Source organism: Eschscholzia californica, unplaced genomic scaffold, assembly GCF_041429995.1.
Source record: "Eschscholzia californica isolate CP2 unplaced genomic scaffold, dmEscCali1.0.p SCAF_4, whole genome shotgun sequence".
Classification (NCBI taxonomy): Eukaryota; Viridiplantae; Streptophyta; class Magnoliopsida; order Ranunculales; family Papaveraceae; genus Eschscholzia; species Eschscholzia californica.
In genome coordinates, this window is record NW_028238461.1 from 16,678,804 (window position 1) to 16,745,723 (window position 66,920).

The 66,920-nt window shown below is 34.4% G+C and overlaps 2 protein-coding genes and 1 pseudogene across 3 annotated transcripts; all 3 read right to left on the bottom strand.

Annotated features, from left to right (window-relative positions):
• Positions 1-267: 267 nt before the first annotated feature.
• LOC147543249 (AP2/ERF and B3 domain-containing transcription factor RAV1 pseudogene) lies at positions 268-1,849 on the bottom strand (annotated as a pseudogene). The gene has a single exon (XR_015224256.1). The product of XR_015224256.1 is annotated as an AP2/ERF and B3 domain-containing transcription factor RAV1 pseudogene (transcript).
• A 27,791-nt stretch (positions 1,850-29,640) lies between these two features.
• On the bottom strand, positions 29,641-37,925 carry LOC147543250 (Di-glucose binding protein with Leucine-rich repeat domain-containing protein). The gene is made up of 9 exons (XM_086634148.1): positions 37,557-37,925; positions 36,407-37,459; positions 36,173-36,323; positions 35,470-35,541; positions 34,665-34,733; positions 32,757-32,825; positions 31,878-31,955; positions 30,948-31,156; positions 29,641-30,145 (listed from the first exon to the last, which is right to left on the bottom strand). The coding sequence occupies exons 1-9, from the start codon at positions 37,654-37,656 to the stop codon at positions 30,039-30,041; spliced, it is 1,908 nt and encodes a 635-aa protein (XP_086490274.1). The 5' UTR covers positions 37,657-37,925; the 3' UTR covers positions 29,641-30,038.
• A 6,984-nt stretch (positions 37,926-44,909) lies between these two features.
• LOC147543251 (uncharacterized) lies at positions 44,910-52,935 on the bottom strand. The gene is made up of 14 exons (XM_086632797.1): positions 52,412-52,935; positions 50,600-50,690; positions 50,386-50,470; positions 50,089-50,173; positions 48,938-49,007; positions 48,291-48,360; positions 47,197-47,242; positions 46,857-47,103; positions 46,570-46,775; positions 46,364-46,438; positions 45,987-46,056; positions 45,800-45,880; positions 45,540-45,619; positions 44,910-45,295 (listed from the first exon to the last, which is right to left on the bottom strand). Exons 1-14 carry the CDS (start codon positions 52,525-52,527, stop codon positions 45,217-45,219), a joined length of 1,401 nt encoding a protein of 466 aa, XP_086488923.1. The 5' UTR covers positions 52,528-52,935; the 3' UTR covers positions 44,910-45,216.
• Between the last annotated feature and the right edge of the window lie 13,985 nt (positions 52,936-66,920).

A 66,920-nucleotide genomic window follows, 5' to 3' on the forward strand; every position in this document is an offset into this window, starting at 1 on the left:
AAGATGGATTGGTAGTGCCAATAAAAATTTTCTTCTAATTGATTAGGACTGAGTTGATAGTTGGGCCTAGACCAAGATAAGGTTATTAAAATAAGAATTTCGAATGATATAATTCAAAATAAAAATGCATTTAAAACTTGAATTTATGAGAATTTGTCATTTACCTGCATAAAAAATGTATGTCTCGACAAATTTATATAACCCAAGTTGTTCTTGGCTTGGACCGAGTCAAAAGATTATTAAAAGAAAAAAAAACAAGATAAGTCATTTTCATTTAGACTTTTCAGCTTTGTTATTCTACTTTTCTTTTAAATATACAAGTTAATCCAACAAGTTGGCCTACAAAAAAGACATTACATAGACTTTTCTTATTCCCAATTTTCGAAGTCTCCCACAATTTACAACTTAACTATTTAGAGAGACAGAGAAAAGAAAGTCTTTATCGTAAAAAGGAAATACAGAAGTGAAAATAAATCCTAAGATATCTCCACGATCAAGTCATCGACTTATCTACTGTCTGTATGGTTACCGCGACTAAATCAAACTGTTAAAGTCATGATTAAACGGGTCCTATGAAAAAGATAGAGATATTTTTTTACTCCTAAACAAAGAGATGTTATGAGGCTGCTTCTACTATACGTTGTTTCTTACAACAATATTCTACTGCGGATAATGACCCAACTCCATTATCTACCATTCTTTTACTACTGTTGCAACTAATATTACTCTCATCATTAACACTACCACTAGCTTTTAAAATATTTACCCCAAATAACATAACCACATGACCCGTTTGAACCGGGTTAAGGGGTCGTTCTTGATCCACTATCTCTCCTACCGACAACTTCCTTTCCTTCCAATCAATATAGAGTTGTTTATCAGGGCCGGACGATCTCTGAAAATTAACCACATCTCCAGCTTTCAAACTCTTTTCCTTCACAAAACGGCTCCATCCTTTAGTAAGTACATAACTTTGACTACTATTCCAGTACGAATATCTAAATCTCCAAACTTTCCCTTCGTTATCTTCAAAATTCAATAAAACCCCTTTTGAGACCGACCCAATTTGCAACGGAAAATGTCTCTCCGCATGTTGTTTTGGTATAACTAATCGGTTCAACTTACCGACATCACTAGGAGTTACAACCTTTTCAAATAGATAACCACGACTAGCCTTCATTACTAAATTCGGGTCTAAACTGGATCCGAACCCAGATCCACCTAAAATCTTGGACCCACTAGAATTATTGTAATTACGCTTACTATGTTCTAATTCATCATTATACGTATGCTTTCTAAGCATATCAACAATTTCAGACTTAGATCGAGAGTTCAAGAAAGAATTTTCGATATCATTATCTTGAATCTTGAAGTTAGTAACGGCATCACGACCTCGAAATCTTCGGGCGGCGATATCGTAAGATTTAGCAGCTTCATCTTCTTCATTGAAAGTTCCCAACCAAACTCTTTGATGTTTTTCATAAATTTGAGCACCCCATCTACCATTTGGTTGAGGAACTACTCCTTTATAATGAGATGAAGGAAGTTTTCTAGATTCGGCTTCGACTCCGTTTTCGGAATCAATAATAACACTTGTTCCACTACCCATTCTGCTTAGTTTTGAATCAATTGGTATCATTATCATCATTTGTGGTGAAGATGATTTCTTCTCTTGTGTATCTTCATCTATGGAACTAGTATCCATGTTTTGAGTGTGGGTTTGAGAGATGTAGAGGGAGAAAGATAGAGAGAGAGAGAGAGAGAGAGAGAGAGAGAGAGAGAGAGAGAGAGAGAGAGAGAGAGAGAGAGAGAGAGAGAGAGAGAGAGAGAGAGAGGAGAAGGGTATGAATTGGTAAGAGATTGAAGGTTGGGGATAGGTATATATAGGGAGGAAAGCAAATTGAGGAGCAAGTTTGAATTGATATAATATTTTATGGGGTTGTTATTGGTGTGGGTCTCAAGTGGGGTTTATTGTTGGTGTGGGAGTATTGATGTAGGTGTAGGTCAAGAGTATAGGAGAGTAAAATCTAAAGAGAGAGAGAGAGAAAGATAGAATATAATTCTAGAAAGAGAGAGATGATGGTGGGAAGAAGATTCATGGCTAAATGAATGTGGGGTGGTGGGACAGATTAGTAAACTTAGAAAATACTAATAATGTTACAAGTGTGTTAATGGAGTTATTTTAATGTGAGATGGGGCCTACAATAGAAGAGCAAGTTGATGAAGATTCACATGAGTGTGAATGACTTTAATTTTCCTTGTATTATCTTGGGGGGATAATAAGTTCATCCCCCCTGAGCTTTTGATGCTTCCAGCTTATACTCTGACCAACATCAGCATGGTCTCCTATTGCTCATCCCCTTACCTCTCTCTCTCTCTCTTCTTTCTCTCTCTTACAAAAGCTAGACTTTAGAAACAAGCAACAATAATATGTTGTTGGCTACAGTTCAATTAAAAGTGGCAAGTAGAACTTTTTTTACAAATGATGAAAAATTTGCTACTCTTGTTAAGGGAAGGACATGTCACACTTAGACAACAAATCCTAATGCCCAATTAATATAGGATAATACTAATATGGTATATGATATCTCATCGTGTCCTAACCTCCACCGATGTTAAAGTTTCGAACTCCTGACCATCTTTGAAAATACTGTGTTTGATACTTCGACAAAGTTTATTAAAATGTTAATATTTTTTGAAAGAGAGAGAGAGAGACCTTTCCCACTCGAACGTGGGAAACGAAGTAGACCCTCCCGACTCTGCCCCAACTGGTAAACAAATAATCGCGTGAAAGCCCGTCAAGAGGGCCTTCACAACAAATACATATGCATTAAAAAGTGAAATATTATTAAGTGACAAGAGTGATATTACAATACATATGCATTAAAAAGTAAGGTACATCTTTTTCATGGCTGTGGCCTATTCTTCTTGCGAGTCCATTTTGCTAGCTTGTCGGCTTGGATATTGAGAATTCTATTTGTATGATTGAATTTGATGTTGTAAAATTTATTTCCGATTTCTTTGATTTTTCGGATGTGGGTCATCAATTGCCATTGGATCTTGTGTTTCGGGTACTTCAGGTGATGAATAAGGTAGATATTGTCATTTTCTATTATGATTGCCTTGTGATTGTTTTCCTCTGCCCAAGTGAGCTCATGTAGTATAGCAATTGCGTCACTCTCTTCGTTGTTTCGTGCTCGAGTCGTAATTACATTTGCTTCCACAAAAGTTGATTGTGCGTTGTGTACTATTAGACTAGTTCCAATGTTTGTATCAATATTAGTAAAAGATGCATCAACATTAATTTTTAAGTAAGGTAACATAGGGGGTTTCCATTTTTCCAGACATACAGGAACAAGTTTAGTCAGGACTCTGCTGGTTCTAGGGAATGTCATAATCAAATTTATCACCGAACTAGTATTATTAATAGTATGTTGGAAGCAATGATCGCATCTAGTTTTCATATGTGCCATAGAATGGTAACAAAGTGAATGTCGTTCGATGTGTAACTGATTTGATTCTGATCTTGCCAAGAAAAAATCCAATTTGTTAAAGATTCAATATTAGTCGATATGATGTTAAAGTGAAATCAAATATTTGTCACTAAAGGACAGTGTAAAGTGCATGTTCAATGGTTTCTATTTCAGTACAATTAGAGATGTATAAGAGTTTCATATATACTTACCTATACGATCACGGACTGGGAGGGCTTTCGTACAAATTTTCCACTTAAAAAGTTGGATACGAGGAATCGTTGGGATAGAGCAAATAAAGTTCCAGTTGATAGGAGGAGGGGCTTGCGGGTGACTGTTGATGTCGAGATGTGAAACTTTGACTAGGTTAGAGTTGTTGGAGTTTTGAACAGGACTAGATGTTCCTGGAATTCAATTGTCTGTCCAAATGTTTATGTTGTCTCCCGTGTGCACTTTCCAAGTGATAAGGTTCTCGATCTGGTCAAAATGTTTTCTGAGGACTTTTTAGTTCCACGAGTGATGAGATTTAGCTGGCTCCGGAGAATTAGAGTTGGAGAAATATTTGGCTTTTAGGAATTAAACCCGAAGGGCATCGGGATCCGATTTGAGATGTCATGCCAATTTACTGAGAACGGATGTGTTGTCAAGATGGGTATGATGGATGCCCAGCCCTGCTAGCTTCTTTGGAAGACAGATATATGACAATGCTTTGGTGCATATACCTTTAGACTTTCCCCACTAGAAAGACTTTTGTAAAGTCGCTAGGCTTTTGCTTATGCCTTTGAAAATGGCGAAGCCTTGCATCTGATCGGGGAACGACCGAAGAAACAACTAAAGTAATAACTGTACGACCAGCTTGGGAAAGAAAAGAATGGTTCCACTTAGACAGCTTGGACTTAATTTGTTTCAGGATATTGTCGAAAACCTTTATATGACATGATATGCCTGAACCCAAATGATATGACATGATATGATCCATATTTGTCATGGTTTTTTTTTGTTTTATTGGCTATATTCACCCTTCAAACATTATGGAAGAAAGCTTCCCAAAATAGTGGATTTTTAAATCACATATGGTGTGAGGTGGATTTAGATCATATTTATTGTTTCTCTCTACCGACATAACTTAAATTGATCCTGACCGTCTAGGTCCCAATTCCACTCTACACGCCTAAGAGATTTTGGCGGCTGAGATTATATTTTGACGGGAGTAAATTAGGTCCACATTCCCCAGTGTAGGGGTGTACACGAACCGAGCTCTTAACGAGCTGCTCGAGTTCGGCTCAACTATTGCTCGTGCTCGACTCGAATATTAACGAGTCCGAACTTAACACGAGCTCAAAATCAAGCTCGTTTACATAAACGAGCCGAGCTTGAATATTCTTTAGTGTATCACGAGCTACTCGTGAACAGCTCGTTTAACATACTCTTATAATAGTATAGTACATAATTACGTATTAGTATTGAAACTTGTACATGAAATATCAACCATTAAAGAATTATCGGAATATGAATCATTAATCATTATTATTGTATGTGACAAATGATCATTGAAGTATTTTGATGATTTAGAAAGTTTTAATTTGAAGTATTTTGATAAACGAGCTTAAAACAATGCGAGCTCGAGTTCGAGCTCGAGCTCTTTCAAACTTATACGAACCGAGCTTGAACAAGTGGACAATTACTCGAACGAGCTCGAGCTCGACAGTCAAATACACGAACCGAGCTTGAACATCTTACTACTCGGTTCGGCTCGGCTCGACTCGAGTACACCCCTACCCCAGTGGAAATATCTGGATTTTTATAGTGAAGATGTTTGTTACTATCATGGGCACAGTTGTACAGGATCAAGAAGAAGAATAATAATAAAGAATGAAATAGCACGTTTTGTTTTACTAATTAAGTAGTTTTTTGTTGTTGAAAGAACTAATTAAGTAGTTGTCTCCGTACAATATGGCTCCTAACCCTAACTTTTTTTTTTATTTATTTATTTAAAAAGTAAAGTTGGGTAGTAGTACTCTGTTTTAAAATATAAAAGACCCCATCTAACTTTATCTAGCAAAACCAACTTGTTTCAAATAGGTCTTTATGTGTTTGTTAGCTTGGTGGTCCTACACTCAAACACCCACTTGATAATATATATCTACAATTATATACATTAATTAGGTGCATGCTCTTTAAAATGTTATTTGTATAAGCGAAAAACTCGGTATTATATTTTTTACTTGTCAGGAAGTAAATTCCTCAAAAGACGATATGATCTTATTTTCAGTGTGTATTATTTGAATATGATCTTATTTAATATCACACTCAAATTTTCATAGATACATTTTTCAGCCTCTTTCTCACTTTGCCAAACGACTAAAAAATAAAGAGATAATATATACACACACGATATAATCTACTGAGGTTGTAACCAATTCAGTAGAATCTAGGACGAGTTTCAAAGCAAAACAAGTAGCGCCTAGCAGTCTCGACTGGTCGGCCTAAAGATTCCCCCATAGTGGTAGTTTGCTCATATGGAAGGGTAATATAAAAACCTATTTTGCTAGTCTCACCCTCTTTCTACTACACCACTTACAACTACCATTCTAAATCTAATATTTACTTTTTTTTTGTTGACCTAAATCTAATATTTACTTAATCAACAAATTGTGTCTGCTATTAGGTATCTAATTACAACACATTTTATTACTAAACTAATCAAATTAAAACGTTTTTAATATTAACAATTGTAATCAGGTGTTAGGGTTCCACTAGCCAAGGTTTTTCTTTTCTTTCTGCTGGCGTCGGATTACTATGCCATGTCACTTGCACTATATTTTATGACCTTTATAGACCAAATATGATTACAGGTTGATGTTGATATTTGTAGTAATCCTCAAATTAAGATAGATTATAAAATAATCTAATAAAATATTAAGATAAAGATTACGACAATAATCAAGAAGACAACTTTAAGATATGACCACATCTAAAACTATATCTCTATTGTATTAATTTATAATTAAATCTGAAATAGTTAAATAAATATCTTAATACTGATCACTTCAATTATCTTTCACACCATTAAAGTGATAGATAATCCTGTCAATAGATTTTTTTTTTTTTTGAAATTCTTTTAACCGCACAGTCAAGACTCAACAATATATACGATTTCAAAAAGGGAAATGATAAAGTTACAAAAGATTTTGACAAAAAAAGGTACCCAACTGAAGTGGCGGGTGTAGTTTCAAACTTTGACCAAATCTAGGCCATTGAGAGATGAAAATCACAAACGCCACATCAGCTGGGAAGTTTTTTTTGTCGAAATCTTTTGTGATTCTAGCATCTCTCTTTCAAAAAAATGATCAATTTGGCCCAACTATCAACATGCATGTAATTCAGGTTTCATCTACAATCGAGCTCACTAAATACAATTATCCTCATTGATACAGTTATAACTATTGTATCAATGTCATTCAACACAATAATGAAAGATCATATCAGTGTCACATGACATAGAGAAAATAATATTTGATGGGTTTGTGTAATTTTCATTGTATAATGGCTACTTGGCATGCTAAGCTTACAATAAAGTTATAAAACTAATCAACCCTTAATCTACTTTTTTGACAATATCAAGTGGAGAGATAAAAATTTGACAACTTCAACTGCAGTGAGTCTCACAACTAACACTTTTTAATACATGTAAAATACACATCTAAATCAATGATTTCTTTCTTTCTTTTTTTTTTTTTGTTAAGAGGCAATGATTTCTTTCTTGTATGTACAGTGAAGTTTCCCCAATTTATTTCCACTACTCCTCGGTAAAATAAAGTCACTATTCCTTAGCCATGTGAACATTGACATATTGAGAATCTCTGGGCCCAAAAACAGTCTGTTGCAAATCATAATATCGATTTATAAACGTGAAAAATGCATAAAACTATATTATTAAAGTTGGAGAGGATACTTTGAATCAAATTTTGCTTTTAATAATCAATTATAGTTGAGATTTTCCAGTGATATATCACAAGTTTGATTCTCTGATTTAATTTAATTATACTGTTTTATTTGCACTTTTACTCAAAGTGTTTTTGTTCTTTATTATAATACTAGACATAACCCGTGCCTCCGGCACGACTAATTAGATCTTAATACAAAAAATTCTTACAAATAAAAATTTGAATTGATTAGAAAGAGTAGAGGGAAAATCTTACAAATAAAAATTAAAATTGGTTGGAAATAGTCTAGGAAAATTGTACAATGAGATAACTATAAAACTAAAAAGCTTAAAGAAAAATAGAAAATTATAGAGATTTATAAGTCTAAAAAAACCATTCCTTCCATTTATGAAGATAATCAATTGATTGTAGTTGTATTGTAACTTGTGATATGTCTGCAGATTCATATTTCGCTGACAAAGTGAAGGCACACTTATATTATGATAGTGATTTATAAGTAAACCATCAATCACTGTTTGTTTTAGTAGATTATTGTGGAAGGGCTTCGGGAATTATTCTTTAGTAACAAAAATATCACACATGAATAGTGAAGGCACCCTTATATTGGGATAGTGTTGAACCATCAAGTTGCTTCAATCTGACAGAAAAACTTATATGTTAGGTTAGAGTATAACTAAAATCTAACAAAAGGATCCAGCTAAGGAGAAAACACTTATACCAAATGTAAGTACAATTAGTAATAATATAAGGTGATTATAATTTACATGTGAGTGTCCAATTGGAGATAAAAAAACAACCATACCTCATTGTTTATTCTTTCCCAGACCATAGACCAGAAGAAACTAATACACATCAGTTGTACTAAGAGTTATACCATAAAACTGACCTGGATTTAGGATAATGATTTTCTAATTTTCAAAGTTTGAGGCAAGGAATCACGCTGGCCATTAAGTTTAGCAGTAACCTAATGGTTGATTTGAGTTCATAGGGAAAATTAAAAAATCATAATCCAAATACATCACTTGGTACGTCAATTTAACCCATATATTTATGAAAATAAGATGCTTGCTATGCATTGTTTCCTCATCTCTCCAAAATAATCCCAATGTATTGTGTGGCTACACTTGAGAATTGTTGCATCTTTCATCCAATCTAAGTTGAGAATTGTTGTATCTTTCGACGAACGAAAGAGATACTGCACCGTAAAAGAGAAAAATGTACTAACGAAAAAGAAATAATTATAATTTAAACCCAATTGTAGTAGTCAAATAGATAACCTCGAGACATATTGGATAAGCTTAACCACGCTCAAGTTGAAGACTATAGAGAAAATAAGAAAAATTCACTCAGTAACAACATTGAAAAAAAAACAACATTGAAAAGGATAAATAAATACACAATTTCATGAAGCTGCATATAAATCATAGTATTATTTATTATATTAGGCTAGGGAGTAACCGAATAGAAGTGAAACAACATGTCGAGTACCCAAGTTAGGATAGTTTATTGTTTCCCACTTTATGCTGAGAGATCTATAAATCAATAAAGTCATAATGGTCTCACTCAGTCACTCTAAATTATTTTATCGGTACAATTGCTATTTAGTGAGGAAGAAAAGGATTCGTAGCTGGCATAGATTAAAGAATATTTTGTTCAAAGGAATACACAATTCCTATGTGGCTAACTACTTCCCATGTTTTCAACAAAAAAAGCTACTTCCGATGTGTAGCTAACTAAGAATCAAACATCATAAATTCAACAATGGGTGATCCTCTTGACTTTAATCAGACATCATTGAAATATATAATTTCTCATAAGTTGGAAACGAAAAAAAAAAAGACTTCCCAACATATGGATCAAAGTAATTACCCAAGACCCAAAAAAATTAATTTTTCTTCTTCAGGAAATTTTGTATTTCACTATATATATAATTTATCAAGAATATAATTCCTGATAGAAACTATATATTGTATCCTGTAAAAAAAATATGAAAATTACATACCCCAATCCCAAACATGAATTTTGATGTTGTTGTGAGGAACAGTTTCCCCATTGGACCAAAAACAAAAACAAAGAAACATAAGAACTCACTTGGAATTGTAAAACATTCTTCACCCATCTTAAATTGGATCTAATCAAAATTGATAAGAACCTCCATAAATGTCTTAATCACTTAATTTCAAACCCTAATCTCTAAACCAAAACCAAACAACAATTTCCCAGGAATTACATTTAGAAATGAACAATTTCAACCATAACCTATTAGAACACTTGATAAATTTTGTTTGAAGAAGTTTGATGGGAGAGTAAGAGGATGAGGCCTATGAAGATTGATGAAGGGGAGAGCAACTGAACGTGAAGGTGGGAGGAGAATGATTTTGCGTGTAAATGAAAAACAATTATTAATTAGGAACATGAATGGGGAACTTGACCGACCATTATTGAGGTAAATAAATTGAATGCATCTGTTAAAATAAAGGGAGGCTAATGAAGGGGTTTATTGATGCATAACCCAAATCCGTTAGATTTCGTTCGAGTTGGCAATTCAAAGGGTTAGATTTGTCAACCAGAACCAACATGTACAATAGATGTTTATGTAGTAATCCTAGTCATCTTCTAGGAGCATTTTAATTTTAGAGAAGATATTGAATTCAAGGGGAAGTTTGAATGTCAAATACAATGTGTCATCTTCCAATCCCCGTTGGCAATTTTTTTATCTTTTCTGTCCTAGTCAGATTGTCCTAGTCACAACCAATGTGTTTTGTTATATAGATATTTATTTAAAATCAAAGGCTTGTCATGAGAATCTGAATATAAAATACTTTTGGCAATGTATAAAGAAAAAGTCCAACCTTCAGCCACATCAGATACACGTTATTCAAACGGTGCCAACATCAGCATCAATTTTCCAATATATTGTATGATTTTATTTGATAGAGTTTGGTGGAAAATGGGAAACAATCTAACTAACATAGCATTTCAACAAAAAAAAAAAAAAACTAACATAGTGCCTATTTCAACAACAAAAAAAAACAACTAATATAGGGCCTTTCAACATGAAAAAAAAAAAAACTAGCACAGGATAGCGCCAACAACGGGTAGCCTCCAGTTGATAAGTGCATCTACTTCACAATGCGGAAGTCATAAAGTTCGATCTCACGGAAGTGCAAATTCAGGAATATTGAATTCGGTATAAATGAAGTAGTTTCTATGAGCTTTAGGCTATTTAATTTCGTCGGCTTTAGGTCATTTAACTTCGTCCACTTTAGGCCATTAGTAATTCGACAGTTATTGTGCTTATTTAGATCGTTTCAATGCGCCAATGCTTTTATAAATTTGTAATGACCATTGTAGTCAATATTAAAAAAAAAAAAAAACATAGGACAGCCAGAAAATAAAAATAAAAAAACGAAAATAAAAGAGTTACAATATTATTTTTTGGCCCCTATTTTATGACCAAATTCCTTTTTGATCCTCTATATTTTGTAAATTTAAGTTTGACCCTCTTTTGTTAACACAGTCAGTTTTTTAATGATTAATTTTTTTGTTTTCATAATTTATCTGCTTATAAAAGTGATTTTTAATTCAAAATTGACCCCCTTTAGTACGAATCAATTCCCAAAACATCCCAACACTTCAGACCAAACTTGGAGCCAAAAAGAATTCACTTAAGAAAAAAATTAAAAACATTTGACACCTCATCTCTCTCGTCCATTTCATCACCTCTCATTCACATCTTCTCTCTCGCCACCTCATCATCCATTTCATTTTCATATTGTACTTTTTTTTCCTTCATTAAGATTTTTTTCCACAAGATATTTCCTAACAAGGTTTTAATAAGGCAATTCTGATGTGGTAGACATCCAAGGGGAGTGTTATAAATATTTGATTTATTGCGGATGACCACCACAGTTTGTAATTCCCACTACCATAAGTTCTCCACCATTACTTCGTATACAATCACCATCATTGTGCAACTCTCTATTGATTATGTAACTCATGTAAAGGCCTATATAAAAAAGTCCCTTGCTAATGGATAAGATGTATCAATGTACCAAAGTAGAGAAATTCTCCACAAACATAAGAATACAATCTAGTTTCTTCTTGTCTCTATATCTTGGTTTATATTTTTATTGTCTTTCTTCTTCTCTCTTTTATTTTTCACAACATAACCGTTTTATCCTTTAAACGACATTTATAATTCTTCAAATTTTCTTCTTCTTTTTTTTGTTGAGTAACCATCATTCGTTTTAGATTTTTTTTATCAAAACTATATCTTTTTCACTCTTCATAACCATCTAACCAGTACACGTCAACTTGAACACATTTCCCGTTATAAGAGTATAATTAATCTTTTCCTCCTTTCCTCTTATAAAAGCAAAATTAATCTTTTCTTCCTTTAAACGACTTACCAATAAAGATTTCATTTTTTTTTTGTTTCAAAACTATTAACCTATTTTGTTTTTTTTTTTTTCCATTTCTTTGTGTCTGCTTATGTTTTTTTTCTTATTGTTTGTAAATGTGATGTTATTCATATCCGTATTTATCGGTAAAAAACCATTAACCTTTTGAGATTTGCCAGACACACCAGTCTATGCCCTAAGGCACGAGTTATAACTACTGTTTAATAATTTGTCTTATTTCAAAAATGTTTTTATAAGCATTCATAATGCATTATGACAAGTATAATAGGGGCGGTAATTATAAGGCCCAAAATGGGGAGGTTAAAGAGATTTAGACCCAATACTAAATAATAATGAAGAAAAAATCCAGTAGGTAAAAATACAATTTTATCCTCCAAAATGAAATTTTCCGTCCAAATCAACGTCAAAAACAATTTTGAACAATTCTTGGTTTGCTCTCAACAATTTTGTAAATTTCTGAACAAATCTTAGTTTGTCTCAACAATTTGTAAATTTCTGAACAAATTCGTTTTTGATTAGACATTGTTTTGCCAAAATATTTCGCATTTTTTTCTTTTGCATTTCACACAGACAAACTGACACAAACATTTTGGCTACAACATTTTTCGATTTGTCTTGTGAAAAAATAAATGGTTTCTGCATTTTCTGTTTTTCTTTCGACATAAATATTAAGACTAAAGCATTTTTTTATTTGTCCTTCACAAAAATTAAAATGTTATGCATATTATCCTTTGTATTTAACAAATCCGTGAACGAACAGATAATATTTTGACTAATACATTATATATGTTGTCAAGAACATAATTATATATGTCGCCAACATTTTATAATAAGTCGGGACATTATTATAGATATTGTCAACATTTTATAACAACACAATGATATATGTTGTCAACATATAAGGATAAAAATGGAATTATGAAAAAAAATATGTTGTCAACATTTTGAAAAATGTTCAGAAAATGAGTTTTTTTGACATTATTATTTGAGTTAATTCCTATATGGCCCCCTACTTTGTGACCAACTTCCTTTATGGCCCCCTTTTTTTCGTAAATTCAAATATGGCCCCCTATTTTCAAGTAAATGTCATTACTACCCTTCTTAATTTTAAATTTAAAACATTTAAAAAAGATTATTTCCACCTCACCCCTCTCTCTCTCCACCTCATCTCTCTCTACAACTCACCCCTCTCTCTCTCTCCAATTCACCTCTCTCTCTTTCCAACTCACCTCTCTCTCTCTCCAACTCACCTTCATCTTCTCCGATTAAGGTCGCCGGCCGGAAAATTTTCCGGCCGGCGACCTTAAAAAAAATTTTCCTCTCATCTCTCCCTCTCTCTCTAAAAACTCCGGCGAAGGGGGTTTCTCTTCGCCGGAGTTTTTAGAGAGAGAGAGGTGAGTTGGAAGAGAGAGAGGTGAGTTGGAAAGAGAGAGAGAGGTGAATTGGAGAGAGAGAGAGAGGTGTGAGTTGTAGAGAGAGATGAGGTGGGGAGAGAGAGGGGTGAGGTGGAAATAATCTTTTTTAAATGTTTTAAATTTAAAATTAAGAAGGGTAGTAATGACATTTACTTGAAAATAGGGGGCCATATTTGAATTTACGAAAAAAAAGGGGGCCATAAAGGAAGCTGGTCACAAAGTAGGGGCCATATAGGAATTAACTCTTATTATTTTTGAGTGGGTTTTTTTCCTATTAGAGTCTAAATTTTTGGGTTTTTCACTCATTCATTCTTCAACTCAATTTACAAAATCGTCTTTTCTTCTGAACTATTTTTGTTTTTCGTGTAGTACGCTATGACAACAAATGATACATTACGAAGAAGCAAAACAAAATATTGTTATTCATAATACATTATGAACACGAACGATCATATTCATTTTTGGGTTTTTTTTCTCTACAAATTCTGTACTTTTCACGACGTATTATGATTTATATCATAGTACCTAAATATCTATTCATGACATACTAATTTTAGTACATCATTTTCTCTGTACGTCAGACTAGACATAAGAGTAAAATGTCATTTTCAATCTGTAGGTCTCCGGTCTATTTTTCTTTTTACCTATTGATGATCTCCCACCCATTCCGAAGCCTGAAATGAAGATTTGGCCCAAACTGCGGTTACCCATTAATATCTTCAAAATCCGCGTGGAGGAGAAAAGGTCGAACCACGTGATAATATATGAGTGAAATTCATAAAAGTTTAAGTAATGGACTAACTAAGCAACTAGGTTCTCCAACAAAAAAAGTACTAAGCAACTAGGTCAAATCAAGTTATTTTATCACAAAATATGATAAAATAATATTTATCAAAATATAGCACCTTTAAGCAACTAGCACATTTTTTACTTTATTTTATTTTGGTAGTTGGTTTTGTTGACTTATGAGGACCACCAAAATCAGCAAGAAACCAGGGAAATTGGGTTAAATGACCCTTGACCAAGAAGACTTTGGTAAAATGACCTTAATTTTGTGGAGATTGTCAAAATAACCTCATTTTTTCCTTTTCTCCCACAATTACCCTTTTATAAAAATGAGTCTAGAAAATCTAGACCTCAAATTTTTCAATTCCAGAACTGAGAGTTGCTCCTCCCTTTCAACTTAGGTTTCACTTTTCCTTTGTTCTTCAAAATTTTCACCGAAAATAGAAAGATTTACTCTTTCAATCTTCCATCTTCGCACTTGCCCAGGGTTTTCTAACTTCCAATCTATTGCAGCAGTACACATCCGCTAGTTTTTCTTCACCGATTGACCTAAAAAATAACTAGGGTTTATCAACACACACACTATAGAATTAGGTTGAGTAGATCCAACAATCAATTGGAGCAATACTCATCTCAACAATAAAAGAGGTTGCTGAAATTCCATAATGGCAGGTAACTTGATAAAACATGGTTGTGTGACTAGTGTTATTCCCATAAGCTTAATACATCTTTACCTAAGTATTGATTTCTTACATGTGCAGGTTTTTATCTTGGTTAGGGTTAGATAGGTTCCATTTTATATTCATGGTGCAATGTATCTTTTATGTATGCCTTGTTTGCTAATATTTTACAATGTCCCCTAAATGTTTGTTAATATTCCTCAATGATAAAATCAACCATATTACCATTAAGTTATCACTGTGATTACTTCGATTTAGAGGCATACACGGGTGCACTTGAACAACTATAAATTGCCCATTTTAGTAATCACATAACTAGTTTAACTTCCTATTAAGTGTAATAACAATACCTAATCAAAACTGTTGGTAATATAGGAATATTAATTATGATAGTCGTGTTCATTAAGCTTTAATGATTTCCATTACCATTACGATGTTATGTTTTTGTCTGTGTTGTTGTGGTTGGTAGTAGTTTTAATATGCGTGAATAATGATTTTATGCCGACTAGGAAGATTATATGGTTAATTTGAGTTGCTTCGAGATTAAAGAAGAACAAGATATCCGAGAAAATGATGAGTTAGGTTGTAAACCACATAAAGAAAAGTTCCTACTTGAACACATACATTGCATGGTGTTTCTGTAGATATCTGACATAAGTATTATGAACTTAAAATTGCAGGTTGAGCACTCAAAGAAATGTGTTGGATCGGCTCTTTCGGATTGAAGTTATTATTATTTGATACTATGATACGAATCCTTAATACATCTTCAATTGTAATATATTTATTTTTTCGGATTGTTCTTTGAAATTGACTTATTAAAAGTTTATGGTAGTTTATGTTGAATTCAGAGATGAGTTATTAAAAGTGTATAAGTGGTAGAATTTAGTAACATCAATTTCTATAATAGACTTCTGCGGCGTGAGTCTAGCCTTCTGCGGCGTGAGTCTAGACTGTTGCAGCGTGAGCCTAGACTGCTGCAGTGTGTTTTATATATTTCATTTTATTTAAGTTCTAATTGTTTAGTCTGTATTGATGTTGTTTTATGTACATTCTAGTAGTAATTTGTACAAACAGGAGAATTACCGTTAGTGCTCAGTGAAAAAATGTAAATCAGTATTTGAAACTCTATCGTTGTTACTTCCTAATGATATTGTCCCCGTGGGTTCTCCTAGTCCACCTCCCTCATCCTAAAATGAAATCCTATTATTTAAATTTGAGAAAAAAAATTGAGCTTTCAAAAACATCTAGAAGGAAATATACATAATGGACTTTTGTAAGTACCATACTTAAATTATTTCATCTAAATTTCCACCTCATATTTTTTAATTTCTTATGCAAGATAAAGGTCCCATGAGAATATATAATCTCATTCACCGATTGAAGTCAGATTCACCCATCTGAGACATAATGGCTACAACATCACCATCGATATTGAGTACGTCTGTGGGTTGATGAGTTAGGTCAGACCTTGTGTGCATAACAAGATATTTGTACCAGAGATTAAACTATTCCAGTTAATGATGTATGCGAAGAACAAACAATGATTATTATTATTAGTTCCATAGTTGGTGTAACCTACTATGGTGTTCCACACTTAATACTAATGTAATAGTTTGAAAACAATAAAAAAAAATAATTAGTTGATTTATTTGACTATATTACAGTATAGGAACCACATTACAACAATTTAAATGAAACTCAATCACATACAAATACATCACGACATAGTTCAGACATAGTCTAGACATGTCAAGACAGAGTCTGGACAGACCTGCTAGCATTGTAACTTTCTCTAAATAATTCGATATGAACAATTACTTATAAAATAATAACCTCATATGTATTAAGATTATTTAAAAACAAAGTAAAATTGTAAGTGTGCTTACAACAAAAGATCTATGAAAAATTGACACAACATTAAAAAAATTTAAACATAATTGTGTGTCGTCGTTGTAACAGAATAGGCACAAGATAGATGTCGACTCCTTCCAAAAGATATTGTTCGAGGATACAAATAAACAATCATTTATTGCTCATTAAAACATCTTCTGACCACATTTTAACAGACTGAAGCTCTTCTAAATGAACAACCGCCGCAATTTCAACTGAGTCTAGACTAATCGAAAGAGTCCTCGACATAGTCTGAGTCTAGACTCCTGCAGTTTTGAGTCTAGACTCTTACATTCTGAGTCTAGACTCCTGCAGTTTTGAGTCTAGAATCTTACAGTTTGAGTCTAGACTCTTGCATTCTGAGTCTAGACTCCTGCAGTATTGAGTCTAGACTGTTGCAATGTTTTCATACAATGTTGTACAAGTTTGACATCCTCGGAAGAATATCAATTGACGTCTTGAAATATCCACACACATACAACAAATTCACAATGCAACAAATAAAATGTCCTACTACATTCGAATATCTTTTATTGGAGATGCATAAAGGGGCTTCACAAATTACTTTTCTTCATTGAAACAAAGATAGTTGTACTCTCTAAATCTTTTTTCTCAGTTATTTGGAACAAATTTTCAAACATATGCTCGAGTTGAGCAATTTCGTCCTCCTTCACTGCCCCGTTAAATGATCTATTTTCATTAGTCTCAATTGTTCCCGATGTCTCGTTCTCATCCCACTTAAAATATTTGCAACGTATCGAGCAATTGAAAAAATACTTGCCATGATTTTCATTATTTTTCACCTTTAATCATTGGACTACACCTTCTCCATATTGCAGACACATTCAACCTATTTATGACCCGAATCTCGACAACTAGCGCAAATACCGTTGTTAAATCCTCCCACTTTGTCTATCTTTTACTGCAATCTGTAAATAATGAATAAGTAGAATAAGATTATAAAGAAGTAGAATAAGAAGATTGATGGACTGGTAATAATCAGATCATTTTAATGGACGCTATCTAGAAATGTTACCAATAATATAGTGTATAGAAAATCAAACTAGGAAGTGTCCAAGTTGGCATGTGGGTCGCAAATTAGGTTTTCAGACTCTGTCTAGACTAATTCAGACTCAGTCGCGACTGTAACATATACAAGATTACTTTCAATATTTTCATCATTTTGATTCTTCACATATAAATTGACAAATAAGCAATACATAAGATAAATAACTGTAATAATAAAGATGAAGTAAGAACAAACTTCAACAAACATGAACAATACTTCAGTTCATTGAGGACTATTAACAAACACATGGTGAACATTGTTAAACAAAGTAACCAATACAAAAGATTAAGGTAAAACCGTAGCCAAAATTGAAAAATTAACAACACATAAGATGAACTTGACATACAAAAATGGACAAACAACCAAAACATAAGATAAAATAATGTAATCATTTTTTTTTTGTTGAACTAAATAATGTAATCATTAAGTTCAAACAAGTTAAAACCTTAGCAAGATGAACAATACCTAAATCAGTCAAAAACCCTATACAAAACCAAACAAGCTACACATAATATGAAACAAAGTAACAATGAAGTTGAAATTTCCAAAACCCTAGCCAAGATGAACTTACCTCAACAATTATAGAAACCCTAACCGAGCAAAAGTTTTCCCCAAATTTTCGGTGAAGAACAAGAAGAGATTTGAGAGAGAAACCCTAGAAAAGTGGAAAGATTCAAGATGCTTCAAGATTTACACTCAATTTCAACGATTTCATCCAAAAAATTCGAACAAGAAATGGTGGAATGGATTAAAGATGACAAATTTCGAACAAAGATTATAGAGAGAGAATCCCCTATTCTCGGTTCTGGCTTGTGGGTTTTAGCAAATTCAGAGTCTATACTTTCTGGACTCTAATATATATAGGAGGGCAATTTTGGCCTAAAATGCCAAGATTAGGTCATTTGAGAGGTTTTAAGAAACTTGGGTCATTCCAACAAAAACCCTTTAGTTAAAGGTCATTCCACCCAATTTCCCAAGTAACCACCCAAAATTGTACCATAACTATAGTATAATAATAAATAAAACAATCATTATCTGGGGAAGGAGTTAAAGATATTTGAGATTTTTTATAATTAATGAGGTGTCAATAAAAGTGAAGAATATATAAATATACATAAAATACATTGTTTGTTGGATTTCTTGTTGCTCACTGCGAGCTTCTTAAGACATATCATTTCCATATAAGATTTACGATACGATAGTAAAATATGTAGCACATATCATGTTCTTTTAATTAGGAAACTTTTTTTTACAAATGAACACCACTTATTTTATATAATTAGGAAACTGGCAGAGAGAAAGAACACCACTTATTTTATATAATTAGTAATAGTTAGCATGAGGGGAAGGTTGCCATCATAATTTGACCTAATGAAAAATCAAACTACTTGTAACTCGGGGATTCACTCATTATAAAGGACTTTTCATTGTAATATCTTATGTTTTAGTCGTATAATTTTAAGTGGGGTTCCACTATTTTATTTTTATTTTTTTTTGATGAAATTTTCACTATTTTATTTGGAAATCAAAATAATGCATGTTATATGTGGTCAAAACTCGGAAGCCCACTTAATGTAACTTTTAATAATTTCAAAATTCAAATACCAGCTAACCCTTTTTCTGTTTGTTTGGTAGAGGACAGGAACTTACAATAAAATCAATATTTAATGAATTTACTGACAAGCAAGAAGGCCATATGCCTATATCTCAAATATAGGAATTATTACTTTTTTTTTTTTTTTTTTTTTTTTTTCATTTTGACGAATAGGAAGTATTACTTGATCTTCGTTTGTTTAAATTACTACAATTCAAAGTCTACTTCAGACGTACACGAAGTTAGTAGTTTCTGTTTTAAATTAACGTCCTTTCTTTCGATTGGTGGATTTTTTACTTTTAGTGGGTAGTTGATTCTTAGTTAGACTTGTAGCAAGTCTAATGTAATATCGTATCATATCATTTTTCTTACAAATCTGGATCAGACGTATAGAAGTTATTCAAGAGAACGACAAATGTCAGGTTAGCTGAGTGCTTGAGTCATGATTATGATGAAGAGATAGAGATACACATTTATCTTTTTAAAATGTAAATGAAAGTTATTAATATCTTGTTTGATTATCACACTAAAAACAAGCTTGATGATTGGCTACAAACAGACAATATTTAGATATAATCAAATTGCAACATACAACAAATTAAAAGTCCCACTTGGTATTGTTGCCGACGTGGAACCCACAGACAAAATAATACTATCAAAAGTGAGTCCAGCAGTCTCTCAAGAGCCAACTTGGGGGCGGCTCTGGTGACAACTTTTCCACGCGACGACTTCGACATCTTACCAAAAATTTTATTAGGGTTAGGGTTTAAATGTTTAACTTCTTTCGACTTTTCTACGAGGAATTTTAAGACTATAAATTGCTAGCTAATACTATTCTTAAGAGGGTTACTTGTCGACAAACTCAACCCCACTATTCCACAATTTGGAATAAGTCATTTTTATTTTGGCATTATTGAAAAAGAAAGGAAATGTTATGATCAAATAATTGATATTTAAAGTTTGTTCACTTATTGTCAGATGATATTTGTGTCCTCAAGTTACTACTTTTACATCTCAAAGTATCTAGGATTTCTCATCTTACAGAGTTTTCTCTTCCTTCCTTACCCATATTCCTTCGGCATCTGCTTACTAGTCCATCTATTGAAATGTATCGGCCGCTTTGACTATAATATTTTGATTTGGAGGTTCAAGATAAGCTATAGATCTGAAGCTTCGATTAAAACAAACGTTATGTTTTTGTCCCGACTCTACTAAATTGGCTCTAGAATTCATAACAGCCCCATCATGTTTTTAATTATGTATAGCAATATTGGACCCCTTCTCTTCTTTGGTAGTTGTTAATGCAGTTGTCTTCTACGTGAAAGCTAGAAGGGGAGAAAACTACTTGACACTATAGACCCGTAGGGTAAGTAAATATGAATACTTTTGCCATAAGGACAGAAAAAGTAAATATGAATAATTGGGTAAATTTGGGTGGAAGCAATTGGGTCACTGGAAGCCCAACACAAAAGAAGTATTTGAAAGTATATTGAGAAAATCAACTTCATACCCTAGTAAAAGAGTGGTCAATGAGTGAAGCCAACCCACTTTAATATCTTCATTTGCAAGAGTCAATGGAATATTGTACCTTTCCTTTTAGCGAGTTTGTATTGTAATGGTACCTTGGTTAATTAATTTTATTTATAGTTCAACAAAAAATAATGAAAAAAGAGTCAATGAAGTCCCCATTAGAGTCAAAATAATTTTGATATTTTCCTTTTGATTTATATCAGTGGAGCCGAAAATTTCTTTATTGACAAGGAGATGTCATAAAATTTTGAATTTACGCTTGTAAACTCTGGTCCTACACGTTACAACTTATTGGTACGGTTGATGTATGACACTATTGATTTTTTAGTTTTTATATCTTCCACCCATTAATTAGGACTATTTTATTCTTTTTTGTACTTGTAGGGCTCGACTTGACCCATCCAAAGGTAAGTTAACAACTATATACATGAGCTATAGAGTCCATTTTTTAGATTCATAATTAGGTCTTTTAGTATATACACCCATTTATTTAGCAATATTAGGATTACACTCCTAAAATCATTTTCGTTCAAGCGTTAACTAACAAAACCTGTTTTCACATATAACGGTTATTTGACGGGAAAATAATTAACTATTAACAAGTTAACCAATAAAGTGATATAAATAATGATATAATGAGCTTAAACTCACATAAATGCTAGTTAACAATTGTAGAACTTAACTTATGTATCAGACACAAGATAGTTCGAAAATTTACAGTATATAAACTAGAGCTCAAGTATATTCTCTTAGCTGAACTTAGTTATTTAAGGCTACTGCTAACACATTGTCCTAAATAAACCATTTGAAATTAAATTTATATCAAAATTTTGTCTTAAATTGTAATTTATCTATGTTATCTAATCAAGGTTTTTGTTAGGAAATAGTAGTAGATTTTTGTAGAGGAGTAGGGGGATTATTTAACAATGAAGAATGTTAGATTTTTAAAAAAAAAAAAGGAATGTTGATCTAGTAACCAAAAATATAATGTCTAGGTTCTCTCTACTCATTGCTAATTGTTTTTTAGTTGGATAGCTACAAACTTAACATAGTTTCGGACTTTAACCCAGATGTGATAGGTTTAGAAGCTCACGTACTACTCTCTACGTCATCCCAAAAAAATGTGTTAGGCTTAAGAATGCTACATGAGAAGATCGTGTGAGAATAGTCCTACATAAGAGAAGGACAATCTAGTACAAGTAATATAATGTCTAGATCTTCTCCAGTCAATTGATTTTCAATTAGATTAGCGAAGAAATTTTTTTATTGGAATATCTCTCTAAAGTTCCTCCGGAAGGAAGAAGAGAGAGTTATTGGGAGTTTCTTCATCAACTTACAACTTTCTCTACCGATGTACCGGAATCAGAGACGCAAACCGAAGATTTGCACACCGACGATTGACAGCGAGAAGAGAAGAAGGTGAAAGAAGCATCGGTTTTAAAACTACCCTCAGATGGTTAGTGGCGACTGCACCAGAAGTAGCCCACCAGTTAGATCAGGCAGCTCTAGCGACACCCCAAGTAAGATAACTTATCTTGTTTGTCCGATTTTGGTTGTGTCTTTGTTGTTTAACTTCATGATGCAATTCTCATTAGCCTATTGGCATTTAAATAGGCCAACGCTTTGGGGAAAGCTATATAGTTTCCGGGGTGTGAAGTTTTGGGTGGAAACAAAAAAAAATTGATTTTTTTTATTTCTCCCAAACAACCAAATCCTTTTCAGCTTCTTCTTCTTTTCTCCGGCGACTCCACCATCTCCGACGACTCCATCATCTCCGGCGACAAAGTTTTTTTTTTTTTCTCCTCTCCATCTCTGACGAAGGGGAGGAGCCCCTTCGCCGGAGGTCTGGTTTCTAGACGAAACCAGATCTCGTCTGGTTTGTTGATCAAACCAGACGAGCTCCGGCGAAGGGGCTCCTCCCCTTCGCCGGAGAGAAAGAGAAGAAAGAGAAGAAAGAGAGAAGAAAGAGAGAGAAAGAGAGAAGAAAGAGAGAGAAAGAGAAGAAAGAGAAGAGAGGGAGAAGAGAGGGAGAAGAGAGGGAGAAGAGAGGGAGAAGAGAGAGAGAGAGAAAGAGAAGAGAAGATGGTGAAGTCGCCGGCAACATCCGGCCGGCGACTTTTTCCGGCGACATTAAAAGAGTGTTTGGTTTAATTTTTTTTGTTTTCCACCGTCTTTCTCGGAAACTTTAGTGCTTTTCCCAAAACAGTGGCCTTTAAATAAAGTTTGATTTTCAAAAAAAAAAAAATTTATGGATATTTTCCTCCCCATCTTGAGATGTGGTTAGTATTTTTTTTTGTTAAACAAGATGTGGTTAGTATCTTAACACGTTAATAGTTACCATAGTATCACTTCAACGTGATGTTAATGTTTAGGATTTAGTGAGAAGAGAAAGTCAACTTTTGACCACTTGCTCTCTCCCACTTGATATTAATAAGGAAATAATGGTCACCCAAATTTACATTTTCAATATAAACTAGTGTCATTTGGTGTTTTTTGACAATTTAATTTGGAGGGGTCATCAAAATCCTACTACTCAATGATCAAAGAGGGACCAATTCTACCTGACAATCTCACATCATTTACATAGACTAAATTATGGCATAAAAAACATATGGATCCAAAAATACAATTATTTATATGAAAATTACTGCATGAAGGTTTAGCAACACTATCAAAGATTGGAAGAAGAATCACTTATATAAATCAGGAGTGCAAAATGTGTAACACACAAGAAGTAGAAACTCACAATCACTTATTTGGTACGTGTAACTGTCTGGCCTCTTTAATTTCTTTGACTAACAATCATGATTTGATGCTCTTAGAGCATCTCCAATGCAAAACTCAAAAAAATCTCTATTCGTTCTATTTGTCGAGTTCCAATTGAGATTCTCACTCATAGGTGTCGAAAATAGAGATCCTCAATTCTTGTATGTCTCCAATGCAACACTCTAAACTCTTTTATTTTACTTACATGTCATGGTTATTTTTGTAAAAAAGTAATTCGTTATTTTGGAAATATATGAAGAATTGATTTCTATTGGTTGAAATTTAAATATTGATGATTTGGACAATTAGAGATATCTCAAGAGGACACTCTGAAAATAGAGTGTCCTCTTGAGATATCTCTATTTCACTCTCGACACATCATCTTTGAAATCTTAGTTGAGTTTTGCATTAGAGATGATTTTCTAAGAAAAACTCAGAAAATCCTATGTGGCACTCCGAGTTTCTAAGATTGAGTTTTGCATTAGAGATTCTCTTAGACATAGATCCAGTCGAGAATCTTAAGAATCTACTTAACAGAGGAGAAGAAGCTAATGAAATATGGTATATGTATACTTATCTGCTTTGGCAGTGGTGGAAACACCAGAATGAAGTCCATTTCAGAAACAAAAGAATAGATCTGCCTCGTATCTGGTGGTTGACGAAGATGGAGCTTCTACGAAATCATAATCTTTCATCTATCTATCCCAATGATCTTAATATGCAGGTTAATCAATGGATACCACCACATCAGGGACCTTTTAAGATCAATGTTGATGGTGCGTTTCGATCAGAAGGAGCAGCAGCGGCGGCAATGCTGAGAAACAATGATGGAGAAGTTACCGAAGCTAGAACTGTGCGGTTTTCTCCAATTTCGGCTCTTCATAGCGAGATGAGAGATTTTAGATTAGGGCTTGAAATGACTAAAATTGCGAATTTAAGGTGTCGTCCAAATTGAAGGAGATTCGAGATTCATGGTGACCCTCCCACCGGACGGCCAAGCCGAGCCCCCATGGCAACTAAGAAACGACATCACCCAGCTACGTGTGCTGATGCGAGATATTCACGCTGAAGTGTCTTATTGTAACTGAAATTCAAATTCGGCCCCACATTTGCTTGCTTATGAGGAATTGGTACCTCAGTAGAACTCGTTTGTTGTTGTTATTTGCTCATTTAGTCCTGTATATGGTTGTATTGGACGAATGTTTCTTTGATTTATTGAATCGCAGTTCAAAAAAAAAAAACAATATATTTTGACACTTTTTTTTTTGAGAAATCGACTACGATCTATGTTAGTCGTTACAAGGCATTGATACATCGAGACGATGTGATAAGCACAATGACTGCAGAAATACTACTGAGCCTAGAGTCCGACGAATTAAATGGCCTATAGCCTGACGAATGAAATGACCTAAAACCTACATAAACTACTTTATTTATACCCAAGTTCAATATTCCCGGATTTGCACTTTCATGGGTTCGAACCTGAGACCTCTACATTACAGAGTAAATGCACTGACCAACTGGACTACCGGTGGTTGGCATATTTTGACACTTTTATAACTTCAGAGTGTTCCGAAAAAGGATAGATGTTAACACTCATGAGGATAGATTTTAGGGCGGAACCCAATCTTCAGTTCCTTGGTTAGTTAATAAAAATCTACAACAAATTATAGCTCAGTTGTATATGTAGTTCAATAGACATCTAGTCTAAAACAATGGATCGTCATGTAAAATCACAAGGCCGCGACTGAGAATAAAAAAAACTTCGAAGAATTAATTGTCTAAGGAGTCAATGTTTCTTTGTTAACTCTCCCGGACATATTTTCATACAGGGAATACAGGAAAAAATTACAATTTACAAAATTAACTTTAAGAAAAAAAAAAATCATAAGTCCTTTCCTCTCTTTCTTCTCCCCCTTGTCTTTCTTCTTCTCTAGAGAAAAACTGATGTAGTCGCAGCGGAATTAAAAGAAAACAATAAAATAGAACGAAGAACGATAAAATAACTCTAAATACTGATAAACTTTATTAAACTTGATTTGTTTTTCTCTGCAATATGAATATAAAGACAGACTGGACCTCCTTTTATAGGATATTAGACTTTCCTAGATAGACTCAAACTAGGATTCCTAAATATTAAAGATACTCAAACATAGAAACTTCCTAAATAATAGAAATACTAACATAAGGTAATTTCCTAAACCTGGACTCATTATGAATCTTACTAAACTAGGACTCTTTCTAAATTACTAGCTTGCCCGACTAGGCCACGGGCTTGTGGGTTTACGGGCCCGTCCGGGATGCGCCTGCATAAAAAACTCATCATCTCCTCCATAACTTCTAGGCACACTTTTTGTTCTTCCTTCTCTATCACTTGTCTTACGTATTTTTATCAAATCTTCAACCCCTACTACCCTTACTTCTCTAAAAACAGGAACAAAGTTGGAGATATAAAGATGGAAAAAACATTCTAAACCCTAAAAATCATCAAACAAAATCTCTTGAAGCTCTTAATACAACTTCCACGAGACATCCAAAGCAAGTTTCTTCACCTATTAATCATCCCCAAGGGAGGTAAACACATTATAAACTCTAGAAATTAGTTAATTTTGAGCCCTTAAATATATTTTTGATCACTTCTAAACATATTGCGTCTGTTCTCCATGTTTTTAGAATTTAGTAATTAGAAGAAAACGAAGTCTTGGAGAAGAATATGAAGAAAAGAAAAAACACTTGAAAGGAGTTTAGGGTTTAGATCCGTAGAAAGATTTTGTTCAAGTTTATAAAAGTTCTTCAAAATTCTTTTATAGGATCTTCTTAATTTTTTAAACTCACAAATTGGAAGCCATATAGTAACAGAAATAAAAAAAAGTCAATCTCAGTTGACTAATTTTGTGGAAATTTTTTATTTCCCGGAGAAGTTTCTTTATTCCCCAAAACCGCGACCAATCCAAATCCCTAGAATACACACTTTCATCTAATACCCAAAAACATCTTTTTCATCTACTCTGACTTTCTCTCTCCTAAACAAACGCCCAAAAACGAATCCTAACCAAACAACATTCTCCTCTCTAATAATTCTTTTTAAATAGGTACACAACCATACTCCAATCATCTTCTTCTTCATCAATTTCCGTTAATTTTCAAAACGTCTGCAACCAGTTTCTTCATCAATTTCAATTCAATATCTTCTCCACAATAAGAGTTTGTTCAACAACTTCTTCATCATCTTCTTTCACCATTTTCAAGATGGTTGTGGCTTTACGGAATAAAGAATAATCTCCGGGAATAACTTCTCTATGAGATCCATGTTTTTTTTTATATTGCCGAGAGAATATTTTATTATAGTCCAAAAACTCACTTGATCAAACATTGCCCCCTAATCTTCATCCTATTTATCACCTTCACCATAACAACTTCTCACCACCACCATTCCGGCCACCACCATGCCGACCACCATTGCCACCTCTTCTGTTTCCTCTCTAACTCAATGTTACCCCTCTCTCTCCTTCTCTCTCTCTCTTTCATTGAGACCACTCTCATTATTTCTCTCGTCGTAGACATATCCTTTTTCGCAATTTTAACTATCTTTCTCGGAGTCTCTTTTCTTCTCTCTCGGTCTGTATAGATCTCTGTAAAGAAGTCACCGTATTCGTGGCCACGAAACATTTTGTAGCCATGAAACGTTTTGTAGCCACGAAATGGTCATAACCATAAATGGTTCGTGGGCACAAAATCCTCGAGGAGGGTTTCATCAAAAGCCCTCATCGATGTCTGGTTCCGACAAAGGAAACACTTCTCTTTGTCGAAGAGGTGTCTATGTGAGAGAGGGAGAGAAACAACGAGGGATCGATTGAGAAACAATCAGAAATTGAGAGATAAAAAAATGAGAGATCGAGAGAAATACATAGTCAGAGCAACAGAGAGATACTAAGACATAGACAATGAGGAATTAAGAGAGAGACTACGAGAAGAAGAGGGAATGAATAAGAGAACAAGAGATAGATGGTGCGAGACAGTGGGAGAGAGAGCAATAAAAGAGAACGATAGAGAGGGAGATAGAAGATAGAGAAAGAGGGAGTAAGAAGATGAAGATTAGGGGGAATGATTGATCAAGTCAATTTTTGGACTAAAAAAAATGTCCTTCAGTCAATATTTATTTACTAAAATCTTTATTCCCCGGAGAATTTTTTTATTCCCCAAAACCGCGGCCTTCAAGATTTGACAATAGTCTTCGTCACACAATGTTATTTTAATTTGGTCAAAAGTTTTCTCTACATAGTTTCATGTCCGGTGTGTTGAGAAAAGGAGAAAATTTTTCGAAGTACAAAATTTTAAAAGGAAATTGTAGATTTCGTCAAATTTTATGGGGCAACATAACTTCTTTTTTCATCCTTCGATCTCCGGTCACAACTACCACCGACCCCCACTGATGATATCGAAAAGTGGTCTCGGTTATCTCTAAGATGACGACGGATCAACATTCAGATGATGAACTTTTCTTGTGTGAATTGATGAAACAAAGCATGCAAAAAACTTAAAATTAAACCTCTGACGCTCAAATCAATATGGTGTTTTTGCAGTTAAAATAAATAAATTCTAAATATGAGTAAAGAAATTGAACTTTCTTGCCTATATTTGTTCGATTGATTAGTCGTGATGATCTGCTGAGATGATGAGATGGTAAGGCATCGAATTAGATGAAAGTCACGTGTCGATGGTCGTTAGGAGGATAATAATTGATGATTCCATGTCTTCTGACACTAAGATACCTTTTGACGTACAGTTAATGGTTTGTGTACAGAAAATGGGTTTTTGGTGTGCTCTGGACTTCCACGTCACACAACTCTGTCAGACTATTCTTGCAGCTCGGACAAACCGGGATTAATTGATTATTTTCACTCTTCTCTAGACCTCAGTCTAGGTCAGGGCTCAAGTTGGGTAAATTTTAACTCGGATCCACCTTCCCCTGCCTCGAGGCAAAACTGGACATAAGTAATCGAGCAGGTTTCCGCGGACCCCCTTGTTGTTCAAAGATCCACAGAGTTCTTACCAAGGCTGACCTTATTTATTGAGAAGCGAGAGCAAGGCGCGAGACACCTTGGAAACTCATGTTGACCTCTCATGTTAGGGCTCCATCGGATCCGCCTCCCTGACGACTTGGATACGGGCCGAGCCATGTAATCCTCCCTTTGCCGGAGTTTCTAGAGAGAGAGAGAGAGAGTGAAATTTTTTTTTTTCTTCATGGTCCCCGACCGGAAAATTTTCCGACCGGAGACCAAATCGGAGAAGACAAAGAGGTGAGGTGGAGAGAGTGAGGTGAGGTGGAGTGCTTTTTTTTGTTTCCCCTTAAAATTTATTTCTCCGGAAAATCTCTAAAATTCTACATATTCCCTTTAAAATTTCACACCCCGGAAATTATTTAGCTTTCCCCAAAGCGCTGGCCTTAAAAAAGGATATAAGTATTTCAAACAACCGGAAATTTTTGGTTTGTGTTTCCGCTCATCTTTTTTATCTAGCCTTGGGCAATTTCTTGTTTTAAATTATTTTTTTGATTTCCTGTTTTTTATTTTTTTTATTGTATTGAGAGAGAGAGAGAAAGATTAAAAAGAAGAGAGAGATGAAGAGACCAGTGATAGAAGAAGAACGAGATTAAAATCACAAAGGAGACAAAATTGTGGAAGAAGAGAGACGAATATAACAGAAGGGAGAGATACAGATGCTGAAAGACGACTGAGATAAGAGAAAAAGATTAAGGTTCCGAAAGATTTGTCGACTCTAGTACGAACAGACGGTGGAAGAAGACGGAGATAAGAGAAAAAGAGTAGGGTTCTGGAGGATTTGTCGACTCTAGTGCGAACAAATTTCCGAAACAATAGAGAGAATTGGGAGAGAGAAATAAAAAATTATTTGCCTCAAGACACCCTAATCAGACATTAAAAAGTGCTGAGGTAATATTGCTAGACTACACAACTATTTTATATCTGAAATATTTAAAGGAAAATCAAAACATTACCAATAACTAATTACAAGGAATGAAGCTAATTTTACATGAGCAATATACCAAATCTTTGTACCTATTAAAATTAACTTGCCTGTTGGTTTTCTTCAATATAATTAAACAATTATTCTCCCATATATAAAGCACAAAAAAAATGAGATTATTACAAAAAAAAACAAACTCAATCTAATTTTGAATTTTCACATTGTTATATTGGAACCATGATCAAAATACAAGAGAGCATCTACTGATTTTTGAAACATTCCTAAACAATTTTGATGTTGACTTTTCGATTTTACAATGTGATTGGAAAAAATTGTTCAGAAAGTCAAATGCTCTATACTGAAGGATCCTATAATACAATCTCACCTTTAAGCATCAAACCACTTTAGCAGATGCAACCTCATAAAATGAATCTTTTTTTCTTTCTTTTGTATACTTTTTCGAGGAGCAAGAGATATCAAAGTGGATTCAATGTCGTTGGGAATCTTTGAGTGTTAGGTGTTTCCATCTCTAAAAGCATCAACGACTTTTGTCTTTGGTATCGATTTCGCTTTGCTGAAAGTGCTGAAAAAATAAAGAAAGGTCAAAGATGAGAGTACATAATTCATTGAACTGGATCGAAATAAAAGATATTCTATATGCGACTGAAAAGAAAATCAGCTTAAAAGTGGTGTTTGACAATCTGACTCAACTGATTCTGAAAAATATATTCGACTCAAATGGACTCAAACTCAACTCAACCCGGTCAGTGTCAGTTTTTAGATTCAGATTTAGATAAAAGCACTACCATCTAAGACGAGACACCAATTTGGTTCTCTAGCTGCAGCTGAAATTATGTCTTTCGATTTGCGAAAAATTTAGTCGGAAACAATTATTTCGGCCAGCTAAATAAAATATGTTAACTGCTCAAGATATCAAACCAAACAAGCCCCGACTGAGGATGATCTTGCTTAACTTACAAGTGACTTAGAAGCCCAACTACAAAACTCAAGGAAAGGAATATCATGTCGTAGGAGCCTACATGGACACCCAAATGTAAGCATGAAAATTACGGAGTGCATGTATAATGTACAGTTTAGGGTTTATCTACATCAGGAGACAAACAAGGAAACTCTAAATTGAAGTTTTAGTTTATCGGTTTAGGAAGGAGAAGGTTTGGGGACAACTATTGTTACCTTTATATTTCGATAAGACACTTTTATCAATCGAATGTCAACTCGTAAGAGATCATATGATATCATGAAGTGACCTTGCGTATACTAAATAGACGATGTTAAAGATTGAGAAGATATGAAACCTAAATAGCAAGAGAACAAAGTGCATCAATTTAAATAGCCAAAATAAAGAGAAAGGATTGATAACTTACAGATTAGATCTTGAGGAAGACCAAAATCATAATCATTTCTCCGTCTTCTCATGTAGATCACGTAAATCATCACGACCACTAGAATGAGAATAGCCAAACATGATACACCAATCGCTATTTTACCAGCAGTGGACAACCCTCCTTTTCCCCAGAATAGAGGACATGCTGGTAAGGATGGCACACCACATAAGCCTTTGTTTGCGGTAATACTGAAAAGGAAAATGAGAAGCTTGTCAAGGGCAGGAAATGATGATATAGAGCTGGAGCTCAAAATAAAACCCAGCATAACAATAACAGCTCTAAGTTCACAACGGATAAAATAAGGTTTACAAACTTCGCTTTCAAGTTTTAAGCCACTGAAATAGAAGCGTCGAACAAATTTTGGATGGTTATGGGTACTAATCAAAGAATCAGTGATTTTGTTTTAACAGGTAAAGAAGATGGGAATTGGGATCAACTCGAGCCGGGGTAGCTTGAGCCACAACCCCAGGCGGAATGCCCAAGTAAATTGATATGTTCGAAACTTTCAATTGCTGGAGATAAGTTTGAACTATTATAATAATGTTTGTAGCCTATGTATGTATATACATACATATTATGTAGTATATATTGATATACGGGTCAACGATGGCATGGCCAAGGCAGATCACTTCTTGGAGGAAAATAACTTGTTCACTTCTCGAGCAACAAGACAAGGCACATGCAGATCAGAAACAAAATTGCACTTTGAGAAAATGTAGAGTCTATAGCAATTATAGTGTCGTCGACTTGTCAAACTGCCACACAAAGGCAACAGACTTCTGGCACTCTAACGAGAAACAATATAGAGTGAACAAGACAACACCATACGTGCATACCATTTTGTTCTAGAGACCAATGAGAACAAGTTAACCAAAAAAACAAGCATGAATAACGTTCAGTATAACATACTCAAAAGCTCCACCATGAACGCCAATCGAGTAAAGTTGCTCTGGTACTTGACCTTCCAATTGATTATCATTTAATAGCCTGAATTTGTGATAACATGAAATTAGGCAAGGAGAACTGATTCCGAGAATAATCTTAAGGTAAACAGTTTCTTGTTTTATAATGATGTAGTTTGTTAATAAAACATAGAAGCATCAAACGGACAATACTGTTTTTTGTTTATTTCGAGCAAGGTAACCTCGTGGAAGAAAAAACTTCAGTTAAGGGACTTCAGAATTCTAAGAGATTTTCTCCAAGTTGATAAAATTATCAATATCTGAGACATCCATAAATTTCAGATCCTAGTTATGTCTGGTGTTTTTTTTGTTGTTGCAATGGTCTTCATTTAGCTGACATCACATGGAAAATTTAAGTTGGCATACAAAAATTTGGCAAAATAATGTGCTGATCTGTAGCTATCATGAAAACTACAAATATTCAGATCCTATGTTGAAATCTACCTGAACTATCCATCTGATTACCCATATCTAACAAAAGCATCCCATCCGAGTTGTGCGGTAATTGTACGGAAGAAGGTATTGGTTACCCAGATAACACTTCCAGGTTTGCAGAATTTCATCCTCTGCTTTGGACTTTATGCTAATCACAAACACAGGTAAGCAAAATCATCCCTAATCTTCCTTGTCTTTGCGTTCTGTTCAGGGATCCTCATTCTAACATTTTTCTTGTATTGAGCTATAATAATTTTTACTTTTTTCTCAGCATATATTGGAATTTCTTCTCATTATTCTTTAACAAATCTAACAACATTTACGTTTCAGTGACACACAGATATATTTTTTTTAACTATTGACAGGATATGAATGTCATAATAACACTTACACAAGTTGCAAACTGGAGGAAGACAGGCTATCTGGTATGGAACCAGTCAACTGGTTATTTGATAAATCCCTACACAGAAGCACAAGGAAAAAAATAAAAGTCAATCCTAAGAAAAGATACATATATGAGGTAACTTTGTTACTTTTGAAGCTTTGATCCATTAGAAATACGAGCACAAAGTGATGAAAAGAAGGTTATTTACATCGAGTACCTTTTATGTACAGAAATTATGACATGTCTTTTAGAAATGAATTTTTGAAGCTGATGAAATAAAAGAACCCCCTTATTTCAAAATAAAAACCCCTCTAGGTCTTGCGTTCGAGACACAGGTACTATATTAGCTTTCTAAGAAATGAACTAAAAGGTAACAAACACAAATTATGGCTACTTGTCAAGTGTCATAACGTGCCATTTTTCTCCCTTGATCTACTGCACCATGTGATACTGCTTAACTTGGTTTGGGGATTTTGGCTCAAAGTAAAATCCTAAGGTGGAACCTTGAGTATTTCGGCAGCTGTTTTTTTATGGGACGCCATTTTTAAAATTCGGTACATGCGTACGCTTCGAGGCGTATGCATCTACAGAAAACATATCTACAACTTGAAAATACGATTTTACGCCTCGAGGCGGTTTGCTTTCACAAGGCGAGGCGGTGCCTCGAGGCACGCCTCGATGCGTAAAATACGAAGAAAAAAAATTTTGCTAAAGATAATGACATCAACTATGTAAAAATATATTATAACAAGTTTTTGTAATTAAATACCATAAAATATATTAAAACTTCAAAAATAGTAAAACTAGAAAGTATTCATTGTAAAAGTAGAAGATGGTACATGTAGCAAACTAGCAGCAGTAGCATGCTAGTAGCAGGCTAGCAGCAGCCAGTAGTAGAAGTCAGGGACTCAAAATTGTAGAGAGAAGTAGAGATAGACTAAAGAAGTGAAGAGAGTCTGACTTGTAGCAGGAAGCCATCAACCAACAAGAGAAGTAGAAGAAGATGACTAATAATAATGCTTTTTTTTCTGACCTAAAAAACGTACGCCTTGAGGCGCCTCGGTACCGCCTCGCCTCGAGGCGTATGATACGGTAGTTTTTTAAAACCTTGTCTACAAGCATCGGTTAAGTTTATGCAACATAAAAAAAAGTAACACCATTTATATTTCTTGTTTCTTAGACTTGTGTCTTTAAATTATTGTAGCAAAGTGAAAAAAAAACTATCCTATTTTATATTTTTATATAAATGTGGTATCATTATTTTTCTAAGAGAATTGGTGGATGCCTTTTGTGCATTGAGGCATACGCCTTAAGGTAGGGATTCTCTTCTCCAGAACAAGTCAACAAACCGCCTTGAGACGGGAAAAACGTTTTTTTAGACATCGGGGTGTTTCAAAAATAACTTCCATAACCTTTTAAAGTAGATTTAGCTGCAGCAACAAGGTCAGTTGCAGTAGCCAGTGGTGACCTATGCTAATTGCGTATGATGTTTAAGAAGGCAGCAGGTGTTACTCCATGAGCCTAAGAAGCAGATAGGGTCATCATCGAAGTCAATGTGATATACCTGACCTACTATAGTTCTCCATTAGTGTTAGTACAACTCATCATCGTTCTCTTTTTCATACTTTGTTGTGTCCCACTCGGTCCTATTAAGAAAGTTTTTAGATGATTAGGCTATAGTTGTCAATGCAGCCTTCAGAGGATTCAAACCAACTTTAAAAGGTGTCATAGTACGGCATAATACTGGAATGCAAATTAGATGGTAGAATTAGCAAATTGAATCAAATACACACTTGCTGCAAGATGTCAATAACTGCTAAAGATAAGTGGCTCATAGATGGTAAGATTATTGCTTTCTGAGGATGTACTCAGTAAGTAATTTGGTGATGCAATTCAAGAGGATGTAATACTTACACTTTCACAAGAGACTTCTGCCCCAGTCCTGGTGGTATAGAACCTTCAAGAGAATTAAAACTTAAATTCCTGCATGTAGAGAAGTGGAGCAAGAAGTAAAACAACAGAAGGTCCCGAAGTAAAGAAATTTAGATTAACAGATTAATTAAAATGGATCTAAATCACACATATTAGGTGCCAAGTATAAATTATCAACCTATAGAGGCAGATAAATTTAACAGAAGGCTACAAGTAGTTTATATTCAATGCATAATGTGCATCTTCTATGTGTCATCATCGATTATACACAGCATATTAATAGAGCTGAATATGTAGTCAATGCCCACTTGTCCGAATGGTCAACTACACTTTACTCCTCTTGGAGAGATCAGAGATTGAAACCTCAGTAAGCATCCTTGTACCAGCAATATATATACTGCATATAAAGGACTATCGCCTCTAGATTTCACCTTATGAGAATGGTCGATCCGGTTGTCTAATCACAGTCTCTTTCAAGGGTTTAAGCTTAGGTTATGCCGACCTAAATATTGTGATGCTGCCACCCCGGTTTAAAAGTAGTGATATTAGAGAAACCAAGGATCATGTTTGAAATTTTCATTTCCAAGGATCATAGGTATATATTCGGTAGATTAAATCACAAGCCTTTAAGAAGCAACTAAATGATGACTGCACTTACACAGACTATGTTCAAATAGTTGCAACTTATCATTCTATGATTCTAGTTTCTCAATCCTATAAGATTGTTAATTCACTAACCAGTCCAACTTTCGAAAATAACATAAGATTTATTATAATTGATACTTACAGGCTTACCAGGTTCGATAGAAAACTTATCTGCTCACTGATTGATCCTTTTAGGCCCTGACTTCCAACATCTCTGGCAAGGTCATAAACACGTATAAAGGTAAATAAAAGAATGTATGCTCAAATTAAACACAATTTTAAGGCCTTAGTTCAAACTTCAACGCTAAATCAAAATGAAAGCTAAAATATGAATATTAGATCATTTCAACAAGAAAACGACGCAAGTTTCATTGTTTACAGATAGAAACGAAGAAAAAATTGGCAGGGGGGAAATATTGGAAGGAAGAAAAGTATTGGTTTCCATGACTTAACTAGCACAATAGGATTATCGTGATAAAGCAACAAGCACATTTCATGAATAAAGAAAAGGCAAATCTCAGTGTTCTCCCATCAGTTGTTTCAGTTTTTCCAAATTAACCTTCTAATACTTTTACCAGTTACCACTACATCTAAATTGGCTTCACAAAAGCTGTTTCGTGAGATGGGTAATGAATCAAAATCGGTCAAAAAACCATGGTTGAGTGAGAGTGAGAGTGAGACAACTCGAAGATCAACGGCCGAGATCATCATCCTAGCTATTTTTTACATTGCAAAGATTAATCAAGATTAAAAAAAATACAAGATTTCAAATTTTCAAGATTAGTGATCAATTAAGATTATGCTGTGCAATTGGACTATCTTGAGTGACAAAATAAGAGCCTTACATTTGAGTAACCACAAGAGCAGATTTGTCCTTATTGGTGTTGCAGGTAACTCCTTCCCAAGCATCCCAACTTGTAGGAGCACATGGATCACCATTCCAACCCATTCTATCAGGAACACGAAGAGACTGTTTTAACGATCGCATTGCAACCACTGTCAGAGAATGCATATATGAGTTAATTGAAATATGATGTCCAAAAATTAAGTTATATATGTCCATCACACTATCAACATACCTTGACTAGTAACTGTAGCAAGATCCTTGGGAACCAATGCATAATTCTCTAGTCCATTAATCAAAGGAGCACCAACAACTGGAACTAATCTCACACTCAAAACTGTACTATTTAAGTTCTTCACAGTATAATGCCAATTAAAAGCTGCAAAGTTTCCAACTTGCTTAAAAATATCAATCCTACTTGCATTAACTTGATTAATAAACACATCAAAAACCCTCTGCCCAATACCAGTCACACTATCATCAATCTCGGCAAAATGAAACCACAACAAGTAATCTAATTTCGCATCAACAGATAATTCGTACTCCAATACTTCTTTCCCCATAACAGTAACACCACTTTGATATAAACGCATTGGAAAATAATTAGGTTTTTGGTTTGTCCCAGTTATCTTTTTCACAGTAGTTAAAGCCTTAATTGTACTTGGGTTTGAATTATCAACCCTAAAATCTCTATCAGATTGCCAAGCTCTTCCAAACTTATCAGTATCGTTACTAAACCCTGATCCAAACGAATTTGACCCACAAGTCAATCTACCGTAGTTAACTAACATAAGATTATCACCAATTGAAGCTGAATCATAAGCTAAAGGATCAATCTGAACAATTTCAAGAGATCCAATAACAGGAGGATCAGTGGCAAAACTGTAAAAACAAACATCAGCTTCACCATCATTAACAAAAACAAATAGATCAGAATAAGCACCAGTTTTAGAAATATCTTCAGGCCATGGAGATCTCCAACTAAAAACAAGTGTTCCTTCAACTGATAGATCAAAACTAGGAGAATGCAATTTCCCATCATAATTATCATAAACAGTGAATGTACGGAAGTAATAACGGCCATTAGTAACATTAACGATATAACAATTTTTTTTACCAAAAGAAAGAGGGAAAAATCTTAGGGTTTTTTCTTGTTGTTGAGGAAAACGAAGAGGTTCAGAAACTAAACCAATTGATCCTCCAGTATAAAAACGATCTGATAACCAAGATTCATTAAAATTGTTGATGAAATCTGTTTGACCACCACAATCTATACGATAAGAAGTATCTGCAAGAAAAAAAAAAACAATCAAATGAGTTAAATTAGTAAAGAAAAGGAGAATGTTGATTGTGTTTTAGAGAGAGAGAGAGAAAGTGATTAGTACCGAAGGAGTTGAGTTGAGGAGGAGAAGGAGAAGAGAGAAGACGAAGAGGTAGAGAGAGAAAGAAGAAAGTGAAGAAGAAGATGATGATAAGAGAAGACATATTTGGTGGTTAAGGTTGGGGTTTTTTGTTTGTTCGGACATGAGAAAAGAGAGAGAAATGGGAAGGACTAAAAAAGGAAGCTAAAGAGCAGAAGTGAATCTAGACTTCTAGAGAGAGAAAGTGAAAATGAGGCGAGATTAGCGGGACGGTAAGAGACAGAGAGAGAGAGAGAGAGGAGTAATTGCTCACTCACTCTGTAGGAAATTAGAAAATATTTGATGGTCTATTTTTGGGTGGGCGCCTCACTTTTTTGCTCTAGTTTTCCGAGTGGAGTCAATTCATTTGGTGGTTATAACTTATAAGCGCTTCTCATTATTATTATTATTATTTTTTTTTTTGTTGTTGAACTAGTTTCATTAATTAAACCACATAGTTATTACAGTATTTATTTACTAACATATATGGTACATTCTTCCACTTTTTACTTGCGTTCTTCTTCTTCGACCATTTTGATAATTTATCTGCGCTTGAATTTAGAGTTCTCTGAATGTATTTGAATTTCACCTCCCCAAATTCTTTGTTATTTCCCTTCATAAAAAAAAAAATTCTTTGTTATTTATTTGGATTTTCTGCATGTGTATAAGAGATTGTCAGTGTAATGTGTGATGTTTATTATGAAGATGCTTAATGAGATTCATGTTGTCACTCTCCACGATTATTTTCTTGTGGTGATTCGCTTTTGCCCATTCGAGACCAAAATCAATTATTGATGTTTATTATGAAGCGCTTCCCATTATTGCTAGTAGAGCTCTTTCATAAGTAAAATTAGGAGGTTTTTATGTGTATTTGGAGCACCAAAATCAATTATACAAGGCATTTTTACTTTCTGTTAATCAGCAAGCTTTGTAAGTGTCTTTGTTCAGTGTGGAACAGCAAGAATACCTTCAGATTGGTTTCAATTCGGGACTTTATTCTAGCTCTCGGAGTGAACAATATGAGACTTTTATTAGCCTCTCAAGCTAGACTTGGACCATAATCAATCGAAGACAATTCAGAATTTCATGATCTGATAAACTCCATTGTCACTTATAAATCACTCGAATTCAACCAAAAATTGATGATAAATATTACAAATATTTAACCATTTCAAGACCTTGAAGAAGAAGAAGAAGAGTAGGATGAAATCGAAGGATGATCAAAGCAGGGGCACCTAAACACGAAATGGCTAAAAATGTCGAACGCCTTCAGAATAATTAGTCTGGAGCAGACAAATAAGCGCCTTTAGAAGCACCTTCTATTTTCCTCCAAAAGTCGGATGAAAATTCCATATAATTCCACTTTGGATGCTTCCTTTTTTTATAAGATTTAAAATTTATTTTCTTTCGAGTAAATTTGCCTTTCTAATTAGCAAAGTGAGAACATAACAAAAAAGAACTTATCTATTGCGTCCGTGCGATTTCTATATAAAACTATACGGAAGTTGTGAATAGATACTTTCATATTAATAATAACCTTTGGTGCATTACTCGTCAAAGTAAAACTATTAACAAAAAAGAAAGTAAACCAAGACTATATTGGAAGTGGTCTATATAATAGATGGAGACATCAAAAGACAAAAACATTGTTAGTGTGGGTTACTAAAAAAAAAATGAAGTAGATGTAGTAGGTAGACTTACCAAGTTGGGAAGCAATTGCTCAATGTTCTTGTCCATTATTTTGGATATTTGGTGTAGTAGTTGGACATCCACTTTTCAATCTGATAAAATCGACCTAAATATTTGGAAATTCCAAACAGAATTAAAAATTGGGACCTTACATAATACATGTAAAAAAAAGTAAATAAAATTCCTAGTGGTTATGGGAAAATATTTGAACTTTTGACCTCTATCACATGATCTAAACTCTTAACAATTGAGTTACAACTTAAATTATGTTATATGTTTGTTTAGGATATGATTATTGTTCCGAAATTGATATACAAAATCCAAACTATGAAATTCTTCATTACGTTAGAGCCCAAAACAACCGCTTTGGCTACTTAGACCCGAACCTCCCCTACAACCTAGAGGTTCTAGGTTCGATGTCGTTTATCGAACTTATGTTCAATAAAGTAAATGTAGATTAGATGGATTTTAGGTCCTTCAGAAGATGCCCTCTAAAAATTGATATATGACCTTTAAAGAGTCAGGTGTCTTAAAATCAAGTTGTTATTAGTGCAATGTCTTTAAAGAGTCAGGATCTCTTAAAACCAGGAATTTATGGTAAAGAGTAAAACAACTCGCATAGATCTAGTTGCCAAACTTGTGATGTTGTATTTCCTTAAGAGTTGATATTTAAATATAGTACACATTCGATATTGGAGTCATGAAAATATCAATATTATTTCTCATTTAGATAATATGCATATTGTGAAGTGTCTTGATAGATCAATGTCCATGTAGGGGGATTGGGACATTTCAGACATTTGAGAATCTTGAAATGTCTGAGACATTCAAATCTAGACATTTACAAATCCCGAATATCTGTGACATTCAATTATAGGCAAAATATCCACAGGACTTTGATATACTTCATAGTTTGGTGGATTTTGTGAAGGATTTGGGACAAATTTTGAGCCCAAATTGTCTTTACAAAAACAAGAGACATTTTGTCCATGTACTCAAAATCCATAAAATGCCACTATATTAAATAATCAATATCCACTAATTGTCCATCAATTTGCAAAGTTGTCCACTGATATCTACGGATGTTTACGAAAGTTAATTTTTTTTTTTTTTTGAAATACTAATAAAAACATTTTATTTCATATGATAAGACAATAATAATATTAAAATAATAAATATTAAGCAAATGTTTATCAATGTCCACAGATATTTACGGAAGTCAAAAAATATATTTTTGAAATGCTCATACAAATATATTATTTCATGTGATTAAACAATAATAATAATATTAAAATAATAAATGTCCATCAATGTGCACAAATATTCACAGATGTCTACGAAAGTCGAAAAATATACTTTTGAGTCCGTGGATATATAGACCAAAATAATATTCAAAAAAGGTTTATGATTCAATCTTCCCAAAACATGGATATTTAGTCCTTTTACATTATGGACATAATAACCCATTCTTTATGAGAGAACTACCGTCCATGTCCCTCCTACAAAAATCATGGGATTTTTAATTTTCCAGGGTGAATTTGGAATGTTTCTAATGTGGGCGTGATTTAGGGGATTTAAAGCAACTAACGTATAAATCCGAAATTGATTTTTCTCTATCTTCTAACCGTTTTGGAAAGCAAATCTATTTCCAAATCAATTCAAAACAAAAATCGTAACCAAATCAATTTTCTCTCTCTTTACAGATTTGGAAACCAAATCAATTTCTCTCTCTTACTATGTAATTTTTTTTTCGATTCAAATCAATTTTCTCTCACTTAATTTTCAGATTTGGAAATAGTATATTTTCAAGGATCAATTTAGCGTGATTTGGGGGTTAATATATAAAACATATATATCACTTTCTCTCACTTAACTTTCAGTTTTGGAAATAGTATATTTTTCTAAGAACATTAAAGCAACATGTGTTTTCGTTTTTACTCATACATAAATACACATAGAATACAAATTATGAAACAAATACGTAAATTATGTATTATTTATGACGAGGAAATCATCATTTGTCAAGTATACAACATAATTTATCAAATGTATGTGGGTCTTGTTCAATAAATTACACATAATTTCTTTTACATTACACATCCTTTACATTCTGTTACAAAAAAAAGTACAAAATCTTATTTGGTTAAAAAATGGTGCCCATCCATGTACTCTCCATTAGTTTCGTTGACTCACTTTGATTTGATGATTCTCTTTGAAATTTCATCTGGTATATCAAATCTACACACATAAATACACATACATTAAAGAAAAAAAAAATCATATATTGTATTATAAACTACATGTACGGTTTCGTAAATTATATATAATGTTTGTCAAATTTTGACAACATTTGAAGGTTTTGAGTAGTTTGGTAAACTTATCAAGGCTACTGTTTTGGGTGAAAAGTACACGTAATGGTAAATAAATAATACACAATTTATGTGCACTTATACGTAAATTATATACATAATGGTAGGAACATGAAGATATACGTAAATTATATATACTTTATTGCAAAGTACACGAGATTTGATAGTAAAACGAAGTATTTTTACTAATGAAATGAGTACTGTTTTGGTGTTAAAGCACGGGTAATGTTCTATAAATTACCATAATTTACTATAAATTGTGGTAATTTACGATAAAGTACATGTACTGTAAATTCTGTTATGAGTAACCGTACGAAAGAACAAATGTTTCATAAATCCGTACGGATTGAAAACCAGATCCGAAGAAAAAAAAATGAGAATATCATTAAGCTTAAACTACAAATCTAAAGATATCTGCTATGATGATTGATTGCAATAATGTCAAACTCGAGTTGAAGGATTAAACATCAAGATAAAAAACATAAATGAAATTTTAAGAGAGAGAAAGAAAATAAACATCAAACATTCGATTGATGATTGATAATCTGATCTCACAAAATATCAGAAGATTAAACATAGATCTAAAGAAATATGATATTATCACTGGATGCAAACATAACATACTAACTTTGAAGGAATCATTGAATAAGGAATAAACATAAAGATCTTAAACAATTATGAAAATTTTAGAGAGAGAAAATAAACATCATACATTCGAAGTTAATGAATTAGTAAACAGATCTTATAGATATGTATCATAAATCTGATACGTTTTATAATAGAGCGAAATAATTAGGGTTTTAATTATAAGAAGAAATATTAGATATTAACAATGGTGTTTATAAAGATTTCGAAAGTATTAAACCTGATAAATGATGAATTTTGACAGCAATATAATGTAGAAGAAGAAGATTTTCTGAGTTTAATGGAGGTTTGTCAACTAAATCGGTTTTAGAGAGATCAAATAAAGAGTTTCCGTTACTGAAAATAATGAAGATATCCTTACTTTGAATAGAAACATGATTGGAGAGAAATATGGGAGATAATTATGCAGATATCCACATATGTCTACGAAAGTCGAAAAATATATTTTTGAAATGTTAGTATAAATATATTATTTCATGTGATTAAAAAAATAATAATAATATTTAATAATGAATATCCACCAAATGTCCATCAATGTCCGCATATATTCACAAATGTCTACGAAAGTCGAAAAATATATTTTTGAAATATTCATACAAATATATTATTTCATGTGATTAAAAAATAATGATAATATTAAAATAATAAATGTCCACCAAAGTCCGCAGATATTCACAGATGTCTAAGAAAGTCGCAAAATATATTTTTGATTAGTACAAATATGATATGCATTACACATTTTATCGGTGGATTCAAGATCTTGAATGTTCCCGGGATATTTTGTCTATGGATCAAATGTCTTGAAATGTCTTTAAGATATTTGTCCTACAAACTCAATGCCTTGAAAATGTTTATGTCTATAATAAATCACCCGAAATGTCTACGAGAGATTTGGTCTATAAATGTTTGGGACCCCATTATAAATGTCAGGGAAAGTCTCAATCCACATTAGTTGATTCAACACAGATATGATCTAAACTCTAAAAATCATATGCATCTGGTTTTTATAGGGCAATTTAAGGAGCTTATTAACACTTTCACGGGATCGAATTTGTAATTTCTGCATTGTGAAGTGGATGTCTAACCACTAGACCAAGAGACAAAAGACAGGTATAGAAATAAGACACAAGTTTTCTAGCGGGGATAGTTGTGGAGTTGGTGTTTTTTCCAATTTCAATAGGGGGTGGGTGTGAATGGAGTTGAAAACCAGGCGACTAAGTAAAGAAAAAGACTTCTCAACAAAAAAAAAAAAAAAAAAAAAAAAAAAAAAAAGTAAAGAAAAAGACAAGGCACTTTGAGCTTTAAATGAAAAGTACTCTGTATTTCTTGCCTTCCTTTCTTCAATGTTTGTTCACGTGACTCACTTCATGCTCACCACGACTTATTTTCTTTGCCCTAAAATTATTAGGGTTGTTCCTAGATTCTTCAATTCTGTTCACACCTACTACAATAATTACTCTTAAGTATTTAAGTGGCCTTCTTTATTAAATTCTTAGCTTTTTCTCCCCACCTAAATCTGACTGTTCTCTTTTTGGTTGAAACTGACTACAAATATAGCCTAGGAATATGGACAAATTCTTTTCCCATAGTATTGTCGTAAGTTACTTTGTGATGTTTTGGAGTTGTGTTATCTGTTCGGAGTTGTCTTTTCTCATGCATATTTGCAGTTGATGTTCTCGCTGATTGTGATTTCTTCACACGGTTAGAGAGTGAGTTTGTGTCTACACCACCATAATGTATTCGTCATGCACCCTTTTCTGATGCTCTGAGGAGAGCCTCTCTTTGTACTGTGAGCAAGCTCCTTTAGTTTGTTAGTACTATATAATATTTCGCTTTGGAGTTTTAAAGGCGCCACCTGTAAGCGTTAAAGGCACCTATCCGAAACAAATTTGAGAGCGATCTTTTCAGAACTTCCCTATTTCGTTTGGCAGAAGAAAGCAAATGACCTTTTTAACAGGAAGGTAAAAAACCACCAAGTCAAGATCTGCTTCCCCTGAACTTGTGGGTTTTGGACAGCTCAAAAGTATGGTTGGGAAATCGAACCTATCAAACCCTTGTTACTTGAAATCTGGCCTGAATTTTAATGAATGAAGAAAGGAATTAAAAACCCTAAATGACCCCCCTTTTCAAACCGACCACGGCCTGAAAGGTGATGTGGTAAGTGACGCAGCGAAAACCCTGCATCAGCTAGCTCCGATAGAGCAGACTGTGATGACGGAGAAACAACCTGATCAATCAAGACCGATCACATCACCTCTCGGTCCGTATCCGGCCTCGAAAGTCGGACTGTGAACGGCATGGAAAGTCGAAAGCAGGCCATTTAGCACAGATGTTGTAGAATTGGTAACATATTAATGTGACCAAAACTCTTAACTAATCTACTAACAGAAAAACTAATCTCCTTGTCAAATTACGTTCGCCTTAGCTAGAACTAGTCTCTTGTTAATGAAGTTTAACCATTCTTCCTTTAGCCAAGAAGACCTCAAGTTAGGGCGAGGGCCGGGGAGCCTAGTGGCTAAAGAAAAGGTCCCATTACTGAACACTCTTTCACTATATATGAGTAATTGGAGATTTATATTAAAGTGTTATTTTGACTAAACATATATAACAAGTTAATATATTTATCGTATTTTGATTGTTAGAATAGAATGACACATTTTCGCCCTTTGTATTATCATAAAAACCTATAATGTATATTTACAAGAAAAAAGACAAAAAACAAAATAACGTCATTGTACAACGATTGAGCAACTGCATTATACAAACACCTAATGCTTGTTTGAGTTAATTGACAAAAACAAATGAAGGTTTTTGTTTGCAGATTGGTCAAACAAGGGTTTTAGAAATAAGCAAATCCCTGATGAACTTTTGTTGATAATGTACGTTTGTCTGTCGTCGAGGACGAAACCATTCAGAATGCATATAGAAGTATGGGTTGGAAACTATACATCATATACCATCAAACTCTCCTTGATAGAGACTCTACAAATGGGGCATCTCTTACACTTCTCAGAACAAAGACTGTATTAAACATGCAGAAACATAAGGTTGAGCCGGCTATAATGAAAGTCAAACAACATATCGATTTTTAAAATTTAAAATTAGAGTTATTTTGCGAATGGGTCATAAAATATACCAGATGACAGGGCTTGGTCACAAACTTAGCCGCCATTTAATGGTCAAAGTTAGTTCTTGACCTAACCCATTACTTGGTAAGTTTCTGCGGTGCATTCGCGAAATAACCCTTAAAACAATGTGGGCATACCTGCATAGGACATGGTGCTTGCAAGGAAGCAGGACGATGTTTATCTCACGCTCGAAGCAAATTCTACATAGAACCTTTTCCTGAGCATTGAGAAAATATATACACGAGTGAGGGTGTATTTAGAAAATTAGAAGTTATATAAAAAAGACGAGATTAATCAGATACTCGATCATTTTCCATGCGAACTCTCAGTGGAAAGTGATTCGTTGTACTTTAAAGTTGCAGGAACAAGAAAATCATAGAAAAGTTTTGAGTATTACATTTTGAAGTCTTTCGTACTCCTCCTGGCTATATTTTGTAATTTCTGTTTGTTCACCAAGAGCTGCTTGTAGTCTCCAAACCTGAGATGTTAAGTTTTATAAATTATGAAGCAACGATATCATATCGAAGGGTCAACGATACCGATTAGTAATTTGAAAAGATGCAATGTCATCATGGTGGACCGACCTCATTGGCAAGATCCTTCCTTGGCATTTTCTTCACCACATCAGGAGCATAACCACAGAATGTGTTATACCTGCACATTTAGGATTAATTCAGTAAAATAATCAGTACTTGTGCAGTTTTTCAACTGTTTACTTGTGTGTACTAGCCCAGGTTACACAAGCTCGGCCCAGGGCCTGGACCAGGTCCAGCCCATTGGCCTGTTCCAACCCCAACCTGGTTAGCTCACGCCTGAATACAGAGCCGACAGCCAGGCCCTCCTAGCGCATGAAAGGGCTTGGCAGGGCTTGTTGTTGAAGAATAATTGAAGTATCGTTCAAGGACTCACTGCATATATATAAAGCCAGTTGAATAACATAATGAAATGAAAAAATCCTCACCCAGTAGACTCGGAATGGTAAAGTCGAGCTTGTTCCTCTCGACTTGCTTCATCAATTGACCACCAGCCGAGAAGTCTGACATTTAGGCAAGGCCAAAAGACGACCATCAATTACTAAAGTATTTCTGACCTACTGAATATCAAGGGAGTTTCAGCGAGTTTTAATGAATATGAATATGCATCTAATCAGAGTTCAAAAAATATCACCTCGAGCCATGATTCAAGAACCCAAAAAAATCACGAGCTCGTGAAGAGATGGTAAAATATATTCCAGTACGAGTTCCACTATGTAGTAAGAGAACAACTCTTTCTATCAATCTCCAAAATGAAAATAAAACCCCAGCGCCCTGGAGAAGTACTAGTGGGGAGAAAAGAACTGGAAGAGGGATATGCCTGGCCCTGGGTGGAGTTCCCTGATATTTGAAATCATGGATTTATGAGTTCCACGTATTGATTGGAAGCAATTAAGAATTCTCGAAAACGAAACTACTTACCTCCAACTTCATACAAAGCATGATTTGAAAACCAATAAGTGGAATTTTCATGATATGACCTCCAATGTCCTGAAGGCCACATAACCTATCCTGATATGGATCCACTTCAGAGGTAACTAATAAGCCACTGCTTCTATCAAGTCTGATTGTCGAAGAAGACGAACCGACTTCTCGGTTATGAGATTGCCTATGAATCAACGGATTGGACCATTTCGTGCAGACAAGAAAGGCAAAGCACTCGGCAATTCTGCGGACAGAAAAGATAGAAAAATTCTTAACAGGTGGTCCAATGGAAGGAACCAAAAGAAGGTAAAATGACTGCACAACTAATGAGCAATACCCGAAATTTATAAATAAATCCCACCATCCTAAGGCATCTACATCACCTGTATTATTTCATACAAAAAGTTAACAAGGAAAGAATTGAATATAAGGTTCACATTGAAATTACATATTCTTAAAGGAAAAATGAAAACCTAAATGTATCAAAAAGTATACAAATGAAGCAAACTAATAGCATGTTAACCCTACAAAGATTTCTTGAGAAATATTACAATTAAGGTGGCAACTCGGCAAAATTTAGTTGACAAATAGCTCCACACTAATTATTTCATATGTGTATCAACTTATTATATTATCAAATATTTATGAAGAAAGCACAAGGTAGAATCCAAGACCTTCTAAACTTGTAAGAGACATCGTGCATTTAAATAGAAGGCGTCTTAAGTGAAGACAACGTACACAATTGTGGGAAGTACATGAATAAAAATAAGAAGAGATTGACCAACTTAGGCAAGTCTACCATCTTTCCTTCATTTCCACCGAAGAATGATACTATGATTTCCACTTCAATAAAATAATAAATGACAAATATCCACAATGGGCATGACATAATTAAGAAACACTAGCAAACCTCACATGACAAACCGATGCATCCATGAAATGCGCATCACAATAGGTGATAAACAACAGACTCAATTGAAATAGTTAGCTGTAGTAACAGGAGACTTCGCATAAACAATAAAAATACATGCAGGTCAGAGATATCAAATGAGGCAGAGGCTATCAAATGTTTGGATCAGAAGAATAATATTAAAGGAAGAAGTCAGAACAACAATTTTTATTTCAAACGTTCACTGCACACGGCGAATAAAACACTCAACATAAATGCTACTGTGCTAAAGCATAACAAGCAGAAAAGTACAAATAAATGATAAATTTTCTTCAAATACTAGGACAAGGTACTGAAAAGGATAACCACATAAGTCGCAAAATTGAAATCATAATTTTAGTTGCAAGCGTATTTTGGATAAATGAATACCATTCAACATAAAGCGCAAACAAGATCGAGGTAGTGAACATTTCTTAAGAACTTGATGTTGTCAACACAAAAAGAAATTACCACACAGCTAAAGTTTCCAAAAAAAATATTACCACACAGCTTAAGAAGTGTGAACACCGTTGCAGCTATGAAGAACACCATGGAGATTGCAACCCAAAAATGCTGAAAAAGAAATGTATAATGTTAGATGTGTGAACTTAGAAATATTTGTGTTAAGACCAGACAAACATATTTGCATAAAATGTAACAACGTATGACTAAAAGTAAAATTATAACTAAGCATTTAAACTATAAAATGGCAGAGTAACATGTATTGAAGTAAACCAGTAATAGTCTTTTTTTTCGGTCTCCTTACCAGACACCTCGTCTCTGTGGGATACAGTAATCCCATAATGGTTCATGTTAAATAGTATGTTAGAGTTATTTCTTGCCTAAAAGTACCCATTGTGATAGCCCAGCTAAGAACTATTGTATGAGAATTATAGTTTCGCCTTATCGACAGTGAAACCCCTACGGAAGGTTTCATCCTACTAGTCTACATTACAAGCCCTCTTAGATTGCAATTTGTGATCTACGAGTTACATTGAAATTTTTGAGAAATAAACCTGAATTACCATCCCTGATCATATATAAACAGTTAGAGCATCTCCTTGCATAAATGATTCTTGTTGACAGCTTCGAGATACAAAACAAAGCAGTAAAAGTTGGATCAAGTCAAAAACCAGTTAAGAGAACTTACTGGAAGTGTCTCCCATATTGCTTCGTCACTCATGCTTTCCTCATCTCCTGGCATTAGAGCCCTACACATCCTAAATAACAAACAAAGAAAATTATTAACAACGGCCAAAGAAAACTAGAACAAGTAAAACAAAAATTCAACCAACAAACATTAGAGGTATAATGGTCTAAGAAATCAACCATACAATAAAGAACCATCCAGTTGGTTAGCCATTAGAATCTGCAATTCTATAATACTTTTCTCTCGAATTATTCCCTATACCTAGCTGACCTCTCATACGAGCACCAACTAGGATATGCCAGAAGCTACAAATTTGACTATGGACTCAATCATGTAGAAGAGCATTCCTCCATACAAATCGTCTTGAATAGGACAAGTCACATCCTGCCAAAGAAAATAATGGAGGATAACCATTTGTTGTCCCCTGCAGGGATTTCTCTAAAGTGAGTAAGTGGACATTGGACTATTATAATTGCCTATTATTTTATTTTTTTGAAACTTATAATTGCCTATTATGATGTTCCTTGATCAGCAAAAATAGAATTATATATAGCCAAAGCAACTTATTTGGCATAAATAACGGCTTGATTATATACAATGGTCATATGATTCTTGTGGGTATGGGTTTAAAAGACATGTCGATGTTTTTAAGCTTGGGGTCCATATGCAAACCAAACCAGTGCAAACCACAAACAATGAGCAGATGTTACATACTATGTGCGAACTTGCGCAAGACTTACTTTATGCAAGCGGTAAAACTGTACAACCAAACCTTAGATAGGAAGATGAAGCCTAAAAAGAATATATGCCCCCTTTTTGACAAAACAAAAATTTGGCTGCGAAGTTTTAACCATTTCTCCCATGAGAGAATTAGATATGATGTGATACTTAATTACATCAGCAATTTGCTGACTCTTTTTGCGAGCATTCATTATTCTCAAGATTGCTTATTCAAAAGCAAAAGTATTCAGATTTAGAGAAATAGCTACAAATGTGCACCAAATGAAATATATCTGTTGTGAAATGATGTCATCAATAAGATAGGAGAGCTTCACCAACTTTGGTTCTTCAATTAATAACTTCAGTATACATTCATTCACAAATTTCGAGGATAAATAATCTAAAATATGACAAGAGAACAGAGTAAGTACCTGAAATTATCAATCAGAATGACCACTTCAAATGCCAACAAAGGAAGAAAGACAATCTTCAAGTTCACAGGGGCATAACTTTGAACTGCAGAAATTGTCAACTCACTTTTATAATTAAACAAAATTTTGATCTATGAGGGTACACCCTAGTAGGTTTCCTACGAATGGTTAAAAAAAAGTTTAAGTGGAAAAAAGAACATAAAACCTAAACTTAAGCAACTCCTGAGTGGCTGAGTCCAAGAATATCTTTTTAACATGAAATTATATTTTAAAACTCTAAGAATGCTGCATATTTACCATAGATGCCCTCCAGATATACGCAAAGGAGTAGTTCAAAGGCAACTAGTAACGGCGTCGCGACGATGGCATGACAAGGTGCCCACTGTCAGAAAAATAATGTACTGTTTATACACGTGCTATAAAACCAGAAAAATTCTTACTTCGACAAAAATTGACAGGATAAGTTTCATAAGATAGAAATCTCTAAGATGTTAAGAGCAGTGAATAATACATGGCGATCATGTGGTACTGATGGAGCGGGTAAGGAGAATCTGCCTCGAGCAACAAGTGTATGAAACAACCAAAGCGGGGAAAAGATCACCCTGCATGGTTATACAAATACATAATACACTCATGTCATATAATCAGAAAAGGATGTTAATTTCTAAACTTAAGTATAGACATGTCAATATTGTCAGGTATACAGTATATACTAGTACTTTGGTTTTTGTGGCAATGAAATAGGCAGGCAGAAATGCTTATAAACATTACAAGTATCTTCCTGATTTCTAGAGAGCGCAAAGCTGTAAGGGTAAAATGGTAAGTAATGCAGAAATAACACTAACCCACAAACAAGTAGATCAATTACGTCGACTCCTGGTTACGTAACAATCTGTGATTGCCACCAAACAAGAACTTCCATGCAAACTACTACAAACTGTTCTTTAAAGATAAGTGAAGAATGAGAACCCGGTTCTGAGAGGGATAAGAGATAAAAAGGAAGGATAATGTTATTTAGTTATAGCAAGCGCACAAGAGGGAGGCATGTATAAGTCTACTGTTCCATCTTACAGGTGTATTTCTACCTTGTTAGGCAACTATATAGAATCTCTCATGAGTTCGGTTTGGCTAGAAGAAAATAAGAGAACAAAGAGAATATCCCTATCCTCTTTACTAAGAACTTCAAAGCAGGACCCTGACCTGTACCAGTCCTCAGTTGGCATGCCAACTTTAGAATACACTCTTTTTCTCAACAGGAAATGCATCAATCCCCAACTAGCCTAAAAACGGGCTATTTCTAGACACTAGTTACTAGATAAGTAAAAAAAATACTTGTTGCATTACAAACCTAATATTAGTACGAAACAAACAGTGAGATAGCTTTACGGCTAAAAAGAATAAATTAACAAAATAAAAGCTGAGGAAAGTTCTCCGTCTTCAGATACGATATGCTTAAACAGTCACTAATTCAAAAGCACGAACAAACTGCTCACAATTAAACCTTTCATTTTAGAGATAAATAAATCTCGTTAAACCCATAATCTTACGATGTTATTCTGATCACTGTTATTTTAACTCAGGATTGAGTTTAAACGCAGTTCTAGTTCCAACCCACGGGGAAAAGGAAAAGAAAGAAAACATGAATGGTCTCAATATCAAATAAATCCCCAAATTTATATCAATATCAAATGAAAATTTGTCTAAATCCTAACGAAAAGTAACGAAAACTCTAAAAGCCGACTAATAAGAACACCTTAAATTAAGCAAACATCTAAAACAAAGTCCCCTACATTTCGAGTTGAATAGCATGGGGTGAAATATCAGGTCAAATTCCAAACAAAAACACTGAAATATTAGGGAAGTCAACTATGATATAGAGATGATACATGACATATTTTCTTCTAAAACAACACAAATGCTTGTAATAAGTATTGGTTAAATAATTACTAAATACCCACATTAAAACAAATAAATTGTCTGATCTTAAGAAAATAGGGTGTAGAAAAAACCTAATTTTAGATTATTGAGTACCCCAAACCCCAAATACAAACAAAAGAAAAGAAAAAGAGGAAAAAAAAACCTTAAATTTAAAGTCATACTTTAGCAAAAGGGAAAATTTCAAACCAAAACTATCACTACTACTTCCCATGGATAATTTCAAGACCAAGAAGAAGAATTATTCTACTTTTACTAATTCTCAAACCCAAACCCAAACCCAAACCCTCAAAGCAATCAATTTGAAAAAAAAGAAGTAAAAATAAAAACAAGATGAAATTGAGAAAAACAAATTCAGTAAAGAGAAATTAGATAAAAAAATACTGACCACCATGAATAAGAGATGACATGATTGAGCTTGAACAAGAGCAAAAGTGTGAAAGAGAAAAGCAACCCATGAGCAATAAAAGCTTGAGTAGATTTAGCAACTCTTCTCCAACTCATGGTTTATCACTTTCTCAGTAAAATCCACCACAAACCCACCCTTAATTTGAAAACCCCCAAATCAGAACTGGAAGAAAAGAATCTAAAACTTCCTCTTTCTCTATCTCACTGTTCTCTTTGTCTTTCTCTCTCTACTCTCTTTGTCTCTCTCTCTCTTTCTCTCTAAAATAATCTCATCATCAAAGAAAGTACTATTTTTTTAGCTGAGAAATTCAGAGTGGAAAAGTAAGCAAGAGTTTTTCCCGTGAGCGCCATTAGAATGACAGAAAAGTGCGGGCACCAAAATTTTGCTAACGTAAAAGCAACGGTTTGCAACTTTGCCGGCTATCTCTCTCTCTTCTTTCTTCTCTTTCTCTCTCTCTCTCTCTCTTGTTCTAAAGTTGTTGAAATAGGACTAATTTCAGAATTAGCCCTAACTTGTAAATTTGTGGTAATTATTAGACATTTTACCCCTAAATTTGACTTATTGATCTTTGACCCTCTTTTCTAACGGTTCCGTCCAATGTCTAGTTCGTAGTGCCCAATGTTGGCCTTTTTCTGACACCTAATTTTGCCAAATTGTTTGATCGATAAAAATTATTAGTTTTGAGATCGACTCACATGAAGGGGTGATGTTGGTTGATAGTAGGTCTATTTCACCCCAAAAACTAACTCAAGAGGTAAAACTTACGCTAAATGTAGACATTCACTCCATGTCATTCCACTACCAATATGGAATTATTGTTACAAGTGAAGGTGGGGTTATAGTTCCACTTATCCATCAAAATATTAGTGTAAATTGTGTTTAGTCCCTCTTCAAATGATAATTGGATCATTCCAATTAAAAGTATTACAAAATTTAATGTTACGTCAAAACGTTAGAATGAAATTTAGTTCCTCACCGGATGATGATTGAGCAATTTGTTGTTTGTTACAAGGGTTACTAAAAATATATGTAGATCAGTATTTGGTATATTGTAGTGCCTTTTGATTATTTGGTCAAAACTTTACATGACAAATTTCTTTTATTTTTGTCGAATTTTGGTCCTTAGCTAAATAAATATGAGTTTACTTTTACTCTGCTTTCTAGAACCTTCTTTCTTTCTTACTTCTTTTTTTATTATATAGATTATCAATATCATTAGCCTCTTCCATTTAGCATAGCTTTCATTTGAGAATCCAAATAGTTTACTCGACATTTCATCACATCGAAACGGTGAGATCTAGACCTTCCATTAGGAATGCTTTCAAATTTATGATGAATTCTTTAGGGGCAGTATCATCTTCCGAGGTTGATATAACCCACGGGTATTGCGAGTAAATGTTGAGGCTAGTTTAGGCAATTGAAAAAGTAATGGTAGTTGTTAGTTTGTCAACTTTGCAAATAAGTATTTAATGTTTTAAAGTAATAATGACAAGATTCGAAACAAAATGTATAATAGAAGCAACAGTTCCACCAACATATGATGATCTATAAAGAAAACCATCCAGCCGTCCACCTGTCCATCTTCAAATATTGTCAAATAATTGAACTTTAAATTCACATTGATTGGTTAAAGAAGGCTGACATTTGGGAGAAGGAAAATATTTTTTGAGAAAATAAAATTTTAAGAGAAATATTAGATTTTTATTATAATATAGTGGTTGTCCACAACATATCTTATGGGTGCCTATGGGACATTAAGTGGCTACCCATAGTAAAGATTATCAACAACATGAGGTGCCTACAAATAGCATTACAAATAGCATACTCACCCATGCAAGTAGGAGGTGTTTTCTCAATTCTCTACATGAGGTGCCTCCAACATGGATAGTCTACCTTCCACCTCATCCATGCAAGCTAGAGGTGTTGGTTATCATCTCAATTCTCTACACCTAATACCCATACGTGGTTTACTTGGATTACATGGAAATGCCTATATATACTTCTCACTTCTCTTTAGTTTGGTACAAGAAATATATAGCTTTGATATAAGTTGAGAAAGATAATACATATATTTTGGTATCCCAACTTTGTCATTGTTTATCTCATATATTCTATATATATATATTTCACTACGTTATCAGCACGAGGCTCTAACCAAGTGGGAAAATAATTTCAGTTATAGACGAAGGGTTGTCTTGAAGACCGTTTGAAAATCGAAGTAAGTTGTGTTATTACTTTTCAAATGTCGAATCTAACTAATATAAATTTTGCAGTTCATGACTTAACAGGAAGGAACTATCTTAATTGGGCTCCTGATGTTGAATCTCATTTAGAGGAAAGGAATCTAAGAAAACCATAGCAGAGGGAAATAATGAAACTTCTCAGAATCGTGCGGCTGCACTGAATTTTATCCGACACCATCTATGTGAAGATCTAAAGTCGGAATATTTAAATATGAGAGACCCTTTATTGTTATGGACCGGTTTAAAGAAACTTTTTGACCATTTAAAAAGAGTTATCCTTCCTAAGGCTTTAAATGACTGGTTGCATCTGAGACTGCAGGATTATAAAACTGTTTCTGAGTATAGTTCTGTTCTGTTTAAAATAACGACAAAATTGGCACATTGTGGTTTCCCTGTTAGTGAAGAACAAATGCTGGAGAAAACATTTTCTACTTTTCATGTATCTAACATGAACCTGCAAGAACAGTACAGAAATATGAATTTTAAATATCATTCTGATTTAATTTCTTGTCTACTTGTTGCGGAACAAAATAGAGAAGTTATTATGAAAAATCAAGAGGCTCGTCCAACAGGTTATTCAGAAGTATCTGAAACCTATGTGACATCTTATGGACGAGGTGGTCGTGGCAACGATCACAACAAAAATAATAGAGGTGGTGGCTACCACTATAGAGGGTGTGGTCGTGGCAAGGATCACCAAATAAATACCAGAGACGGTGGCTGCCACTCTGGAGGACGCAGACGTGGGAATGGTCAAAATTGGAATAACGGAGATGGTGGCTACCACTTTGGTGGACGTGGTCGTGGTTACGGTCGTGGTCGTTGAGGACGTTACAATAACTCGAGTACTAGACCTCATCCATTTAGTCGACAAGACAAAGGAAAAAGGGCATTAAATGAACCATCTGAAATGCAAACTAAGTCATGTTATAGATGTGGCATGACAGGTCATTGGCAAAGGACCTGTAAAACTGCAAAACATCTGGTAGATCTTTACGAAGCGTCGTTAAAGAAAGCAACGGCCAATACAGAAATGAACCAGATGGAGATAGGTGGTTCCTCCTATAACACTTGATTAGATGTGTCTGATTTTCTAGTTGATGAAGTGGAAATTCATCATACTGAATCACAAACCGAGTTATTTCCTGTTGATTACGTCGGTAATCTGGAGATTCCAAAAGATTGTGTCCTAACATCCGAAAGAGATATATACGATGGTAGCTTTGATCATCTACCTCCCGCTGAATTTGACAAACTACTTGATGAAGAGTTTGACAAAATTTTCCCAAAATAGTGTTATATTTGTATATATTTTTTTGTTTCTTAAATAATTAATGTAATATTATCATGTTCATATAATACAAATATGTTATAATCTTATGTCTTATTTTTGCGTACATAAGGTATGGATTGCAGAAAGACAATATCAAAAGATGATGAGGATATATGTGTAGTTGATAGCGGAACTACAAACTCTATCTTTTGAAACAATAAATATTTTGAGACCTTGAAGTTATACAAGGCTAATGCAATAACAATCGCTAGTTCATCTAGTATTATTGAAGGCTTAGAGCAACTATAATATTACCGCATGGTACAAAAATAACCATTGATGACGCATTGTTTTCAACTAAGTCTTTGAAAAATTTATTAAGCTTTAAAGACATTCGTCGAAATGGTTACCACATTGAGACTAGAGATGAAAATAATGAAGAATATTTATATATTACTTCAAATACTTCTGGCAAGAAGCATGATTTAGAGATACTGTCGACTCTTTCTTCTGGATTATATCTTGTAAGGATAAAAACGATTGAATCATATATTGTCGTAAACCAGAAGCTTTACGACCCTAGTGTGGTGACACTTTGGCATGATCGTTTGGGACATCCTGGATCTACCATGATGAGTAGAATAATTCAAAATTCTCAAGGACACCCATTACAGAACCAGAAGTTTCGGATAAGTAAGGATTTTAATTGTAAATCCTGCTCTCTTGGTAAATTGATTGTAAAACCATCTTTTACAAAAGTTCATATAGAATCTCCTAAATTTTTGGAAAGGATTCAAGGAGATATTTGTGGTCCTATTCACCCATCATGTGGACCATTTAGATATTTTATGGTATTAATTGATGCATCTACAAAATGGTCTTACGTTAATCTTTTATCAACTCGTAATAATGCTTTTGCACGATTACTAGCTCAGATTATTAGACTACGTGCTCATTTTCCAGATTTTCCTATCAAAAGGATACGTCTTGATGGGGCAGGAGAATTTACATCAAAGACTTTTGATGCTTACTGTCAGGCAGCTGGTATTGACCTTGAACATCCTGTAGCATATGTTCATACCCAGAATGGTCTAGCAGAATCATTCATAAAACATCTACAACTAATTGCGAGACCAATGTTGATGAAAAGTAAACTGCCTATTTCGGCATGGAGATCTGCAATATTACATGCTGCAGCTTTGATCCGTCTTCGGCCCAGAGCGAATGGTTATTCTCCGTTACAACATGTTCTGGGCCATCAACCAAATATTACACATTTACGTGTTTTTGGGTGTGCGGTGTATATCCCTATTTCACTTCCAAAATGTACTAAATTTGGACCTCAACGGCGACTGGGTATATATATTGGTTTTGACTCACCATCTATTATAAGATATCTCGAACCTGTGACAGGTGATACTTTTACCGCACGGTTTGCGGATTGTCATTTTGATGAGACAATTTTCCCACCATTAAGGGGAGAAAATCCGTCAACATCGGATAATAAACAAAATGATTTATGTGGCATACAGAAAGTTTGTCTTATCTAGACCCTCGAACTAGTCAGTCAGAACTAGAAGTAGAAAGGATAATACATTTGCAAGGCATTGCAAATAAACTACCAGATGCATTTAATGATGCAACAAGGGTAACTGAAACATATATCCCTGCTGCTAATGCTCGTGCACGAATTAATATTCCTGAAGGACCAGGAGAAACTGCTATAGCAAATGAGTCGTCTAAGCCACGTCAGAAACGTGGACGACCAATTGGTTCTAAAGATACTATTCCTAGAAAGAGGAAGAACCAATCACAAAATAATAGTTCTCTAGAAGAGACTATTAATGATACAGCCACACTTTCTGAACAAATACCCCTGAAGAGGGTAAAGCCTTTGATGAGGCAGAGATACAAAATAATGAGGAAGTCTCTATGAATTATGAATGCTCAAAAGAAGTTTGGGACCGAAATGAAACAATTATCGACGAGGTATTTTCTTTTGCAGTGACAACCTCAATTCTGAAAGAGAATGGTGATTATGAACCACGCTCTATTGAGGAATGTCGACAAAGACTTGATTGGTCGAAATGGAAAGATGCAATTCAGGCAGAGCTAGATTCACTCAATAAGCGTAGTGTTTTTGGACCAGTGGTCCTCACACCTAAGGATGTAAATCCAGTTGGGTTCAAATGGGTTTTTGTGAGAAAACGCAATGAAAATAACGAAATCGTTCGCTACAAAGCACGACTTGTGGCACAAGGTTTTCTACAAAAACCTGGGATAGATTATGAGGAAACATATTCTCCTGTTATGGATGCCATTACATTCAGATATTTAATCAGTCTAGCAGCTCAAGAAGAACTTGATATGCATCTACTAGATGTCGTCACTGCATATCTATATGGCAATCTAGATACTGATATTTATATGAAAGTCCCTGAAGGTTTCAAGTTACCTGAAGGAAAACAACGTGTCATGTATTCACTTAAACTTAATAGAGCTTTATATGATTTAAAGCAATCGGGGCGAATGTGGTACAATCGTCTCAGTGAATACTTGACCAAGGAAGGATATGTAAACGATCCTATTTGTCCATGTGTGTTCATTAAGAAATCATATACTGGATTAGCTATCATTGCAATATACGTTGATGATATAAATATAATTGGGACAGTTGAAGATGTCTCGAAAGCTGCAGAATATTTGAAGAAAGAATTTGAGATGAAAGATCTTGGGAAAACAAAATTCTGCATTGGCTTACAAATTGAGAGAAGTACAAATGGAATTCTTGTACATCAAAATTTATATACTGAAAAGGTTTTGAAAATATTTCGCATGGACACTGCATACCCTCTTAGTACTCCAATGGTTGTTAGATCTCTTGATACTATAAAAGATCCTTATCGTCCTAAAGAAGATAATGAAGCATTACTTGGTCCTGAAGTACCATATTTAAGTGCAATCGGTGCTTTATTATATTTGGCTCAATGTACTAAACCTGATATTTCTTTTGCAGTAAATTTATTGGCCAGATTCAGTTCGGCACCAACAAAACGACATTGGATGGGAGTAAAGCATATTCTCCGATACCTTCGAGGAACTACTGATATGGGGTTATTCTATTCGAAGAATTCCTCTCATGTTTCACAAATGGCAGGATATACTGACGCATGATATCTATCTGATCCACATAAAGGAGTTTCACAAACAGGTTATGTTTTTACTAGTGGTGGTACAACTTTCTCTTGGCGATCAAGTAAGCAAAGTATGCCTGCTACATCTTCTAACCACTCGGAGATTATTGCTCTTCATGAAGCTACCAGAGAATGTGTATGGCTCAGGTCTATTATCAGTCATATTAGAAATTCTTGTGAACTTCCTGAAATTACAAAGTCACCTACCATTATTTATGAAAACAATGCGGCTTGCATTGCCCAAATCACAGAAGGATATATTAAAGGTGACAGAACGAAACACATTTCGCCAAAGTTATTTTTCTCACACCATCTACACAAAAATGGTGAAATTGATATTCAGAAGATACAATCATGTGAAAATTATGCTGACTTGTTTACAAAGTCTCTGCCTACTACAACGTTCAGAAAACTAGTAGAAGGTATCGGAATGCGAAGCTTGAATAATCAAATGATGTAAAACAACACCGGTCCACGATATGATATTCACCAGGGGGAGAATATTATCGTGTGATGATTTACAAATCACTAGTACTGGATATCTACGCTCTGTACTCGTTTTCCTTCGTCCAGTTTTTGTCCGAATGGGTTTTTCTGGCAAGGTTTTAACGAGGCAACATTTTACGTATCCAACATCATTCAAGATTTGAGTGAGACAGTTATTTTACGTTGTGGTCATCCAAGGGGGAAGTATTATAATATAGTGGTTGTCCACAACATATCTTATGGGTGCCTATGGGATATTAAGTGGCTACCCATAGTAAAGATTATCAACAACATGAGGTGCCTACAAATAGCATACTCACCCATGCAAGTAGGAGGTGTTTTCTCAATTCTCTACATGAGGTGCCTCCAACATGGATAGTCTACCTTCCACCTCATCCATGTAAGCTAGAGGTGTTGGTTATCATCTCAATTCTTTACATCTAATACCCATACGTGGTTTACTTGGATTACATGGAAATGCCTATATATACTTCTCACTTCTCTTTAGTTTGGTACAAGAAATATACAGCTTTGATATAAGTTGAGAAAGATAATACATATATTTTGGTATCCTAACTTTGTCATTCTTTATCTCATATATTCTATATATATATATATATATATATATATTTCACTAATTTTGTCAAATTTTCTAAATAACAAAATTTATCTTTTTCCTCATCCCTCCCTGTATTTGACCACTAATTCTAGTCACCACCACCTCACCCACAATATCATTTCTCTCTCATCTTTTTCCCTTATTCCTTTTTCTCTGTCTTCCTTCCTTTCTCTCACTATATGTTCTAGCGAAGGGGAGGTCTCTTTCGTCGAAGCTCCAACCACTAGTTGGGGAGAAATCCCCCCAAACCAATAGCCGAATTGGTTCGCGAGATTACCTCCAAAAGTAGTAGTCAATCTAGGTTGGGGGAAATATCTCAAACCTTTCTAGCTAAGGAGACTCTCTTTGTTGCCAGAATATCTAGAGAGAGGGAGAGGAAGAAAAAAAAAGGAGGAGAGGGAGGGAGGAGAAAGAAAAGAGATAAATGACGGTTGCAATTATCGGAGGTGGTGGTGGTCGGATGAGGAGGGAGAAAGATATAAAGACAAAATAATAAAGGTCGTCGGCTGTAGTATTCGTACACCCCTAAAACCCACTTTTCCATCCTCTATATTAGAGCATGCCCGTCGGTTATTTGAGAGGTAAGTCTAGCTAACCATTTTTTTAAGATCTTACCCAACACGATTTGTTGAAAACTAAAGTTTAAACTTTCTCTATCTATTATAATAAAGCATGCCAGTCGGTAGTAAGAGTGTAAGTCTGATGATCTACTTTTGTTGAGAGTTTGATAAATATCGCATCCAACGACTGATATATATATGTTTTAAGAAGATTCAAAATTTAATCAACATACATATAATTTTCAAAACAAAATAGTTTGTAGAGATGTAAACGTTGTAAGAACATGAAGATAGATAAGAGAATCTCGTTTTTAGGAAAAGAACGGTTTATTTGGTATGTTGGTTTTGACAACTATAAATTTTGAAGATAAATATTGAGAATAAATTTTGACTTATTTTCCATTTCATGTTTTATTTTGGTCTTATAAAAGGACAAAAATATGTTAAAATATTGAGAATAAATTTTAACTCAACCACAAGAAACCATTGGTTTACTATAGGTTAAAATATATTTATAAAAGAACAAAAATAGCAGAAAATAAATGGCTTGAAGCATGAGACCCACCAAAAAGTACACTTTTGGACTTATTTTTCATTTCATGTTTTATTTTGGTCTTATAGTGTTTATTGATTTAAGAGTGGATATGTGACTAATTACCGTCCTTTTTTTTGGACTTTAGACTCAAAAAATCTAAAAATAAAATATAAGTTAAAGTTTTCTAACTATGATAACTACATGTCATTTATTTCAGTTGACATTTTTTCGTGCATATGTTTGTTGTTGATCTTTTCTGCAGTAAAATGAAAACAATACCTGCCTTCGTTAGATAAAAGTAAAATACAACGAAAGAAAACTTTTGAGTTATTTTTGTTAAAGGCGCATAAGTATCGAGTGATGAGTTTGGGGGAATGAAAATGTTATTTTTTCGAGTTTGGGGCATGGACCAACTTTGACTAACTTTATCATCCAAAAAGTAATGGCGTCAAATAAGAATTAACGTTAGTTAACTCCCGTTAGTAAAAAAGTGAGATATACCAAACACTAATTTGATTTAACTTCTTACACTACAAACATTAATTTTTCAAATTCAAGTGTCCCTGACACTTTTGTTGCAACTTTTTTGAGAAATATTCAAAATAAAAAATACAAATCTATAAAATATATTTATGCAAACTCATCACTTCTCTTTGTTGTCTGCCATCATTTTTTTCTCCTTCTCTTTTTTTTCTCCCTCAATCCTCTCTAATTCTCTCATTTTCTCTCGCTCACTATTTCAGCGAAGAGAGAATTTTCTTTGTCGGAATCCTCATTCGTCTCAAACGAAATGAAAGGGTCTCATGTGAAACCCTAAAACTCTCGATGCCACTCCATAATCTCTTAGTTCTCTCTTCTAAATGTTGCGGTGGAGGAGAAGAGTTTCACTAGAAATCTTAAAACTCTCCATGCGGGTTACCAATAAGGGTACCCTTCATTATTTTGTCGGAACAACGGAAAGATAGAGAGGGAGACAATGGTAGGGTTCATCTAAGATTTCCCACTCAAAACTCGGATTATCCTGATATAAAATTTTATTCTCAAATTCATCGTCGTAACTTTAACATTCTCTTTTAACAACATTAAGTTACTTAGAATATTGATAAAGATTATTTTCTAACGTTAAGATACTTTAATATTTATGAACAAACGAATATTTATTTTAGATAAATTTTTGTGTGAATGAGTGGATGAATGCATACAGTTAAATTTTTTGGTCACACTTTTTGTGATATACAGGTTCGTACACGAGGTTTACGAATTTATGTGAGTGTGGAGGTTTATGTGAATATGGTCAATGGATGTAAATAGGTTATTTTATTTTTAATTTGAATATTTCTAAAAAATTTCAAGATTTTTGTTAGGAGCATTTAAATTTAAAAAATTAGTGTTCACGTTTTTAACTAACGCAAGAGTCAACTAACGTTAAGGGTTATTAGGCGACGTTACTTTTCATGATAAAGTTAGTCAAAGTTAGTTCTTGCCCCAAACTCAAAAAAGAACATATTCAAGCCGGTACTTATGTTTGCCCCTTTCGCAGAATAAGATAAAAATCTTTTGGACACCTCTACCACTATGATAGAAATATTTGAAAATTTTACTTTTGTCGGAATTTAGAGAGAGAGAAAAGAGGGAAGAGAGAGAGAGGTAAAAGAGAGAGAGAGAAAGAGAAGAGAGAGAGAAAGGGATGAAGAGAGAGAGTGGGTCGCCAGCGTTAATGGTAGGAGTCGCCGGAATCCGGTGGAGGTCGTCGGAGTTCTAGTTGAGATAGAGGGAAGAAGAAAAAATAAAAAATTGAAAGAGTGATGTTTAGAGGAAACAAAAAAAATTTGTTTCCACCCAAAACTTATTGCCCCTGAAACTTTATTGATTTCCCCAAAACACTGGCCTAAATAAATAGAGAGAGGGGAGATTTAAAAAATTGAGAGTTATAACGGCGTAAAAAATAATCGTGGGAAGATATTAGAGATTATGTTGAGAGATTATTAGGAAGTTATAATTGCCAAATATAAGTTGTGGAGAGAATCATGGGTGGGTGGTTAGTTTTCTAAAGTTTAAAATACACGAATATCTAGAGATAAATCTATGAGCAAACTCAAAAAGAACATTGCGTTTTATATAATAGACTAGGGTTCAGACTGACCTGTTTTAATATATAGGATATATATAGATAAGAGAGGACAAAAGCACTACTTCTAATTGTCGTTGACTTTGTTTTATAAAAAAATCAAACCCATATTAGTCGAACAGATTTATTGGATGTGCTCAAAGTCTTTCATATTTATTTTTTAAAGTGTAAGTCTACTATAAAATGTTGATCAGCCACAAGTAAATAATCATCGCCCTCGAAACGAATTTCACTATTTTATATCAGTCAAAATTTGAAAGCGAAAGGTTTCCGAGATAAAGATTGAACGTGTTATTGGCACCCCACATCTCCTTTGACTTAGTTATCTAGTTTGATTGCATTTGGTGAAAAGCACTCCAAATCGTAGATTCGAAACAAATTTTGTCACAAAATACGACTCAAGCTCCGCCGAATTCAACTCCAATTTTTATAGTTGAAATAGATGGACTCGAACTGAATTTTTTCATAAAATTCGGATCAAGATCCACCGAATTGAACTCCAATCATGTGGGGCTGAAATAGGTGGACTTGATCCAAAATTTATTACAAAATTCAATTCGAGTCCACCGGTTTGAGTTATATTCATTAGTGGTGATGGGGATCAACCACAAGATTGATTTGAAACAACCGAATTCAGAATCGACGAACTTGAGTTGATTTTTCAATTGAATCAGTTCGAGTCTACCGATTTTAAGTCAAAGGAGAAAGGGAAGTTTTATAGGCAATGCCTTTTCTTGTTAAAGACAATGTGTTTTTCACCAAAGACTTAGTCAGAACAAGTTGACCAAGTATAGTTAGAAGCGATGCCCATCTTATTTCTTCTCCGATAAAAATTGGTCGACCTGCAACCTCCATCCGACGACCTTAACTCAATTTTTTTACATTCTCTCTCTCTCTCTCTCTCTCTCTCTCTCTCTCTCTCTCTCTCTCTCTCTCTCTCTCTCTCTTCTTTCTTCCTCTTATTTTAAGTAAATCATAGACTAATGTCAAAACACAAACGAAATTTACTGCAAGCTAGCACGAAAAATATAAAGTTTCAGCTAGGACGATTTCAAAGCTTTTGGGATCCATTTGTCTACCCTTATTATGTGTTCCAAGTGGCTTTCAAAGAGCTTTACGACCAATGGATTAAAACCCTAATTTCTTCAACCAGACTTCAACACAAGGGAAACTATGAAAATACAAGGCTTTTTTCTTGTTTGGGAACTTCTTAATTCATTCTTCCTCCACTTTAGATAGTTCTGCACCAAATGATTTCAATTGAATAAGGGTGTTTTTTTCTAGTGATAGTTGGGGTTTGTGTAAGACTTGGATTTGGAGAAACGAAATGCAGCAAATTATGGAAATTGTACTGTAGTGATTGAAGTAGATGAATAAAGAAGAAATTGTACTGTTGTTCATTGATCGAGCATGTTAATCTCAACCCTGCTTCAATGCCTTGCAGCTCATGCAACGTGATTGTCGCCGGAGTTACCACCCCTGAAATTGTACCTCTAACATTTCTGTAATGGTTTATGTTTAAAGTTCTAAATCCTGTCTTATCCGTTCGGAGGAGCCATTTGTGTTAAGCATCATAAATTCCGGAGAAACTTGGGATGAATTATGGGTACAAAGCGGGAAGTAAAATGGTTATAGAAAGCTATAATTGCAAAGCTTCTAGACATGGGAGAACAGTGGCCTGGAAAGAGTTCCAGGTCGGGCACTGATTGCAAACTCCACGAATAAAGAAGAAAAGCCTTAAAAGAGCTAATACTAGTATAAAAGATACCGTAGATTGTTATTATGAATTGAAGGAAGCATGCTTCAATCAAAAGACAATCAGCAAAGCTTACACGGATTGGGTCCGTTTAACTAAACTTTCACCTGTGACCAAGTATGAAAAGTCATACAAGGATCGAAGGCATTAGGTATATCTGAGTATGACCTGGACTAGTAAATTGAGTACGTAAAGGAGTTTACTTGATGAGACCCAAATTCTTAGACTCTTGTCATCAACAGTAAGAAATTGTTTATGTGGTTGTTTAAATTTAGTTTAGTGTTTAAAATGACAGTGCATGAATAATGAAATATTCCAAATAGGTTTACCAGATGCATGATCTAATAAATGAAACTCTATTAAGTGAACATGGAATTGTTTTGTTATCCACTCCCTAGTCCAGGTCATTAAATGGACGATAATAACTTATGAAGACCAGCACGTGATTTTGACAAGGTAACGATGTTTCATGGGTTATAGGAATAGGAGTATTTAAGCCATCTACGTGGGTGTATTATTGGAAATATACATTGGATAACCCTAAGGGTAGGAATCGAGACGGGCGGGTTACCCGCGGGTAGAACAACAAACGGTTCGGGCGGGTCCGAGTAACTAGGTCTGGAGACCATTAGGGTATTCGGACGAGTCAGGCAGGCAGAATGTAAATTTTCGACTGCCATTACCTGCCCGAGCCCGTCAAAATAGTCGGGTAACTCGGGCCAACGGCGGGTTCGATCGGGTAGCCCGAATAGTAAATTGAAAGATAAGTCTCATGGAGACTTGATATCACTTGTTGACTTGCACTGTTGAAGATATTACCCAAAACTCAAGTTGCAAATGTAGAATTTATCGCAATAGCAACTTCCTTGACCCTCGTTACATCACTATGATTCCATCGTTGCCTCTATTTGTGGAAGATTATAAATTTATAACCAAAGAAACTAAGGATTGAAGAAGAAATAGATTAAAGGTGAGTAGGTACGTAACTAAAGATTGAAGGTAAGAGTGTGTGACTGAAAGCCATAACTCGGTGTTGGTGGTGTTAGGGTTTATGTGGCTTATATTCGTTAAAGAGAGAGGAAAAGGTCGGCCAAAGAACTTAGATTCGGTAGAGGGAGGGAGGGAAAGGTCAGCCAGAAAATAAGTGTTTTTATAATAGGGAGGTGGGAACTTAGTTGCTAGATTAGAAGACCCTACATCGAACATATGAGATTAAGTCATCTGACGGTCTAGGTCAAAAGCTTTAAGGTTGGGTCGGGCAGGTTATTAATACAGGCAAGTATTTGTTTCGGGTGTCCGCGCAGGTATAAAATGGTTCGGCCTCGGGCGCTCGAATCTTGCTACTCGAGCCCACCCATTTTTATTATTCGGTCCAGGCGGGTTCTACCCGTACCGGTTATCGAGCGTCGTTTAACCATGTGGGCAGCGGGTACCCCATCCGGGTTTCGGATCCGTGGGCTTTTATCCCAGCTCCAGATTACTCACCATGAGAGTACTTCAGGTTATTGAACATCAAAAACTCTTATCAACAAGGTTGAAGAGAATCCTCAAAACAAAAATACTCCACTCATCTTATGTAAGAAATGGCTGGCTTTGGTTCGATAAACGGGGCACCGTAAAAGGAGGTTATCCCCATTTTTTTGTCCATTTTATACTTATCTTGTAGATATGAGCTCATTCCTGTATTGACCCTA

Excerpts from the sequence above, each read along its gene's own strand:
- LOC147543250 (XM_086634148.1), bottom strand. The coding sequence starts at position 37,656 with ATGTCTTCTCTTATCATCATCTTCTTCTTCACTTTCTTCTTTCTCTCT. Across the intron at positions 34,734-35,469 it reads CTATCGAACCTGGTAAGCCT|GAATTTAAGTTTTAATTCTC; the intron begins GTAAGTATCAAT and ends CTCTACATGCAG. Across the intron at positions 31,157-31,877 it reads GTTCATGGTGGAGCTTTTGA|TATTACCGCAAACAAAGGCT; the intron begins GTATGTTATACT and ends TTTCCTTTTCAG.
- LOC147543251 (XM_086632797.1), bottom strand. The coding sequence starts at position 52,527 with ATGAGTTGGAGAAGAGTTGCTAAATCTACTCAAGCTTTTATTGCTCAT. Across the intron at positions 46,439-46,569 it reads TTCTTGAATCATGGCTCGAG|ACTTCTCGGCTGGTGGTCAA; the intron begins GTGATATTTTTT and ends CCTAAATGTCAG. Across the intron at positions 45,620-45,799 it reads AGTACGAAAGACTTCAAAAT|GAAAAGGTTCTATGTAGAAT; the intron begins GTAATACTCAAA and ends CTCAATGCTCAG.